The sequence below is a fragment of the Ptychodera flava genome, chromosome 6, assembly GCF_041260155.1.
Source record: "Ptychodera flava strain L36383 chromosome 6, AS_Pfla_20210202, whole genome shotgun sequence".
NCBI lineage: Eukaryota > Metazoa > Hemichordata > Enteropneusta > Ptychoderidae > Ptychodera > Ptychodera flava.
In genome coordinates, this window is record NC_091933.1 from 45,743,101 (window position 1) to 45,802,792 (window position 59,692).

Sequence of the window (59,692 nt, forward strand, 5' to 3'; positions counted from 1 at the left end):
GCTTGGATTTATCAAGCGTACTTGTAAATATTTTAATAGTATCAAAGTTTTAAAATCATTGTATGTCTCCTACGTCAGAAGCCACGTTAAATACTGCTCACCAATCTGGTCCCCTCATCAATTATACTTCATAAAGAAATTAAAAAGAGTCCAAATAAAATTTATCAAGTATCTTTGTTTCCGTTCATCGATGGCTTACTCAAAGGCTATGTACAGTAACCTATGTTATGAATTTCGCCTTCCCACATTGGAGAACAGGCGAAAATTTTTAGACACTCTTTTTCTTTAAAAATCCTTCACTCAGTTTATAGTGTACCAGATGTTCTTGCACAGATTCATTTTAACGTTCCTGTTTTTACATTGCGTCGTGCTGCTCTTTTTAGACCAGTGTCAGCACGTACGAATATCTTGAAAAACTCGTTTCCATCACGATCTCAGACATATTTTAATTCTATCAGTAACAAGCAAAATTTAGATATTTTTAATAACTTTAGTAATTTCCGTCATGGATTATGTAAGATCCTTTTTTCTGAATAATTATTTTTATCTGGATGTATTTCTGTGTATCTTTCACGGTGTTGCTGTTTTTTTTATGTGGTTTCTGTTTGTTTGTTTTCGTTGTAACTGTTATATATTTATTGTTTTTGTATTATATTTTTATTTCCAAACGAACCTGTTATTGGGGCAACCTGTTGGTTAGAGAATGAAAAAAAAAATATCGTGAGTGGTCATAAGGAACACAGGTGCAAATCTGCCGTGCGCATGAACATTTATTTTTACGTGATGAGTTTGAAGAGCGATATTTTTACTCGTGACCCCAGGGGTTTGACCATGCACTACACACTGACACAGGTAGCTGCATTATGGGGGGGGGGGGGGGAGGGTGCGAGGCTGTTGCTGCACTAACCCTGCAGCTGATGGATAGGCAGACATCACATTGAAAATATATACAGCAGAGCGATTGTGACGCTTCCAAATTAAAGTTATGATCCTTTCTCATTTTCTACAGCTCCGTGCATAACGTAGCTTGTACACATTTATTCAAATGATCAAATGTGTGTCTGTATTTTTCATACTTTCCCCTGTTTTTTTGGAGGTATTTTTTCAAAGATGAATAATTTCCCCATAGCTGTCAAAGTTGAGAACGGATGGTGATGACCTTACTTGACCCCCACCCCGTGATTTGATTTATTTATGTATTTTTTGTTGAATTTCTTACTGACCACATGCAGTGTTTTCAATAAATAATTTGATATGACATAAAGTCAAATTATTCTCCACAGTCAACTGTGCGTGTACAAAGTTTCACATTAGCCACAAAGTTGTTTGCATTTACTTTTTTCAGGCAAAAATATTCCCCAAAAATTGCCTGTCCAGTTCTTGTGATATTGCAGGGCCTTATTGAGACTGAATAGTATTATTACTACACTATCATGAGGTTATTGCATTCTTTTTGTGGGAAACCGGGGAAATTTATACATCTTCAAAATAGTCACCCTCATTGCTTGGTATTTGATTTTATAGAAATATACATGTAACCAGATCGATTTCTGGTAATTTACAAAGTGAGTAAAAACACAAGACTCTGTATTGGTAAATATCTCTTCAAGATAAGTAATGTGGCAAAATCAGCAAAATAGAATAATTTGAAGTTCTTGAACTGCATGCAACATGTATTTAAATGATTTGTTATACCACTAAAATATTGAGGTTTGGGCTGATTTTTTCCACTAATTTTTACCGAAATTATGAATTTTACATCATATGGACATTTTGTTTGTCCAATATATCCCTTTTCCTGCCAGGCAGTATCACTTCCCCATCAGCCGAGTCAGTAAAAAGTGGTATTCAGCCAAAACATGACGTATTTTCACCCACTTGGCTTGGTCTGTTATAGCATCTTTAGTCCAAAAAAATCAAGTTTACAGTATTTATGTTTTCAACAGCTTTCAAATGTACAATATTATGTTAAAATACACCATGTGGAATATGTTGTGTTTCATTAATTTTAACCATCTTGACCTGGTGGTGAAATATGGACTTGGCAGGAAAAGGGTTAAGCCTATTAGAAATTTGAGAAGGTTGTTCATTATTCTTCATTGTGCATTATTTGTTTGTGTCCTTATGGGAAATATGGAACATCCATAAATACAGCTTGAAATAGAGCCGAACTGTGCAGTCTTCAGCTCATTCATGTCACGACAACAATGCTATGCTCATCTTTTGTATCGTTTACCTCTTGAAGTTATAATGACACAATGCACTTGTACAAAAAAATGAAAACTTTATTTTTTCTCAGTATTAATATATCACACACATGCTGCCACTTCAAAAAATTAGGTGGCAGTCTTACAAAACTACTAGATGGGTAAAAACAACATAAGATAAATTCTTTTATGACATTTGTACAGTGACAAATTGTAGCAATGAGAAAAAGAATGTTGACTTCGTGAGTGACATCATCAAAGTTTGAAGCATAACAACTGGGTTCTGGGACAGTTAACCTGTGGGTCTATACCCTTATAACACTCACCCGGACCCTAAACCTAACCCAAGAGCCCAAACTGGTGGTTGGGAAATACCTGTGTGATAAAAGTCTGGGGAGGAGGGTAACTGTTTTGCCTTAATGCTACCCCTTAAAACATTCTTGATATTGATCAGGGCTTCTCTCCTTGACAACATACACTGTAATGAAAATAAATATTTCTGTACTGCAAAAATTTTTGGGGGTCAAGATACCTTATCCCTGTACTAAAACTATTCAAATTTTATTGAACATCATTTCTTAGTCATTCTGCACTTTGCTGTTTGAGGTAAAAATCACCTTTAATATTATCTAACACAAAATGGACATGTTTCTTTGTACACGCTTGAAAATTAAAATTCACCACCTTGGAAATGTACTTTGATTGCAAAATCAGCAAGTTGGCTGATACGCTATTAATGATATGATGCATTCTTTGATACAAAAGTTTAAACTTCATCAAAATATTACCATGCCTCCTACAATCTAATTTCCCTTTGAATGCTCACTCTGCATGTATTAAGTCTACACGCCATCTTTCCTTGGAGAAATTACAATAAAGTGAACAAGCAGTTTTGTCAAATCATGGCAGTATAAAAGGAATTGTTTAGAGTGATTCAACAATACTGAGTTCTAAACGGACAAACAACGGATTTTGTAGCAAGTGTACTGACACTGATCATGAAAATCTATGATTCATAATACCAAATGTAGTCCAAGAAACAGCTTCATGTTGAGACAACATGCAGCCCAAAGGTAAACACGAGCCTGGATGATGAAATCAGCTGGCACAAGGAGAAAATAGTACAGAAAGTGTATTAGAAATCCTACCCTCTTTCAGTCAATGTCATCAGAACATTTACAAGCAGTTTTGTATTTGGTGTTGATTAGAAAATAATTACATGAACTACATACTCTGACAAATCAAGATAATTGTTAGAAGTAGTCAGTGATCATAATTTTACACCAACCAATGGTTTTGTTGTTAGTTGTACCTCTAGGTACCTACAGAAAATGAAAAAAAAATGTTAGATACGAAGAGAGAAAAATCAATCAAAAGGTTCATTATATGCCCCTTGTAAAGTTACAAACTTCTTCAGGGAATTATGCACGTATATTTTTATGGTAAATTTTTATTTTTTAATGATACCCCATGACAGCATGGAAAATTCTTCAGATAATATTGGATCTCAGATGTGTGTACACTGGGGCATATACTTACACATTTCATCAATATTAACTGAGTAAAAACAAACCATGAATTTGAGTCTGTGAATCTTGAAATCAATTCATTCATTCTATTCAGTGCTGCAGAAGTGTTGCTTGCTGGCTTAGCTACACTACCATCTTGCTATTATAGGATTTAGGAAGGGGAAACAAAGGCAGCAAAGGCATGAACAACTATCCCTGACTTGTTGTTTCCACTTGTAAAGGAATACTTCAACTAGTCGATGTTCACTGTCAGAATATACACCAACAATATGCTTGCATACACAAGGTTGGGGTGAATAAAATCCTGCAATTTTATATAATAATAAAAGTCCAAGAGTGGCAAGGGCCAGGTTGGAAGATTCAGATATGACTGCAGCTAGTGTACAACAGGGTTGAGAGGTTCTGCTTTGATGTTTGAAAGGTCCAATGAATTATCAGTTTCATCATCAATTTCACCAACAACAGCTCTGTAAGGAGAAAAAAAAGACCAAGAAAGGAACATTCCATAGTTTACAAGGAATTATAGATAACGGAAACGTGTATTTTTTAGAATGATACAGATCTCTTTGATGAAATTACTGGCTGTTCAATCAGAAACCCAACTGGTATATCAATGAATTAAATGATGGCACTTAGAAAATCTCTTTGAAGATGCATATAGTGAATATAGTATATACTTATCCCTCTGAGTGCTGTAATTTTTCCTACCTAAATTTTAGTGCAACATTTTACCAATATTTATGAATTTTTCTTTAATTGTTTTGATAATTTTGGACCAAAGGCACATAATTTTTATAGGCTACAGTTTTTTATCAAAATTTTGGGGAAAATCTGAAAAAAATGTTTGCATCATATTTTACAAAAGTGAAAAAAAAAATGACTTTGGCACTCAAAGGGTTAAACCACGGTCCCTCCACGAAGGACCGTGGAGGGACTGTGGTTAAAGCCAATAACAGATAAATCTCACATCAGAGCATGTGTCGTTTTACCTAAGCCACTTACAAACACAAACCTACAGATCGTGCTAACAGTATACATTGTGAGATGAAAGTTGCATGTAACAGTAAATTTAAACGTGAACACTAACACACTTGTCAGGGTCAGCCTTCTGAACACAGTGAACTTACATGTTGTCTCCTCTGATGATATACAAGCCTAACACAACTTGTTCCACTCCCTGTGTAGAACTGAATACTCTTTCATGGCTCTCATCAAGGATCAGGTTGATGGTCTGGTCAAACCCTTTCAAGGTTCCAACGATCATGCGCCCATCGTTTGTGACAACAGATACAGTGTCTGCCAGCAGACTGGTCAAGGTAGAAAACAATTAAAATGGAAAGCCAAATTTTTCAATGCTTTCATTGAACATGTGTTTTTTTGCCTGCAAGCTACAAAGGTTTAACAACACCACATTGTTGATATTTTAAATGCATACATTCTCTAGAGTAATCTAATAACCACAACGACAGAAGTAACATTTTCAATATGAAAAAATCAATATATGTTCTGTTCATCAAGGAAGAAAAACGACAAACTACTTGAAACCCATCACTGAAAATTTTCAAGCAGCATATACTTCACCACAGAATTTCAACTATTTGTGACAACATTGAGAGAGAAGCGGAGACTCTCTTCTTTACCTCCATGGATGGTGATACACAGTAAGTGAGGCTACCCACAATTCCCTTGTTTTGTTCACTCAGACATTTTTTGCTTAAGGCTTTTTCAATTTTATCAGTTTCTTAACGATTTGTAACTTACAATTTAAGTTCAGGATTATTTGTTAAGACTATGTTCCAAAATTATTGATTGTGTTTAAAATTCAAGAGTAAATTGAATGAGAAGTTGAATGTTTGGAGGTGCTAAAATTGCACACTTGTCAAATAAAGTTATCAGCAACTACGACGGTCTCATCATACCACCTGTCAGACATGCAAATTTCCTTTGTTACAAACATTAAAAAAATCAATACCCTTTCTTTTGCCAACACAGACGCAACTTATTCCCTTAGTTCTCTTGAAAATATTGTGTATGGCTGTTGTTACGTGCAGAGATAACGAACAAAAGGGTGAACTCAGCAGTTAACGTTTAAACAAAATTATTACGAAAAAAAACTAATTGCTAAGTCAGGGATAGAGTACAAGCTTTAAAAGTGTACAGACTACTTATCTCAGCTGGGACGGCAAAGCTCCAGTCTCAGAGTTGTAACAGTCAGTTGAATGAATGAACAGTCCTTGCAGGCTTGCAGCTGCACAAAGTCCACAGTATAAATCCAGCGTTGACAGTGAAGGTCTTGAAAAGTCTTGAGAATGACTACTGCTGGAGTTTATAGTAACACACAAGAGACACGATCCCAAAAGTCTGACTGGAAGCTGTGCACGTCCCTTTTATAAAGGCATATAAGAACAATCTAGAACTTTTATTGACATGCTAATTACTGTTCTAAAATTATCTCCCTTACACAACTAATCAACTTTCCAGAACATTCCAAACATGACTAATTGAATTCAAGGTTGTGAGGTCATCAAGGGCAGTGACCTTGAGAATGTTCTAGACTAATTGAACTCAGGTCATGATGAGTGTGGGGGAAATGACCTACATAACACACCCCCTCTTCAAAAAAGAAAATTTTTCAATGAAAATCTTTCTTTTACAAATGTAATCTTAAAAGTGTGAACAACAATAAGTTCTAAATACGAGAGAGACAGTCTGCAATTAAATTGTCTCTGCCTTTGATATGTCTAATATCAAGATTAACTCCTGTAACATTAAACTCCATCTTAGCAATCTCTGATTTTTGCCTTTAAATTTCTGCAGAAAAACAAGAGGGTTGTGATCAATATAAACCACTATTGGCTGATTTGAAGAAGTAACATAAACTTCAAAATGCTGTAAAGCTAATATCAAAGATAAACACTCTTTTTCAATTGTAGAGTAGTTTCTCTGGGATTTGTTAAATTTGCGTGAAAATAGCAAACAGGATGATCTACACCATGACTATCCTCTTGCAATAAAACAGCACCAGCAGCCGTATCACTAGCATCTACAGCTAATTTGAATGGCAAAGTGAAATCTGGTGCAGACAATACTGGGGCACTTTGCAGTATGGCTTTAAGTGTATCAAATGCCTGTTGGCATTGCTCTGACCAAACAAACTGTACTTTCTTTTTAAGTAAGTTAGTCAAAGGCTCAGTAATTGTGGAGAAATTTGGACAGAATTTTCTGTAGTAACCAGCCATACCGAGAAAGCGCATCAGTTGTCGTTTGCAGTTTGGTATGGGAAAACTTGAAATGGCACTGATTTTGGCATCAACAGGTTTTACCTCACCCTGTCCTACAGTATGTCCGAGGTAAGTTACCCTTGCCCATACAAACTCAGATTTGGCAAGGTTGACAGTCAACATTGCTTTACTCAGTCTCTCAAAGAACTTCCGCATGAGCTTGATGTGTTCCTCCCAGGTGTCACTATACAGAATGACGTCGTCAACGTAAGCTGCACACCCGTCTAGCCCGGATATGACGTCGTTGATCATCCGTTGGAACGTTGCCGGAGAGTTCTTCATTCCAAATGGCATCACCTTGTACTGGAACAATCCGTCTGGCGTAACAAAGGCGGATATTTCACGAGCACGATCTGTCAGAGGGACTTGCCAAAATCCCTTCAGTAGGTCAAATTTCGTCACATACTTGGCTTTTCCCACTCGGTCGATGCAGTCATCAATCCTCGGGATTGGGAAAGTGTCTGTCTTTGTTAAAGTGTTGACCTTCCTAAAGTCCGTGCACATACGATAACTGTGATCTGGTTTGGGAACAAGTATGCACGGCGAACTCCACTTACTTTTACTGGGTTCAATAAAGTCATTGTCCAGCAGGTATTTGACTTCTTCCTGGAGATATTTGCTTTTGTTGGATTCAGTCTGTATGGATGTTGTTTTACAGGCTTACTGTCCCCAACATCACGTCGTGATAGATGACGTTTGTCCTCGTTGGAACATCTTGAAACAGGTGTTTATATTCGTGGAGCAGTTCTTTCACCTGTTGTTGTTGTTCTGGCTGGAGGTGTGCCAACTTTGTAGACTCCGCTTCTCCAGGATTTCTGAGTTCTGAAGCTTGACCGAGCCCAGCTTTGAGTTTAGAGTATTTTCACTCAAGTCAGTTTCAGTATTGTTACGTGCAGAGAAACGAACAAAAGGGTGAACTCAGCAGTTAACGTTTAAACAAAATTTATTACAAAAATAAAACTAAGTCAGGGATAGAGTACAAGCTTTAAAAGTGTACAGATTACTTATCTCAGCTGGGACGGCAAAGCTCCAGTCTCAGAGTTGTAACAGTCAGTTGGATGAATGAACAGTCCTTTGGCTTGCAGGCTTGAAGCTGCACAAAGTCCACAGTATAAATCCAGCGTTGGCAGTGAAGGTCTTGAAAAGTCTTGAGAATGACTACTGCTGGAGTTTAGTAACACACAAGAGACACGATCCCAAAAGTCTGACTGGAAGCTGTGCACGTCCCTTTTATAAAGGCATATAAGAACAATCTAGAACTTTTATTGACATGCTAATTACTGTTCTAAAATTATCTCCCTTACACAACTAATCAACTTTCCAGAACATTCCAAACATGACTAATTGAATTCAAGGTTGTGAGGTCATCAAGGGCAGTGACCTTGAGATGTTCTAGACTAATTGAACTCAGGTCATGATGAGTGTGGGGGAAATGACCTACATAACACACCCCCTCTTCAAAAAAAGAAAATTTTTCAAAGAAAAATCTTTCTTTTACAAATGTAATCTTGAAAAGGATTTAAGTACTCAAATTTTGTTTTACTCTAAAGTAAAGTTTCTTGAAAGTGAACAACAATAAAATTTCTTGAAAGTGAACAACAATAAACTCTAAATACGAGAGAGACAGTCTGCAATTAAATTGTCTCTGCCTTTGATATGTCTAATGTCAAGATTAAACTCCTGTAACATTAAACTCCATCTAGCAATCTCTGATTTTTGCCTTTAAATTTCTGCAGAAAAACAAGAGGGTTGTGATCAATATGAACCACTATTGGCTGATTTGAAGAAGTAACATAAACTTCAAAATGCTGTAAAGCTAATATCAAAGATAAACACTCTTTTTCAATTGTAGAGTAGTTTCTCTGAGATTTGTTAAATTTGCGTGAAAAATAGCAAACAGGATGATCTATACCATGACTATCCTCTTGCAATAAACAGCACCAGCAGCCGTATCACTAGCATCCACAGCTAATTTGAATGGCAAAGTGAAATCTGGTGCAGACAACACTGGGGCACTTTGCAGTATGGCTTTAAGTGTATCAAATGCCTGTTGGCATTGCTCTGACCAAACAAACTTTACTTTCTTTTTAAGTAAGTTAGTCAAAGGCTCAGTAATTGTGGAGAAATTTGGACAGAATTTTCTGTAGTAACCAGCCATACCGAGAAAGCGCATCAGTTGTCGTTTGCAGTTTGGTATGGGAAAACTTGAAATGGCACTGATTTTGGCATCAACAGGTTTTACCTCACCCTGTCCTACAGTATGTCCGAGGTAAGTTACCCTAGCCCAACCAAACTCAGATTGGCAAGGTTGACAGTCAACATTGCTTTGCTCAGTCTCTCAAAGAACTTCCGCATGAGCTTGATGTGTTCCTCCCAGGTGTCACTATACAGGACGACGTCGTCAACGTAGGCTGCACACCCGTCTAGCCCGGATATGACGTCGTTGATCATCCGTTGGAACGTTGCCGGAGAGTTCTTCATTCCGAATGGCATCACCTTGTACTGGAACAATCCGTCTGGTGTAACAAAGGCGGATATTTCACGAGCACGATCCGTCAGAGGGACTTGCCAAAATCCCTTCAGTAGGTCAAATTTCGTCACATACTTGGCTTTTCCCACTCGGTCGATGCAGTCATCAATCCTCGGGATTGGGAAAGTGTCTGTCTTTGTTAAAGTGTTGACCTTCCTAAAGTCCGTGCACATACGATAACTGTGATCTGATTTGGGAACAAGTATGCACGGCGAACTCCAGTTACTTTTACTGGGTTCAATAAAGTCATTGTCCAGCAGGTATTTGACTTCTTCCTGGAGATATTTTGCTTTTGTTGGATTCAGTCTGTATGGATGTTGTTTTTACAGGCTTACTGTCCCCAACATCAACGTCGTGATAGATGACGTTTGTCCTCGTTGGAACATCTTGAAACAGGTGTTTATATTCGTGGAGCAGTTCTTTCACCTGTTGTTGTTGTTCTGGCTGGAGGTGTGCCAACTTTGTAGACTCCAGCTTCTCCAGGATTTCTGAGTTCTGAAGCTTGACCGAGCCCAGCTTTGAGTTTAGAGTATTTTCACTCAAGTCAGTTTCAGTATCACTATCTTCATAATGGTTTGAACTGACTGCACTGACAGGCTGAGTTATAGTAGGATTATCCCTATCCAAATATGGCTTAAGCATATTTATGTGACATAGCTGTTTTTGTTTACGCCTGTCAGGTGTTATTATGATGTAATTTAAATCACTCAATTTCTTATCAATTAGGTATGGCCCAAAGTAACGAGCATGGAGTGGTTTGCCAGGAATTGGAAGTAGAAACAAGAACCTTTTGACCTGGTTCAAACTTCCGTTTTGAGGTGCTTTTATCATATTTGGTTTTCATTGACTGCTGAGATGACTCAAGATTTTCTCTGGCTAATTCACATGCTTTAGAGAGTTTTGTACGAAAATCTGACACATATTGCAAAATATTCAGACAATCATCATCGTCTGATAGGAATTTCTCTTTAACGAGCTTAAGTGGCCACGGACTGTATGTCCAAATACAAGCTCAAATGGGCTAAAACCAAGAGACTCCTGAATTGACTCTCTAACAGCAAAGAGCAGAAAATGAATTCCTTCATCCCACTGCTTCTCTGTGTCAAAACAGTAGGTCCTAATCATGTTTTTCAAAGTTTGATGAAATCGTTCAAGAGCACCCTGACTTTCTGGATGATAGGCGGATGACCTATACTGTTTAATGCCTAGCTGATCCATTACTTGTTGAAAATTCCAGACATAAAGTTGAGCCTTGATCGACTGGACACATTTAGGGAGGCCAAATAAAGTGTGAAAAATTTGACTAAAGCTCTCACTATAGTCTTTGTCTTTATGTTTCTCAGTGGTATGGCTTCTGGGAACCGAGTTGATGTACACATAATTGTCAACATGTACTCATTTCCTGATCTTGTTTTTGGTAGGGGCCCAACACAGTCTATTAGTATCCTACTAAATGGTTCTTGAAACGCAGGAATTGGCTGTAAAGGGCCTTTGGAATGGTCTGATTTGGCTTTCCTACCATTTGACATGTGTGACAAGTTTTACAGAAATGTGCTACATCCTGCCTGAGATTAGGCCAACAAAAGTGACTGAGAATTTTATGATAAGTTTTCCTGACTCCTAAGTGACCAGCCCAGGGCGTTTCATGGGCCAGGCGCAATATTTCAGCACGATAGGGCTTTGGAATCACAATTTGATGTTTTATAGCCCAATCGTCATCAACCAAAACATCTGGAGGTCTCCATTTACGCATGAGAATACCAGATTTTGTATAATAGGAAACAGAGCTATCTGAATTTTACCTTCATCATCTACCCTGTCAAACAAGACAAAATATCTGGTCTTTGTGTTGTTCTGCAATGAGATTTGATCTAGAAAATGTCTGACTTTGGTCAGCAGAAGTTTTACTGGAAGTTTCAAATCCACGAGGGATAACGGAATGATCCGTGTCAAACACCTGACTGAGAAAGGTGTCATTTAAGTCAACATCTGTGACATTATTTTTGAGAGTATTTTGATTCTCGGAAGTTTTCTTTGACATGGCTCGAGTAATGGCACATGAGGGAAATAAATCGGGTATCTCTTGTTCAATTGGCTCTGGATCCTGATCTAAACTAGGATTATCAGTCACAAGTGGATTAGTGATGACCTTGTCCCAGCAAGGTCGTTTCCAAGAAGAAGGTGAATCCCTTCGAAAGGCAAAAAGGGCCTAATACCTAAAGTCACAGGTCAAGAAACAAAGTCCGAAGACAAATAGACATTATGGAGAGGAACGGGAATGTAGTCATTACAATCTACCCCCTTAAAAAGAACTTTAGAACCTGAAAATGACTTTTCAGAAAATGGCAGGGTATCTGCCAACAAAAGAGACTGGGAAGCCCCGGTATCTCTTAAAATTTTGACAGGGGTAGCGGAAGACAAATCACTAGAAAGTGATATAAAACCATTATGAATAAATGGCTCGAAAATACCCATAATGCTATCTTGAGAAGAATTGACCTTGACCTCATTAATTGGGGATAAGAGGGGTTTAACCTCAGAAAATGTGTTCACACATTATTAGACTCTAATTGAGTTGATGAAGAAATAAAGCCGGTGGGCTTAGATCCACTTTGACCACTTTGACCTTCACGTTTTCTTTTCAATTTGAAACACTCTGACATTAAATGGCCGTCTTTCTTACAATAATTACAAGAAAGTGTACCGAACTGTTTGTCAGAAGGAGATTGAGACTTGGGATCTGATGATGTGGAAGTGTACTTGAACTCTGTGAACTGTTGTCATTTGATTTCCTACTGTCCTTTGAGAAATTCTTGGATGAAAAGGAGGAGTTAAATTTACCTGCATTGTTTCTGTATGGAAAGGACTGGGATGGTTTGCTGAGAAATGAAGATTTGTGGGTCAATGAATAATCATCGGCCAACGTGCAGCAACCTCCAATGTATCTGCCTTTTGTTCATTGATAAATGTTTTGATGTCACTCCGGATGCACCTTTTAAATTCCTCAATCAAACGAGCTGTCGTAATTTGTCATAATTCTGACTGACCTTTTCAGAAGAGCACCAACGGTCAAACAGTTGTTTCTTTTGTTCGAGCAAATTCAACATAAGTTTGATCCTTCACCTTCTCACAATCCCTAAATTTCTGACGGTAAGCTTCAGGCACCAACTCATAACCCTTGAGAATTAATTCCTTCACAGAATCATAATTTGAAGCCTGCTCTACTGACAACTGAATGTAAATTTCTCTGGCTTTACCCACCAAAGCACTCTGCAAAAGCATAGACCAGGACTCCTTAGGCCAATTCAGACTCTGAGCAATTTTCTCAAAATGGAGGAAATATTTGTCAACATCCTTTTCTTGGAAAGGGGGAACTAACCTGAAATGCTTAGTGATGTCAAACTTGTCTGAAGGGAAGAATTTTCCTGACTGTCCAAGCTCTAAACGTTTTATTTCTAACTGCAGTCGGTGTTCTGCTAATTCTCTTTCCTTTTCTTTTTCCTCTCTTTCTTTCTCCCTTTGTCTTTCTTCCATTTGCAATTCTTTTTCTTTCATTTCCAATTCCCTCTCTTTCTGTCTTTCTTCCATTTCTAACTGCATTTGTATTTTTTCTTTTTCTAATGCCTGTCTCTCCTTTTCCATTTGTAATTCTTTTCTTTCATTTGTAATTCTTTTTCTTTTTCTAATGCCAATTTTTTTAGCTCGAAATCTGCCTGTATTTCTAATTCCAATTTTTTGAGTTCGAAGGAAGACTCAGGCTCATAATCTTTTAAGGCAGACTCCTCAAAATGGCCAGAATTAACTAAATGTTTTGCAATCTTGAACTGTATTTCTCGCTTGCGCATAGATCTTTTGACATCTACTTTAAGGAAATTGGCCAGTGCTATGAGGTTGTCTTTTCTGAGGGAATTAAATGTGTCCTGATCAAGGTCATCCATAAATTCGTCTGGTTTAAATTCCGCCATGATTGGATTTGGCTGAGTTCACAGTGTACAGTAGTTTTGAAAAGGCTGGCAAAATGTTGTCAAACGGCTCAAAATATTCGTCTCCCGGACGAGCCCCCAATTTGTTACGTGCAGAGAAAACGAACAAAAGGGTGAACTCAGCAGTTAACGTTTAAACAAATTTATTACAAAATAAAACTAAGTCAGGGATAGAGTACAAGCTTTAAAAGTGTACAGATTACTTATCTCAGCTGGGACGGCAAAGCTCCAGTCTCAGAGTTGTAACAGTCAGTTGGATGAATGAACAGTCCTTTGGCTTGCAGGCTTGAAGCTGCACAAAGTCCACAGTATAAATCCAGCGTTGGCAGTGAAGGTCTTGAAAAGTCTTGAGAATGACTACTGCTGGAGTTTAGTAACACACAAGAGACACGATCCCAAAAGTCTGACTGGAAGCTGTGCACGTCCCTTTTATAAAGGCATATAAGAACAATCTAGAACTTTTATTGACATGCTAATTACTGTTCTAAAATTATCTCCCTTACACAACTAATCAACTTTCCAGAACATTCCAAACATGACTAATTGAATTCAAGGTTGTGAGGTCATCAAGGGCAGTGACCTTGAGAATGTTCTAGACTAATTGAACTCAGGTCATGATGAGTGTGGGGTAAATGACCTACATAACAGTATCACTATCTTCATAATGGCCAGAACTGACGGTACTGACAGGCTGAGTTATAGTAGGATTATCCCTATCCAAATATGGCTTAAGCATATTTATGTGACATAGCTGCTTTTGTTTTCGCCTGTCAGGTGTTATTATGATGTAATTTAAATCACTCAATTTCTTATCGATTAGATATGGCCCAAAGTAACGAGCATGGAGTGGTTTGCCAGGAATTGGAAGTAGAACAAGAACTTTTTGACCTGGTTCAAACTTCCGTTTTGAGGTGTTTTTATCGTATTTGGTTTTCATTGACTGCTGAGATGACTCAAGATTTTCTCTGGCTAATTCACATGCTTTAGAGAGTTTTGTACGAAAATCTGACACATATTGCAAAATATTCAGACAATCATCATCGTCTGATAGGAATTCTCTTTAACGAGCTTAAGTGGGCCACGGACTGTATGTCCAAATACAAGCTCAAATGGGCTAAAACCAAGAGACTCCTGAATTGACTCTCTAACAGCAAAGAGCAAAAAATGAATTCCTTCATCCCACTGTTTCTCTGTGTCAAACAGTAAGTCCTAATCATGTTTTTCAAAGTTTGATGAAATCGCTCAAGAGCACCCTGACTTTCTGGATGATAGGCGGATGACCTATACTGTTTAATGCCTAGCTGATCCATTACTTGTTGAAAAATACCAGACATAAAGTTGGAGCCTTGATCGGACTGGACACATTTAGGGAGGCCGAATAAAGTGAAAAATTTGACTAAAGCTCTCACTATAGTCTTTGTCTTTATATTTCTCAGTGGTATGGCTTCTGGGAACCGAGTTGATGTACACATAATTGTCAGCATGTACTCATTTCCTGATCTTGTTTTTGGTAGGGGCCCAACACAGTCTATTAGTATCCTACTAAATGGTTCTTGAAATGCAGGAATTGGCTGTAAAGGGGCCTTTGGAATGGTCTGATTTGGCTTTCCTACCATTTGACATGTGTGACAGGTTTTACAGAAATGTGCTACATCCTGCCTGAGATTAGGCCAATAAAGTGACTGAGAATTTTGTGATAAGTTTTCCTTACTCCCAAATGACCAGCCCAGGGGGTTTCATGGGCTAGGCGCAATATTTCAGCACGATAGGGCTTTGGAACAACAATTTGATGTTTTATAGCCCAATCGTCATCAACCAAGACATCTGGAGGTCTCCATTTACGCATGAGAATACCAGATTTTGTATAATAGGAAACAGAGCTATCTGAAGTTTTACCTTCATCATCTACCCTGTCAAACAAAGACAAAATATCTGGGTCTTTGTGTTGTTCTGCAATGAGATTTGATCTAGAAAATGTCTGACTTTGGTCAGCAGAAGTTTTACTGGAAGTTTCAAATCCACGAGGGATAACGGAATGATCCGTGTCAAACACCTGACTGAGAAAGGTGTCATTTAAGTCAACATCTGTGACATTATTTTTGAGAGTATTTTGATTCTCGGAAGTTTTCTTTGACATGGCTCGAGTAATGGCACATGAAGGAAATAAATCGGGTATCTCTTGTTCAATTGGCTCTGGATCCTGATCTAAACTAGGATTATCAGTCACAAGTGGATTATGTAGATGACCTTGTCCCCAGCAAGGTCGTTTCCAAGAAGAAGGTGAATCCCTTCAAAAGGCAAAAAAGGCCTAATACCTAAAGCCACAGGTCCAGAAACAAAGTCCGAAGACAAATAGACATTATGGAGAGGAACAGGAATGTAGTCATTACAATCTACCCCCTTAATAAGAACTTTAGAACCTGAAAATGACTTTTCAGAAAACGGCAGGGTATCTGCCAACAAAAGAGACTGGGAAGCCCCGGTATCTCTTAAAATTTTGACAGGGGTAGCGGAAGAGAAATCACTAGAAAGTGATATAAAACCATTATGAATAAATGGCTCGAAAATACCCATAATGCTATCTTGAGAAGAATTGACCTTGACCTCATTAATTGGGGATGAGAGGGGTTTAACCTCAGAAAATGTGTTGCACACATTATTAGACTCTAATTGAGTTGATGAAGAAATAAAGCCGGTTGGCTTAGATCCACTTTGACCACTTTGACCTTCACGTTTTCTTTTCAATTTGAAACACTCTGACATTAAATGGCCGTCTTTCTTACAATAATTACAAGAAAGTGTACCAAACTGTTTGTCAGAAGGAGATTGAGACTTGGGATCTGATGATGTGGGAGTGTTACTTGAACTCTGTGAACTGTTGTCATTTGATTTTCTACTGTCCTTTGAAAAATTCTTGGATGAAAAGGAGGAGTTAAATTTACCTGCATTGTTTCTGTATGAAAAGGACTGGGATGGTTTGCTGAGAAATGAAGATTTGTGGGTCAATGAATAATCATCGGCCAAACGTGCAGCAACCTCCAATGTATCTGCCTTTTGTTCATTGATAAACGTCTTGATGTCACTCCGAATGCACCTCTTAAATTCTTCAATCAAAACAAGCTGTCGTAATTTGTCATAATTCTGACTGACCTTTTCCGAAGAACACCAACGATCAAACAGTTGTTCTTTTGTTCGAGCAAATTCAACATAAGTTTGATCCTGCACCTTCTCACAATCCCTAATTTCTGACGGTAAGCTTCAGGCACCAACTAATAGCCCTTGAGAATTAATTCCTTCACAGAATCATAATTCGAAGCCTGGTCTACTGACAACTGAATGTAAATTTCTCTGGCTTTACCCACCAAAGCACTCTGCAAAAGCATAGACCAGGACTCCTTAGGCCAATTCAGACTCTGAGCAATTTTCTCAAAATGAAGGAAATATTTATCAACATCCTTTTCTTGGAAAGGGGGAACTAACCTGAAATGCTTAGTGATGTCAAACTTGTCTGAAGGGAAGAATTTTCCTGATTGTCCAAGCTCTAAACGTCTCATTTCTAACTGTAGTCGATGTTCTTCCAATTCTCTCTCCTTTTCTCTCTGTCTTTCTTCCATTTGTAATTCTTTGTCTTTCATTTGTAATTCTTTGTCTTTCATTTGTAATTTTTCCTGCCTTTCCCTTTCTTCCATTTGCAATTTTTCCTTTTCTAATTCCAATTTCTTAAGCTCCAAATCTGCCTGTATTTCTAATTCTAATTTTTTGAGTTCGAAGGAAGACTCAGGCTCATAATCTTTTAAGGCAGACTCCTCAAAATGGCCAGAATTAACTAAATGTTTTGCAATCTTGAACTGAATTTCTCGCTTGCGCATAGATCTTTTGACATCTACTTTAAGGAAATTTGCCAGTGCTATGAGGTTGTCTTTTCTGAGGGAATTAAATGTGTCCTGATCAAGGTCATCCATAAATTCGTCTGGCTTGAATTCCGCCATGATTGAATTTCGCTGAGTTCACAGTATACAGTAGTTTTGAAAGGCTGTCAAAATGTTGTCAAACGGCTCAAAATATTCGTCTCCCGGACGAGCCCCCAATTTGTTACGTGCAGAGATAACGAACAAAGGGTGAACTCAGCAGTTAACGTTTAAACAAAATTTATTACGAAAAAAAACTAATTGCTAAGTCAGGGATAGAGTACAAGCTTTAAAAGTGTACAGACTACTTATCTCAGCTGGGACGGCAAAGCTCCAGTCTCAGAGTTGTAACAGTCAGTTGAATGAATGAACAGTCCTTGCAGGCTTGCAGCTGCACAAAGTCCACAGTATAAATCCAGCGTTGACAGTGAAGGTCTTGAAAAGTCTTGAGAATGACTACTGCTGGAGTTTAAGTAACACACAAGAGACACGATCCCAAAAGTCTGACTGGAAGCTGTGCACGTCCCTTTTATAAAGGCATATAAGAACAATCTAGAACTTTTATTGACATGCTAATTACTGTTCTAAAATTATCTCCCTTACACAACTAATCAACTTTCCAGAACATTCCAAACATGACTAATTGAATTCAAGGTTGTGAGGTCATCAAGGGCAGTGACCTTGAGAATGTTCTAGACTAATTGAACTCAGGTCATGATGAGTGTGGGGAAATGACCTACATAACACTGTCAAAAATCTATGTCGACAAAATTACAAAATTGCTATCTCCTCCACGGAAAAAGGGTTGATCTTCTCATTATTCACAGTGAGAAATCAGAAAATTATGATGATCAGAACTATGTTGCCAGAATTTTGAAATATGGACCGAGTTGTTCTGTGTACAGAAGAAATTTGCTTCAGTTCAGTGAGTGATCTCCGTGTGTACAGATCATGGAGGATTGTGGGTAGCCTCACTTACTGTGTGATATTGATTGTGGCAACTTGTGAGTGAATAAACACGATGGAAATTTCTGTGGAAAGGACTCTCTTCTGCCAATAGGTTAGGTGCACAATGTAGCCTTGCACACGCTTTAGCTTATAAACTAGGCAAATAATCGTTATAAAGGATACGATTGATATAGCCTTCCAACGCCGAAGCCATATTATTGGTGCTGCAGGCAACAAGCTGTACACCAAAACAATGTAACGTGCGTGGTGGCTTGCCGCAAAAGTATAACGTCTGGGTCACTTGAATAGACGCGATTGAGAGTATGCAACCTGGCCCTGTAATCACTACAAACAAAACAGAGCACGAGTGTTCGTTTTACTTCTTTCCTGGATCGAATTCTTGATCTTTAGGGGAGTTTGGAGCACACTACGTGTTTCAAATCGTATAACCACGCGAGTATATCAAGCGTCGTCTCCCGTGAAACGACTTCCGCACGTTTAAGCTCGATTAGCATTACAATTTCAGATATTTGTGAAACATAGGAATATATTAAAATTAAAAGAGTGCTGGCCGAATAAAATAAAACTGTCGTTTTCACATCTAATGAAATCATAAAATAAAGTAAAAGGAAAACTAAAATAAGAACTAAGCTAACAAAGTAGTGGTCAATGTATAAAAATTTGTCGAACGAGGCTATAAAGGAATGCTTTCGGGTCAGAGGTTGCAAAATGGTGGACTTAATACGATCCCTGATCCCGACGGTAAAGCAGTGCATTGGTATGTATTTTCAACGCTAAAGATATCCCAAGCCGATGCTTTATCTGTGTGAGCTCGAATACACTTTTGCTCGATTTCAGAACCATCGACACTTGTATACCAACGTGCTACAGAATTTTAGAGACTCTAACCAGTAGAAAGCACACAGACCTTGCATGCCCCCACGCGACGTATCGGAGCGAACAGTGCAGCATAACTAGCATGTAGTGTGTTTGCTGCAGTTTCCGTAGCCCCGCAACTCTTCTTGAAGATTTTCTGTGTTTTCCCCAACACAAAAAATCTTCAAGGGGAGTTGCGGGGCTACGAAACTGCAGCAATAGTGTGTAAACTAGTCCATGCCATGCCAATAAAATCCTGGGCACTTGGATGATCGGACTGATCATTCGTCATTCAGTTTATGGTCTAGGGTATCTTTTGTACCAGTTGCATAGCCCACAACCTTCCCCTGCGATTTTTAAGGTAGGGGTGTGGTGTCAAAAATATATCGCGTGGTGGGGGAGTCCGCAGCGGTTGGAGTCGTTAGCTACGGAACTGCCATTGGGAAGTCTGGCATTTACAGGATAGGCCAGTAGGATAGGAGCTAGTTAGCCCTGCGTACGATGCTGTGTGTTCCGCTACAGCTAATAGCCCCGCTCACCACAGCCCTGCAAAGACCCGTACGTAGAGTTGGTGACTTCAAATCCATTTTTGGACTTGACGTAAAAAGCCAAATTACTGCCGAAATTCAGCGTTCTTGGGCCCAAGTCGTATCCCTGCCTACCTCAGCTACTCGATCGCTTCCAAAAATGCCAGTCTTTTATTCTTTTTTCGTAAATAACCGTCGATGTCGGCAACTCTCTCGCTAGCCCTGCGTACGTACGCAGTGTACGCTGTGTGTTAGGAACGCACACAGGGAATGCACAGCGTACACTGCGTACGTACGCAGGGCTAGCGAGAGAGTTGCCGACATCGACGGTTATTTACGAAAAAAGAATAAAAGACTGGCATTTTTGGAAGCGATTGAGTAGCTGAGGTAGGCAGGGATACGACTTGGGGCCCAGAACCTGAATTCGGCAGTAATTTGGCTTTTTACGTCAAGTCCAAAATGGATTTGAAGTCACCAACTCTACGTACGGGTCTTTGCAGGGCTGTGGTGAGCGGGGCTATTAGCTGTAGCGGAACACACAGCATCGTACGCAGGGCTAGGAGCTAGTGTGTGTGTGTGTGTGTGTGTGTGTGTTGTTCGGTCCTACTAATTACTGCCCGTGACTGCCCGTAGCTGCCTGAGGACTGCCCGAGAACTGCCCGAGCACTGCCCGAGGAAAAAGTGGGCCAAATTTCGCCAATTTTAACACTAGGCCAATAGGTTCAGTTTATATCATGCCCAGCCAACCAAAAATATCATTGATTTGGCGTTAACCTGATGTTTTCTTCTCCGGCGGTTTTGGAACTCTGAAGACATCCCGGCTCGAAGGACATCCGCCAGCTTGATAGGGAGATCATACCATTTAGTTCGAGAGGTGGTACAATAACCTCGGCGAGTGCGTACAGCTTGATAGCCTACCACCCCTTGCACTGAATGGTATGATCTCACAATCAAGATGGGGACGTCTTTCTCGTCGAAAGCCCGGCGTCTTTCGGGTTCTAAAACCGCTAGAGAAAACACCAAATCAATGATATTTTTGGTTAGCCAGGCATAATATAAGTTCAAGCTATTGGCTTAGTGTTAAAATTGGTGAAATTTGGCCTACTTGCTCATCGGGCAGTTCTCGGGCAGTCCTCAGGCAGCTACGGGCAGTCACGGGCAGTAATTAGTAGGACCCTGTGTGTTTAATATATATATATATATATATATTTATATTATATATATCACGTGGCTATTGATAGGCGCCTGTCAATAGACAAAAAATGGCTATTGACACGCGGGACGTTTTCGCCAAAATTCACCACATTTTACGAAAGAAACTGCCCATGCTTGTTAGAATGCTTTACAAAGCCTTTTTTCACTGAAATATGGACAAAGTCGCCGCATTTTTGCGTATTGCACAAGTTAACCTTGCACGATGTTGCCTCAACACTGCACCTGTCAATAGTCAAAATCTGGCTATTGACACGCGGGACTCGTTCGTCAAATTTTACTGGTTTTTAAAGTAATAAACTGGCCCATGCTTCTCAGAATGTTTTACATAGCCTTTTTTATGCATGAAAATATGGACAAGGCGCCGTAGACTTCAACTTTTGGCCGCAATTTAGCGTACACACGTAAACCCGGCGTGTACGATGTTGCCTCACCACCGCGCCTCGCCTGTCAATAGCCAAGAGTTGACTATAGCCAAGAGTTGGCTATTTACACGCGGGACTCGTTCGTCAAATTTTACCGGATTTTAGCGAAACTAAGTGCCCCATGCTTCTCAAAATATTTCATATAACCTTCTTATGCATGAAATTATGAACAAGACACCGTAGACTTTACCGTATACGATGTTGCACCAATGCCTGTCAGTAGACAGAATCCGGCTATTGACAGGTGCCTAGTCAATAGACAAAAGTTGGCTATTGACACGTGGGACTTTTTTAGCCAAATTTTTACCAGATTTCAGCGAAATAAACTTCCTAATGCAGTGCAAATAAGAAATGAATGAGAAATTTAGATTCCTTATCTGCACCGCGGTGGTGCGAATAAGAAATTCCTTATCCGCAACGCTGCGGTGGGAATAAGAAAGTTATCATGCAAAAGCAATCTTAGTGTCATGCATTTGCATAATGTATGCCAATTTCCTGTCAGTTAAAGTATATACAATCCAAACTACACAATGACAACAACAAAATCTACATGTGATCAGGGTGGACTGCTTTGCGCTGATATCTGAATGTTACCTTACCAAATTTTAAACTGGTATGTGTATATTTGCATATGTTGATATAGGATTATATATTTTACAAGAAAATGAATGCAATCATATCCCATCTGACCTCCCCCACTGGCTTAGATCACCGATGCAGGCACTATAGCCAGGCTTACAAGTGGCAGACATCACAAGATACTTGCATGGGAAGCTTATGAGATTTGTTGATACCCAGATGATAATAGAGTTTTGTGATAACTACCAGAAATATTAGCTGAGTGAACATCTAGTTCCATAAACACTATTGTATTTAAAGCAGGGAATGTGGTATGGGGATGGAGCAGTATTCAGTCTTATGCTTCAACTCACCAGCAGTCCACTTGCAAAGTTTTTAGCGTAGAAAATGTAATTTTGTTTGGGCATTTATTGTTAAATGAAGATCTTATAGGTTATATATTTATTCACAGAATTAAGTGGTGTCCGTGGAATTTAAGAAATAATATTAATTTTCCTGGTGTGGGAAGTTAATATCATGGCTGCCAGAACTCTGAGTGTTATTTTCCAAAGACTTTCAATATCTAGTAAGCAAAGTGGACAGGAGTTACTCCACAATCCTGTGTTTGGAAGTTGCCTGCCCGCATCATGGCTGCATACGTCAGCCACCCTCGAAGGAATTGCAAAATTTCGAAACCCTGACAAATATACAGTGAAACCAATTGGATTCAATAAAACTGGTGGCAGAGATCACACAGGTGAGCTTGTTCACAGTTCATGGCTACGATGTTTTCTTTACAAAATAGAGCTAATTATGATCATAGGTTTGTTACCAAGTAGTAGTAATGGCATTGTGTGCATCATGTCAGTTGTTGCTAACTGATTGCAAGTGTTCATTGCAGAATGATGGACAATTGAAATGCAATGATAACAAAATTTCCAAATTTTAAATCAGAAATTTAGAAATTACATAGGCTTACACAATGATTTCAGCATGTAATTCTAAAGTTCTAGAGGATATTTTACATTTTATTTTCCATTTAGTCTCATAACATGTATGACAGATATCGAGTTATACTGATTATTTTGGAGCTTTGCTTTGGAACTGCCACTGTCTTGCTATCCAAGGAGATGAAGAATGTGAGCATTGATTCAACAACTTTTGAACAAAGATGATTGCCAGATTACTTTTTATTTTAGCACCACATATTTTCCAGGTTTTCACATGCTCTGCTGTGATCTTATGTTTCTATATAATAGCATTTGAAAACCCTTTTGGCATGCATGATGTAGATAAAACCTGCATCCCATGGAGTGCCTTTAAATTACAGAATAAGTAAATACACATAGTGATATTCTCCTTACATAACATAGTTATGAATTCTACTGGGACGTGAGACCCTAGTATTCTTGAATTTTTATGTTCTTTTAGTTTTCAATTTATATAATGTAACTGTACTAAAGGTAATTTAACTGTATTAAAGGTATTGTATCAAATTTGTCAAACGCACAGGCAGGATAAGGACTCACGGAAGAGGTGGAGGACAAAAACAGCGATACCGGATGATTGCGTTTAAAAGATACGGACCTGAGGAAGGACCACCAGTAGAAGAGAAAGTCATGAAAATTATGTACGATCCAAACAGAACAGCAAATATTGCCCTGGTAGCTGGTCAAAATCATAAAAAATACATCACAGCAACCGTGAATATGAAAGAAGGGGATATCATCAAATCATCTCGTCATATAGGAAGAATGACAGGTAAGGAGTTTATTTGAAAAATATTGTCATTCTTTACCCAAATATGGATGGTTGCATAGTTACACACCAATGTGATGCACAGGTACTAGAATCAATAAAGTAGTATGAGCTGCATAACTCCCTGAAATTTTTGACCTCAAAATATCTTCTAATTTTCACAGATATTCTTTTTAATTATACCAGTGAAATGATTTAACTATGTCATGTCAACCAATCTTCATTTGTGAAGGAATTGACAAGGAATGAAAGGGTTTTTGTTCATTTCAAGTTTCTTGTCAACCTTCATTTGTGAAGTTATGAAGAAATAGACAATGAAGAAATGAAACTTGTCAGTTCATTTTAAATTTCCAATTTTCAAAAAATTCACATATTAGCAAGAAAACAAGAATAGCATAATACATGTAGCATATCACAGTGGAGGACTTTCAGTGCAATGTGTATGAGTGGTTGATGCCACTTACATATGTGAAAATTCCCGTTTGTGTGACGATCCCATTTGTGTGTGGTGTGTGTGTGTGTGTGTGTGTGTGTGTGTGTGAAATTCCAATTTGTGTGTGTGAAGATTTCACTGGGTATATGCGCCATGTCCACTATCATTTGCTCAATCACATACATGTATTTGATTGCTATAATTTTAGTGCATCTCATTGAGTTGTTAACAATACTGGTGCTTGTATACACATCCTTCAGTAAGTCAGTGAATCTGTCTGGAATAATTGTCATTTGAAAGTAAATTTATGAAAACAATGGCAAAAGAAGCAGCTTAGGGGCCTTTAATTGTTACCAAATCTCCTTTTGGCAACCCATCTCCAGTTTTGTACATACAGTGTCTTTGATCTTATGTTTCATACCAGTCTATCCAAAAATATATAGAACTTCTATTTGCTATAGAAGTGAAAGCCAATATAATTTAATTCCCACTGTGTAACTGTATACATTCTTCACCACATGCATGATGAAAGAGTACCTGGAGTGATTTCTTTTTGCTCCTAGTGACAGCTGTTTGAACACATGTGCACGCTCAAATTCCTACTTACATACAGATACATTCACACATACACCCATTTTATTTCAAAGCATTGGGTGATCAGAATTGAAATATTTATGTGGTGCACTGTCTCTTTATCATCATCATCATAAAAGAGACAACTTGCATTCCATGTATTTTATGTCTATGCAAATAAAACACAAGTAATTTGCTTTCACTGAATATGTTTTGTGCATTTTTTTTCTCTCATCAGTCGCAGCCGATGAGGGTGATGCATATTGTTTAGGTGCTCTACCTGTGGGCACACTAGTCAACTCTGTGGAGCTGTATCCAGGAACTGGTGGTATCATAGCAAGGGCTGCCGGTACATGCTGTCAGATCATCAGAAAGGCTGGAGGACAAGTTATTTTACAAATGCCATCAAAACAACAGATTAGTGTCAGTGAGAGGTGTGTGGCGACAGTTGGAAGAGTCTCCAATCCAAATCATAATAAATTAGTACTAGGTAGGTCATCTCTTCATTATCTATAAATCCATGATTTTAATCCTCTTCCTCCCAAGTTGTATTTATTTCTATGGTTTGTCTATGGAGTCGGCAGAAAGAGAATTTGAAGCCTTTTCAAGTGTTGAGCCATTCTGAAAGAATTTGCGTAGCAAAGAATCCCTCTGCAAGATAAGGCTGTTCTTGGAAAATTTCCTTCAATAGTTTTCTTTCACGCAAATTTCCAGCGTCAATGCATCCCTGTCCTTAGAAAGGCTGACATGGAAATCTCTAACACAAATTGCATTGTTTTACAAAATACCGCTACCAGAGTAGTGTTGTAACCCTTTCAGGCTGACTTCTGGGTAACTTGCCAGAATTACCCCAATGAACCTGAAAGGGTTAAGATGTTTTTCCCCAGCAATCTTCAATCCGTAAGGGTACTTGCAGTTTTACTAGTTTGACAAGTTCTGATACAGTGGAACCTGTCTATAATGAAAATTTCATTCAAGTTGAGTATTGTGTATTCAGGATAACGTCCTATGAACCTAGTTAATAAGTAGAATGTCAAACAACTTCTGAGAAGAAAACTAGTAAATTCACAAGTGTTTAAACAGTACTGTCAGCACTCTTCTATTACTCAAGCAATAATAGCAAGATAGGGGAACCAAAGTAACTCCTCATTGGTCATTTGTCATCTATCTGCTTTACAGTGTTCTATGTTTGGATAACCACTACTCTAATTTGACAGAGTTTTCATGAAAACGAAAGTGAATTTTTTTCAGTACCTGCATTGTGTATTTTGACACATCACTACCAATCAGCTAGTTGTGTAAAGATTTGATTCGCCTCTGATGCATGCACATTGTTGATCTGTGTTCTCAGGCAAAGCCGGTAAGCTGCGTCAGCTTGGTTGGCGACCTCAGAGTGGATGGTGGCAGAGGAAAGGAGGATGGGCTGGGAGAAAGATCAAAAAACTTCCACCAGTGAAGGTGTTTTTAGATCCAGCTAGACAAGGAACCCACATTGATGTTTGACATCATTTTTCAGTGTTGGACAGTGCTTTTGTCTGTACAGTTTTTATGAAAGAGAAATTCCTCTTTTCTTGAAAATCGTCACGAAGGAAACATTAGGTGTAATAAACTGATTACTCCATGTGTGTAAATCTCTTTATTCCTTGTACAGGTTGAGTGACCTTTGCATGTGTTGACCTTTGGAACTGCAGCATCAGCTTTGCATGTGTCTATCATCTAAAACTGTTGTGTCTATCATCTAAAACTGTGGTGATAATCAGCAGAGGGTCCTTGGTTCATCTTAACTCATCAAGATTAATTAATCATGATTTGTCAATAAGTTTGTAGGTAAATCTGATTTAAAAATTCTCAAACAGCAGATGGCAGTCATCATGGGTCAAGCAAGTTCACACAGGTTCAAAAACTTGGCGCGAGTTTTCAGTGTTATCAACAGACTTAGGATTATCAAACAAAACTTCTCAATGATTTATAAAAAAACATACATTTCACAGATGATGTTTTGTTCAATCATGGAGAATGTTGTGAAACACTCTAAACCATGTGACACGTAAAATCTGCCCCTTTCATGAAATTAAATACTTCTTTTCTCAGATTTGCATTGTACAGCTAATGTGCTCTTTAACTAAAATTCTTTAACCCTTTCACCACCATGGTTTTACCCAAACCCATTGTTCTAAATGGTGATCTTGGACCTGTTTACAGGGAATTGGGTGTGAACAGGTTAAAGTAAGTTTGAAAGTATTTATATGCAGAACGTAAATCAGGGTGTGCCAAATAAGATCTGAAACGTGACGATTTGAGAATTCTGACACTTGTCCATTTCATGTCATGATAATTGTGGATGACTGTAACACAAATGTGTTTGGAAACTTTTATTACCATTATTATAATAACAATAACAGTATGGTAGGTTATGGTCAACACTGTCACATGTTCCTGTTATGCTCTTGTGAAAACGAGCTGATGCCCCAATATGTGACATCAAAGTTCGACAAGTTTTTATAAATGTCAGAAAAAATTGTAGAAACATTAGTAGCATTGTTGAAATTATTGCCATCAGTTGGTGGTTGTAAAGTAATAAACCAAGAATGACATTATGTGTAATTTCCAGATAACTGTGTTTTATCTTTCATGTGTCAGTGACACCGCACCTGCTCAGCCTTCCTACAATGAATCTTTCCCAGGCATTGAAGAGCGCCCTCTGGTGATAGCATATACCAGTACCATGAGTAGACAATAAATGAAGCAAGTTCGAAGCGCAGTTTGGTTCTTATAAGTTTATTCTGTTTGCAGCAAGTTACAAGGGAATTATGCTATGGGCAAAAAAATGTGGCAAAAGTGTTGTTCTAACATGAAAATATGGAAAGAACAGGTACGTTTGAGGTAGGCAGTCATAGTACAGTATGATATTGAAACAGTAAAATGTTCTGGTATGTAGAACACTCAATATGACGTGAAAGGTGGATACTGACATATCATCCATGTATTGCAATGTGTTCTGATAATGTGTTCAATTGAGAATCTCTACTAAGCCCACTAATATTCCTTAACATCCTGTACAATTTTGGGTGTTTTTGTATAAAAGTGAAGGAAGTGAAGGAATTTTAACCTGAAGTCAAGATCACCACTTGTGACTCTGATAAGTCTTCACAAAGCTTCAATTATTTATGCAGTGAATACAGGTGTTACTCATACAACATAAAATCCAATCTGATTAAAATCAGATGTAGAGTACGGCAACCTGTACTTGCGCAGTATTCTCTTGCTGTTGCCTCTGTATTAGAGGCGACAGCAAGAGAATACCACCCTAGTACAGGTCGCCGTACTCTACATCAGATTTTAATCAGATTGCATAAAATCATAAAAGAATCCCCATCAAAGTTACTCGTATGTATGTCATTAATTTTCATTTTCTCTAGGCCTGCACTGAGAGATTTGGTCTTTACTAGAAATGCTGCTACTGTAATTTCATTGGTACTTTGAAATTTGCTTCCGTGTACATGTTTCATGGTATTTGCCTCAAAAACTGGTTTTCTGAAGATAATACACCGCACAATAAAACAGCTAAAGTAGTACAAGTTTTGACAAAATTGATGTCTACATAACGAAAAATATCACACATAAAAAGGGGGACTTCAATGGAAAAATGCTGACATACATAGATGCTGGAATGTGACTGTCGCTAAGTAACAAGGATTTATGATTTATCGAATAACCTACAGACTAGTACACGATATATGACAGCAGTCTGAGGAGAATATGCATTTAGTCATCGTTGGGTTTATATTCTTACGCAATGCTCATAAATAGACTTTGCTATTTTAAAATGAGTACTTTTGTACCTGGTATCAGGCTTCAAGCATTAGATGGAATAACATTTGTCCAAAGGGACAGTCAATTTCTTAACCCTTTCAGGCTTGACTTTCTGTTAATTTACCAGAGCTACCCCTATATATAGGGGTTTAGGCCTGAAAGGGTTAATACTGTTAATCTACCAGATTGATGTCTCGCTGTCTTCTGTGACGACACAAGAACATTGTAATGTACCGTACGCTCTCCCTCAGAGATACAACTGCCAATGAAGGCTATGACAGTTACACTTGAAATTAGGAGATGGTGTAGTGTCTGCTGGAATTTTAATTTCATATCTTTTAAGAGTCTCATTAAATTAAGAAGATACTTCAACTCTTAGCCTGCCAGGCATGTGACTTCTTCATCTGCCAAGTCAGTGAACAGCTGTAGAGGGTTAAAACCTACACATATTTTTTACTTTAAAATATCGCTGATCACAAATGACGTCACTGTTCTCTCTCATTAATATGCATAAATAAATATTTATCCGCATTTTCCACATGAAGGACAAATATAAAACCTGCAAGTGTTAGAATGGCTATTTAGCGTCACACTTATTCGTATGCATTGATGACTGAGACTACAAGCTGCAACAACAGCCGCGCATACAACGACAAAATTTGTCTGAATTTCAGCGTATTTGTCCAAAAGTCGCGCGTGTGCAGCTATATTTAGTAACAAACCCGAAATTGCGATCAACGCTATTCAAGTTAAAACTCTCTCTGTTTTCAGAGGCCTAAACCCTTTGGGCGCCAAAGTCTATTTTTCTTCCCTTTACAAAATAAACCCCACTTAATATTTCTCAGATTTTTGCCAAAATTTTGAGAAAAAAATGTAGCAAATGAAATATGATGTCAATTTGGTCCAAAATTAACAAAAAAATTACAGTAAAATTCATAAAAATTGATAAAATATTGTACTAAAATTTTGGCGGGAAAAAATTACAGCGCTCAAAGGGTTAAAATATTCAAGGCTCTGTTATATATGAGATATGTTATGCCTCACTGGTTTTGACACACTTGACCTGATGGTGAAATATGAACTTGGCAGAATACAAAAGGGTGAATTGTCAGCGTCAACAATGTATACAGTGATCAAGGTAAAAGAAAAGGAAAAGTTACCGAACAGACAAACATGTTGACATTTAAACACTTTCAAAGCAGACACTAAAAAATATGGCAGTGGATTAAACACAGCACATAGTTCCATCAAGTCAAAACTCACAAACTAATACCACACTATACTACTGGTAAATAAATTTTTGACATTATAATGGCTAGACTAGAAACAGTTCAGTTACTTTGGAATCACTTTGTGACCTTGTCTTGGTGGTAATGGAGCACCCACATACAACTCAAGTCTTCAAGTCCAAGTCTATGTTAGTGACTTGAAGCACACAGAAGACTTGCAGACGTAAACAAGTTCAGAACAGCGTTAAAATATTTTGGTTATACAGTACAAAGCTCTGTGACTGGAAAAAATAGCTAACAGCAATGCATAGTGTTGATAAAAACACCTCCACATGTAACATTTTATAAATATTGACGATGAAGATCTCAAAAATGAGTAACATCATGACTACTGTACTAAAAAAATAAATAATTTCATTTGTCAATTTACAATGCTTGCAAGGGTGACATCACAAGGTAACTTGGTTATACAGAATATTTCACATACCATGGAAGTTTGACAGCTGACAATGGAGCATAAACCTTGATCTTCAAGATAAATCTCTCACCCATTCATGTCCATATCAAAGTACAGAGGTCAGTAGTTGCCATAGAAACAATTGAAACATTTTTTACCAATGTGGTAATGATGAACAGCATTTTTTGTCACCAATTATATTAATCTCATCCCTCAGACCTCTAGTCACATGATAAAAATGTCTCTCTTGAGATCTTGGGTGTAATCTTGGCTGAAATCAGCTGTCAGGATCAGATATCAGAAATAAGAACACAATAGGTTTCAAAACACATGCACATTTTAGATAAATTATAATCATGAGCTCATTGTTACCAGTAATAATAAGGTTGAAATCCCTGAAGACCAATAAAAAATCTGTGAAAATTACAAACTCATTGCACAAATTATGAATGAAACAAAAGTAGAATGTTGACGATCTCTTGCACTTTTCCCCTTATAGAACAGTGTCATAGAACACTATGTAGTGTATGAACAATATCACAGACAAGCTACACGCATAAGCTGGGTGAGTGTTGGATCTTCACATACCTGATTGCTGAAGGTGTGTGCCTGTACTTGCTGTGAATTCAGCTATGTTTGTGACATTCTAGGCCCAAACTGTATGAGCAGGTCTGTATGAGATGGTTGAGGACAATTTTTGATTTTTCTTCGAAAAATATGTCATTGTATGAACTTTAATAGTTTTTCTGTGCTGGTTTGGGTAAATGCTGGTATTTGATCCACAACATTGGAATCACAATTACAGATAGAATTATGAACACTGAAAACATCACTGAATATCCAAGCCAGTCAGTTGTCAGTCCAGCTACCAACATAAAGCTCAGTTTGCCCATGACTTCCAGCGTGGCCAACAGTGTCCAGTGAGTGGCTTGCATGTCTTGTGGTGCACCCTGGGAGCACTGCATCATCATAGTGAAGGTTGCCGTGGTGATCAGCCCTCCATTCAGTTGAAGCAGACACATTGAGGTTATGGAAAGACCTTGCAGAGAAATTCAAAAGATAATGATGAATCCACTGATGTGTTACACAAAATTGTAGCTTTAAACTTTATTTGGTCTTTGTTAAAAAAGACTGAACTTTTTGCCATCAAAAACTGAGAAAACATCAAAAACAACTTTGATCTGGTGACACCTTTGTGTCCACAAGTCATTCACTGTGGATTTATCAAAACTATGATACTGCATTGTGGGTAGCAAAGTCTTCCTTACCAAGGCATCTCTCATCCACATGTACCTAAGGCAACTTTAGGCAAGTAAATAATTTAAATTAAAATGAGTCATTTATCATTTAATTCACACACTCAAACAATTATTCATGTATACTTCCAACATACTGGTAGGCTTTGCATTTTATCTCAGGAACCAAAACGTTCTATTATGTGATGACTTATTACTTTGGTCCACAATGCTTCATATCCGTGAGAGTGTTTCATTTGAAAAGCATGTGCTTTGTTTGAACATATTTCTCAATTTCAGTAAAAGATTTGGCAAGACAGTATAGTTTCTTGTGGCAAATCAAGGCAAGGCTGACAAAAACATTTATTGTGGGAAAAGTGAAAATGGATCCACTTACGACAAACATCTGTGATATGGTTGTAAAATACACTGTCGGTTTGTGTGTGTGTGTGTGTTTGTATTTTCTATGCTGGCTCATTCAAATATCGGCACGGAAAACATAAGAGATTAACAATAAATACTTTCTCACCGAGGAGTAATGAGTGATCTTCTGTTAAAGTTCCACACCATATGATACAACCCATGAGGACAATTGGTACCAGTCTCATGACGAACAGAGACAGGAGGATGGAAGTAGGCTTTCTGCGGTGAAATCAACATTTTTTACACAACCATGAAAATCTCTGTGAATATCATTCCCTTATTGATAATTTTCACCTGCCTCTAATCACTTAAATTAATCATGTAGTTACCATTACAGTGCGTGTTGAAGTGAAATTAGAAAAAAGTTCTCAAAGACATTTATGGCCACTGTAAGTTCATTCCACTGTTTACTGTCTCATCAAACTTCAAACATTTACAGACCTGAATCAAAGCCTGTTTTAAAGATGTACATGATCAGCCTGTGTTCATGTGACACAAAGTTTTACTAAAAGAGCTAGCACATCAGCACTGATATTTGTGATACCTTAAGCAACAAAGAATCAAAAATTTCTTGCTATGAAATGTCTTGAGGCAAGAAAAATTCATTGCTTGTCACACATAGCTACATCAATTAAGTGGTAGGATTTCTGCACACATTTTATTTTCATATTATTTTGATTGAACTCAACATTCATTCACTGAAAATAAAATGGGACTCATTTGACATGTCGATTTTTTATTTTTTGCATGATCTGAATTAATTCAGCAAACGATTAAATTGTATTGGCATTAACATTGCATGGAGATGGTCATGCTTATTTCTCTCATGATCAATGGTAAATCAGAGTTTATCCTCGACAGGCCACAGCCGGACTATTGACATTTTATCTCCAAAACCCATTCTAGCATCATGTAGACAGATATAATACACACATAACGAAAGATATTTCATTGTTGAATAGCTAGCTGATGTAATGCCGGCATGGCCCTATCAATGTATACTGGTCAGGTCACACCATTCCATCACGCACTTTGTCTACAACTTTGTATATTTCACAACTCTTTAATGACCCTTAAAATAACCATTCAATGACCCTAAATGATGTATGCACATATACAGGTATGCGCTGTGAACAGAAAATGTGTCAATAGCCAGGTGGCTCATGGCAAATATGCATACATTCCCTGGGATGCACTCATTGTACATTCATTTATATTTTTGTTCTAGAAAGAGATCGTCTTCAATTACAACACAGCTATTTTACAATAAATGAAGCCTACTGGTGTACTGTCTATGGTAACAGTTCACATTTTGTATTCATTTATACATTAATATGCGCTGTAAGTGCAGCTGAAAACGAACACTGCAAGGTGTTGTGAATCACAGATTAATTTCTGCACGTTAGAATACCACACACATAAATGCATGCATATATATGTACATGCACAAAGTTTTACATGTAATTATAATAATAATAATAATAACAATAATATAATAAAATAACAATAATAATAATAATACAATAACACTTTATTTCAGGATAGATGCATCTGTATCAAATGCAATGCCTGAACAACTCATAAATTTAATACTAGTTCTAGCTACTACTAATTTTGATAGCCTCTAGTCAAACATGCATTATTTGAAAATAAAGTCGACACAAATTCATGAAGTGCAAACACTGAATGAGATAAAAATGTAAAAATTCAACATACTTACACGGAATATGATAGAATCCATCCAGAGAGGAGTGACCCCAGAATGGATAAACTTTGACCTATGACCCCTGTCCATAATCCAACATAACTTGCAGATATCCCACAATCCACCATGTACAATGGAAACATACCATTTGCTCCTTGTTCCCCTACAAAGTGTTCAAAGTAATCAGATGTTAGTGTTTAGAGTCAACTGCTCCCGTGTGTCACATCAGTAGAAGTGTTTTCTTGATGTACATCAAGATATGTGATAATTTAAGTAAAATGTCTGCTGCATAACAAGTATTGATGTGAAGTCAGGAACCAGTAATACTTGGCAATCTATTCATTTTATTCAACGAAGCACATTGATACATAAACAAATGATAAATACCAAACAGCATTACAGGTTTGTCATGATGAAATGCTACCTTTAGGAACAGCGAGTGAGTCACAGCAGATTTGGAAATGATTGCCTGCCCACCTGACCAAGGCAGTCAGTAGACCAGAAAATGTTACCAGTTTTACTAAGACCCTAATGCAGTGGTCTCCTACAATACAATACAAATGCATACAATCACAGAAGGGACTGCATGCCCTTGAAAAACCATTTACCTATTTTCTGCAATCAACTTTAAAATAACAATAACATCAGCCCAATTTATTATTACAGCACAGTCATTGAAGTCCATCTGAGTCAATTGGCATGAAACACTTGTTGAACTTTCACCAAACATTATGTACCTTTTCATTGAATTCTATATGAGGCTATTGAGTTGAGCAACCCCTTTAAGTTGATGATACAATGGGCCAGGCCTATATGCCAGCTAAAACTGTTGCAATTCGATTGCATTGACCAATGATAGATTTGACTGGAATCGCCTTCATATATATTGCATAGGCCAATCATGAAGCTGATTTTAAATGACCATGCAGGTCTGCTACATCAACTTGACAGAATGGCGTGTCTATGGCACACTGTCTAGCTTATTGGTCCACAATAGACCAATCACAAGACAGAAAGCTGCTAGGCTGTGTAAGTATACAGATTCTGGAAATCAAAGCAATGAAAGATTCAATGGTTTGTTGACAATCAGCAATATACAATCCTGTACAATACAAACTAAGGTGCAGATATTCAGACATCACTCAGGAAAGTTGGTTCAGAAACCCTACCAGCGAGGATAAACGTCTGGACAATTAGGACTACATAAAGTATATTTATGGTGTGAATGACACCTTTTGACACCTTCCTACAAAAATGGTATAATTTTTAAGTGGAATCATAAAAGTGTGGAAGTTTGTCTGAAAAGAATAAAGTCAATCCATTCAAATGGTGATATCAACATCACTGAGTACATCTTGGCTGCAATTATATGATTTGTGAGGCATGCTTCACTCATGGTTCAAAATATTGACTGTGGACAAATATACACTTTGATATATCATGACACACCTTCTTTTGTTCTATGCCAACATAATGAGATTTTTCAGAAAAAATGTAACGCACTCCAATGTTTGATAAACAGGTTATTGGAAAAATTTCAAAATATGTGATAAAACATTCTTTCTTCAGGAATTTTAGAAACATTGTCTTTCTTCAAGTTCAGGAATTTTAGAAACATTTGTGAAGCATTGTCTTTAACAGTGTACATGCAAGTGCTGTAATTTACAGAAATTTAAACCCTTTCATGCATGTTTATTAATGGAAACACTAATGTCTATAGGTTATGCTAAGTATGGACCAAGACCACAGAACAGCCAAACTTTGCAATGGTGTATGACATGTTATGATGTATAACTACATGGAGGGCCATACAGTGAAACAAATGTCAACTGAAACAGGACGGTTGGCAAAACATTTATACTTCAGTTCTGATAAAATATCAGAGACGGCTGAAGTCCTATTACTTCACAGTTGGAGAACAAAATGTGTGTGTTCTGTTAACTTGTCAGGTGAGTGTACTTATAGCCTACACGTACATATTATAGCAACAGGTATGAAAAGATGTTGGTGTTGACCATTGTCATATCATCCTGGCTGTTTCATCACTACTTGGAAGTAGTCAAGGGATATGATGCAGGAAATCACTGTTATCAATGAACTCTGTTATGTCTTTTGATGACATGTCGCCATTAGTTGGAAGAACGGTACTGTCAGTGTTCAACAAATTGTGACATTACAAAATTTACAGGAAAAAACAAAATGATTGTTAATTTCAGTATTGATCAAATTTCAGTGTTTCAGTAACTTCAGTATTGATCCAAAGATATTTTTTGTTTTCACTTTACACTACAGGCTTGGAAATTGTACAACAGAAACTCAACAGATTTCCAATAAAGGATGCTCCTGCGATGGTTGAAGCATGTAAGATAGACACATTTTAATTTCCATTTGTATTGTAGGGATTGGGAAAATCATCTGATCCTACACTTTCATGACAAAGTAAAGTCACTGACCAATACGAGGTTATTCTGCGATGCTGAAACATTTCTGAATTTGTATCAACGCATCATGCAGCAATCTGTATCCATTAAACACGTCTACCATGGCAACAAGCAAACACAGAAGAGCAGTACCGGTAAAAGCACTCAAACTTTTGTACCTCTAAACTGGCAAGTTACAGCAACACAAATCAAATGTATCAGAGATAACAGTAAAACTCACTGGTATCAAGCATGGCTGCCCTTCAACCTAGTCACATCTCACATCCTAACACAGTGACTCTTTTTTTTCTCACCGAAAGAAACAAAAGCCAGTTTGAATATTTGCGAGTGACTGATACTATCATCATTTTGGCGGGTCCACAACTCAATAAAAACTTCACTCTGATTTATGTTCACCTTTGTACACAGATACACAACGTGGCTTCAGTGAGTTGTACAGTGCAGTGAACAGTACATGCAACTCTTCAACTCAACTTTGTTTTGGTCTTCTGCACTGAGAACACAGACTTGCTCTCATGACAATCAATCAATCAACTTTGCTTACAATATTTTCATCACTTTTCATTCCAACTTTTGATTTTCTTTTGTGGCGTCCATTTTATTTCCCAGCATGTGTCACTAAACACACCACTGGCTGTTAACTTTTGATGTAATAAACGCTGTATTTTTTTGTTGGTACTTTAAAGTATAGTTTCTTTTAAGTTCAATTCCTAAAATCATATGGGAACACCTGGTGTCAAACTTGTCAACACAGGTCGCATGTTTTATGTTCCACGTTATTGTTATTGTTAACTACTGAACTGTATTTCAGGATAGAATTTATTTGTCAATATAGAGCACAAGGTGATGTGTTCTCAATGCTGAACACCGATACTTGATATTTCAACATACTTTATCAAGCAGAAGGAAATCTCTGTTTTTTCTAGAACAAATAAAAACAAAAGTTACAGCTACTGTTTGATGTTTGCATAACCCAACACGTACTATCTGTCTGTACCATAACAAAAATGAATGTTTCAACAATAGGAGCTTAATGGTGTTTACCATGATATCGATTAGAGAACTGTTTGCCAATTGCTGTCATTGAGCAGCACAGCTTTTCAGACAAGATGTCAAAGTTATCGTATCAAGAGATAATGGGAAACTGACAAGGATGGCACTCGGTACTCCCAAATATCCATGGTAACACGGAGTACGTCATTTGTCTTTTGTCTTTCTTGTAAGTGCTATTCTCAAACAAATGAGCCATGGGGCAATTTCTCACAGATGAGAAAAACATTTCAAAAGCTTGTTTACAGAAAATGACTTTGCTGAGGGCAAATGTCTTTTTTACCAAAAACAGTCACTTATGTCCCTTGACACTTTAAAGAACAGAAAAACTTAAAATTCCAAAATTGCATCAGGTTTGCAACAATACTCATCAAGATTGATTGATGATCTTATAAACGGTACAAAAAAGGATCCTTAAGTTTGCTACTGTCTTTGGTCATATTCTCCCTGACTATTTAATTCCAGTCATGCTTTATACAACACACAATATCTTACCAAGTTTGTACAGGAGTACAAATGCAGCAATCCACATTGTCCCAGGTACACTGAGCACAGCATCAAACCATTGTGAAACATGTGTCATTCTGATTGGCTCTTCATGGACGGCTGAACACATTTCATCACATCTGAAACCCTTGGCATTCTCCCATTGGTTGTCAGCTGTTTCTGTGATTGCACTTGTATGTTCATTTGTCTTGATTAGTTTACCATTTCTGAGTACTGTGTGAGAACATGTCTCCCTTACATGTGCCAGTGAGGTGGTCTCCACTTTTTGGTGTCCTGGCAGAGTACTTCTGCTCTCAGCGTTGATTTTTTCACCCTTACCTCTTTTCACCTTGTTGCTTGTTTCAAGGTCGGGTATTTGTTTGATGATAGCTAGTGTAACAAAGTACACAGCTGTCAGGTTCAGGAAGAGACCGCTCCACCCAACATAATCATTCAACAACACAAGAAAACCTCCTCCAGCAATAGAACCCAGTTTATAACCAACAACTTGAGCTGTGTTGCCCTTCCCTAGTTCATCTTCCCTCAATATCGATATTGCGATTCCGTCAACAGCAATGTCCTGAGTTGCAGCCAGAAAATTCAAAAGGAAGATGACAGGGCAGACATACAGCAGAACTTTCGGTGAGACAGCCGCCCCACAGAGGCAAGTCAACGCTAGTCCAAACACACTGTACAGCAACCACTGTCTTTTTGTTCCCCACTTGTCAACAAGAGGTGCCCAGATGACTTTCAGTAACCATGGCAACAGCAGAAGTTTGATGAATCCCAGCGTAGTCAGGGATGTTCCATTTGCTCGCAGGTAGACTGGCAGGAATCGAGCTTGAAAGCCATATGGTATGCCTTGTACAAAGTATAAAAGTGTGAGGATAAAGATATTGCTGCTTAGGATCTGAAGAGCTGAAGGCAGGGCTATTGCTGATGGCAGCCATCTGTAATGAAGAAAATATATCAACAATCATATTCAGATTCATTGTGTAGAATGCGCCTCAGGGATGGATATTTGGATTCTCAAACTTTTACAATATTCTTTTGGCCTACTACTACTATACCACTTGTGGCGGCTCATTTTGAGCTTCTGGAATAAAGTAAATTTTCACTGGCATAGTTTTGTGAAATTCAGAAGTTTTATTTTTACCATAGAGATAATACAGAGATGATGGCCATTTTGAATTTCAAATATCTTTATATATTGTGTGATTTGTTAATCTGGTACCAAAATTTGCAAGGTGCCTCCAATTTTTATCCTTGATATTGAAAGAGAATGGTTTGAAGTTTGCTTCATGAAAGTTTGAACAAAAGTTATGTCTTTCATTTTCCTGAGCGTGAACTTCCCTAAAATCAAACCTAACTTATTTGAAAATTTTGAAAAATGATTACCCTTGTAAAAAATATGTCTCCATTTTTCAAAAAATTGACTAAAAACTAACAATATATGGATGACAACTGTAGAGAAAGAAAAGTAAACATTTGTCTGTCTGTATCAGTGATAAATATGATATGAATGTTCTCTGGCGATGGCTTCTTTAATTTGTTGTAAACTGATTTATCAGATTTTTCTTCATAAGCTTGGTGTTTGGTGTCATTAGGCTACAGTGAAAAAAAATGGAATGCAAACCTTGTAGAGATCATTATACAACATCCATGCTTTCTATTCATATAAACAAAACAGTTTGCACAACATGTGTATTTTTTCCCTACCATCATATATCTTGATACAATACCATGATGCCCATGTGAGATAATGAAAAGTTGAAAAGTTTGTGTTTTGAACAATTGCCTTGAACATGTTTCTGACTAATGCAGTAAGAAATTACCATTGTTTTAACTGCTGATGGGCCATGATCTAATTTTTACCACTTATATGTTTGAATATTCTCATACCAGTGTACTTGCTGTGTAGAAGGTGACTTCTAAGTGATTTGATTTGATTTGATTGTTTATATGTACATCTTCCATTTGCTTTGGCATTTCATCTTGGTTATAACAGCCAAAGTAGTACAGCTTTGAAAGTTTGTCTACCCCCCCCCCAAAAAAAGAACAAAACAAAAACAAAGAAACACAAGAAAAGAAAACAAAAAGAAAAACAACAAAATTAAATTGTAAAGTACGGTGCTATAGTAGAAAAATAACCAAATCTATGTGATGAGCACAGACTAAGTTGTTTGTCCAGTTTTGAGTTTCAGTTTGTAATTTTTCGGTGTTTAACTTCACTCCTGTCCTTATAGAAGATATGTTCACAAATTACATGTTTTTATCATATCGTAACATATTTTACAAGTTTTACAATTTGCACTTTAGATTGACTTTACTCTTTTCATGCGTAATGATGTAAAGCAGCTACAACACTGGATTTACAACACTGTACAAAAACAAACGGTTTTAAAAACTACAAAGATGAAAAATACAAATTCACGATCTCACATTATGAGAAATGTCACTAGAGAGAGTTACTCGATAATGACATAGTGTATCAAAGAGATTTACAATCGAGTTAAATCACGGTAAAAGGTCACTAGAAACAAAAAAATATTTCACCAGCATCCAATCCAACCGACCAATCTCCTTGGCAACATACCATCAAAGGGTGTGATACCGTATACGGTAAATAAACACCATTCAAGCGGTAAAATATTTGGTTGGGTGTCATGTTTTGGCATTTCTAATGTTTATTTATTGGAAACGTGCGACGCGACTAAGAGAAGCGAAATCGGTTATCATAATCATATACGAATATTTGGATTCATTCAACTTCAGTGACATGTACGTGCTCGGATACGACCTTAGACCCACTGCAATGTTTTCGCCACGACCTTCAGAGAAGACGCAGTTGGACGCTATCCGAGTTCATGTTTTTGGACGCATGCACCCTTGTTTGCGTTTCGTTAAGAGTCTTCGGCTACCAATCAACTACTGACGTCTCTGATTAAATGAACACAAGGTAGAAATCGATCAAGCATGGTAACCGTTGAAATGCGCCATGTGATCTCTATAATTTTTCTCATTTCACGATAGTAACTATCATAAACGTTACTTCCGTTCGCTTTAGTTACGTTACAACAAAGAACGTTACGTAATGCCTGACGTACAATCATCGCGTCTGACTCATTGCTTTATGTATCTATAGTTTGAATTCTTGCACTTACTGTTTTGGCATAGTAATATGGTTTTGTGAGACACTTCAAGAGAGGCTGCGCTGGCAAAGTACGCACTGTTATCAGACGTTATCGAGAGAAGCCGGTCGCCATGCATGTCAGCGCGCTGAACTTTGGCCCTCGAGGTCACTGCGCATCAACAGTAAATACCCATAATGCATCACGCTTGAAAAGTTACAAAGTAGACAGTAAAGATCGAGTAAGGAGCAAGTTAAGCATTAATGATTTTAATCATTAAACGATCACTAAACGTAAAGATCGTATAAAGACAAGGCTTTGCCGGGCCGATATCTATTTTACTTGTATGGCAACTTCACTGATCAACTCGACAAACTATAGCGCAGCACAAACTTGAAGACCGACCGAGCATCTGAGTCAAAAGTATGAAATACAACTGTAGGCCTACAGCCTAGCTGAATTCAGTTACACGTTAAGAGTAAGTCCCGTTTCTTTAAATCGCTTATTTTTCACAGATGCCTTTAGCTCTCTCAATGAATGAAAAATGTTCTCTATAACACTCGCGTGCAAAGTCTGCAGACAGGCATGCACGCAGTGCCCTCCAGCAGCAGTAATGGTAACTCTTGAAAGCTCAATATCCTGATGTATAAGCGCTTACAAACTGTAAACAAATTCGCCATCTATTTTTTTTCCATCGTTCTCACAAAGGTAAGCAGGTGATAAGTTTAAATAACATAAGAACGTAAAGTCGTCGCACTCATTGTATTGATCTACAATACTAGTTCAAAACATGCACTGAATGGTAAATATCAAATTTTGCAAAACAAAAGTATATCAATTACGCTGAAAGTCGATAAAATTTCTTTCCGCGATACCTAAAGAGCAGCTAAAAATAAGTTCGTGTTAAAGTATGTTCGTTTGGTCTTTTTTCGGCGGCATGGGGCATGTTTTTGAGCGGCAACTTCGAAAAAGTCCAGTGGGTGGGCAGAATGTTGAATACTTAAGTCACCGTGGGCAGGTTTTCAGTGCAGTTAGGAGTGGGTTTGGCTGTTTTGAAAGCTCAATCACTTCATATATTACAAGATACTGTGATGCAAACAGGTTTGTAAATATGTAAATATCTGATCGCGTAAGTAAAGTAGGCAGTAACGTTTAGAGAGGAGTGCAACTTTATGTGTATGGGCAATGGAAGCTTTGTACCCGGGAAGAGGGCACAGAGGAGTATCGTGACGGGGAGAGGGGAGACAAGTGGGCGGGAGAGATACTTTCCAAACAGGGCATTTGGCATAGCCCTCAATTCTCATTCAAATCGTGTGACGATCAAAACCTTATAATATAGTAGGGCGACATCAAAAGTTCGACTTTATGTTTTGTGCACCTCCCATCCACCCCATGAAACTTAATTGTTGAATGTTGATCAGCGGTTCCCATTATTTCTTTACTGTGATACTTCCACTCATACTTAAACATACTCAGGATGGTTAATGTTGCAAAAAGCAACATTATTCAAATAAAAAATACCTTTATTTCATTATTTCATTCATAAAACTTCTTGGTCTGCCACTGTAAATATAACACAATATCAAAGTATCATAGGATTTCGATCGACTGTGCTGCAAAAGTAGCGAAAATTCGTAACTTCGGCGCATAGTATAATTCCTAACCAAAGTGGGATATCGTTATATTGTTTCTGTCGGATAACTTTTTGCCCCTCCCCCTCAAAAACTTAAAAGAATTCACATTTTTATCTTTATCTTTTGACGTTGTCCCTTATTTCTCAAAATCGACGGGTTGGCTTATAATTAGCCGCACTGTATGAAGGTAGTCTTTCATGTTATTTGAAAATTAGCGATAACGAGTGTCACTTCTCCTTCTGACTCGCACTGTTTTATATTTAGCTACCACCAGGGAGCTACCCCACGCTATAATAACCCATCTACAATCAGCGTAGTGCCATAATCGCGCCATTACGAGGAGTCACATCCCCCACGAACATACTATCGCACATCATTCCCATCGCTCGTTTACTTGATCTTTTGCTCAAGATATCGATAAGACAACATAAACACTACGTTGTTTTCGTGCACACGGTCGTTTTAGATTTGTTAGAGTTCTGGACAATTTAATTTAATGTACTGTCACAGTGCAACTATGTGTATACAGAAAGCTGACTTTTGTTCAAATCGGGCATGACTCTTGGACGTAAAAATCGAGCGCATTGTTTAAGTCTTCCCCTTTGCATTACCTTTTATGTAACTCTCGTCGTATTTTCCCCTTTTGTGCGTCCTGGGCAGACTTATTGGAGATGGCCAGCATAAGAATTATTTTCAAGACTTTAAGAGGTCAACTTTTAATCTCTATGAGTCCAGACACGTCACGGTAAACAATTAAACTTACAGAGTGCTTTTGGGATCTCCTGGTCCTGACAATGACATAGATACACTCTCGGGTTGTGAGCCGCGTTACACCAACCGACTTGATCGAGGCAATAGCTAATCCAAGTGCTACAAATACTCGAAACTATATCTGTAATGCAACTGATTAGTAAGCAAATATTATTGACCAGTTATCTGCTATGGTGTGACATAATGAGCCTTAAAATATTTCTTTGTTAATTTTGGGTGGTAATGTCATGTTTATTCCAGAGAATTGAAAATTTTCCATGAGTAATGCGCACTGAGTCTTCCTTGAAATCCTATTGACAGATTGGATTTTGCTCTGACTTGAAAATCGGAGCCATCAGACTCCAACTAAGAGAGACATTTTATCTCGATGTTCGCTGTTCCAAAGTCCGCGCACATTTTAAGACCTTTTCGACTGATAATCTTTGTTTCTGTTTGTTATTGATTTACATCATTTTCAGCGATTTCATACATATCGGGTTGTAACACAAAATTATCAGTGACACAGTTCGACCATAATCACATACTGAGATGACGTGTCAACTTTTCCAATTTGTTGTTGTTGTTCCCTGTTAGCTGTTGGTCACCGAACAGATTTGCGGAGGCGCATGTCAGCTGTACGTCTGTATGTGTTGACGAATCTTTCGATGACTTACATAAAATACTTTGCGAGAAGTAAAGTTTGTGAGAGCTGGAATTCTTACCATTGATGCAACATGTTTTGCCTTGCGTCATTGCAAGATACGGCTAGATCGATCGATTTTCTGCTCGATCTATCGATCCCGTAGTCGATATGCCCGCAACTGTAACCTAGAGTGGCGGGCATATCGACTACGGGATCGATAGATCGAGCAGAAAATCGATCGATCTAGCAGTATACCGAGCTCACGAGCGCCTGTGGGCGTAGCATTGTCGTTTCGAGGGCCTCTGCCGGAAGAAGCACACTTTGCTAGCGTAGTTGGCCGGGAACGCGCCGCCACCACAAAATCTGCTTCCAGAACACAAAAAGCCAGTACACAGCCGTAAGCAATGTAATGCCGGATTGAGTGAGCTCCAAGAATAAGGTCCAAATTATTAGTCATATACCTTAAAATTCTTTTTTCTTTCGTGATACTACGCTAACATGATATAGCAAAGAGAGTTTATTAGTCGTTAGCTAGAGACGATTTGAATAAATGTTGATATAAAGTTTGCATCACATAACCGAAAAACCAAAGTACACTGAAATCGTGTCAATGCTACTGATTATACTAATCACAGTTGACTGGTCAAAGATATGGTTATCACCTTGTAATCGCCAGATATAAATAGACCTAGAACGGACTTACGAAAACTGATTTTCTCATTACCTTGATTTGAAAGGAATCTGTACATACGTTTATCGGCTTTTGTTTACATCATGGCCAAGAGCAACACACGACTTGAGGATCAATGCAGTTTCTCGCGGGTTGCGTCGATGATCAATAGAGGGCGCCATCAAATTTTTCCTGTGTCACTGCGAATAGCTCAGTGCGTGTCAAATCGAGAGCCAAGAACGACTTTTCAGTTTCACTTGTTAAAGCAAGTGTTAATCAATATCTCGAGTGTTACAGTTCTTAGACAGAGAGAGTGGATGTAGAATTCAGGTCAACCTGATACCTAGTTTTGTTTTATGAGCTCCCCTTATCGTCATCGTCATCCGATTTTCCTGTCCTCACGACCCCTCGTCTTCATCATGCGTAAATCATCGATTTTAAGGAAAACAAACGGAAAAAAGCACTAGTCAGGCAGGCTTAGCTAAAAATACACTCCATTAATTAATGTGGCTTGCGTCTTCGTCCGTCGCTGAAGATCTATTTTTGTCCCGCATGGTGTATCTCACCTGTCGCCTATTATACGGCTGACATCGACCAGCTATCGCAGTCCAACGTGAAGAATTCGCCGCAATCACAAAGTAGATACCGAAAGCTGCGATTTGTTTTTATCTCAGTACAGAAGTCACAGAGGGGTGTATCTGGGTATGAGCATTATGCCAGGTGTCACTATTACGTCATAGCAATGTCCGAGTCGATATCTGGTCGCAGTATAAATGCATCATCTGTTCTTAGCGGAATGCACTTTCTGAGAATTCATCTGACATGACGTACGACCGGGCTACCAGACATTCCTTTAGGCACTGTTTGTTGCTCCCACTCTGACACGTGCAAATCATAGACAACTGTGTAATAAAATATCGTGCAACAGTGTGCCGAAAGAATGAAAAGAGAGAGAGAGAGAGAGAGAGAGAGAGAGAGAGAGAGAGAGAGAGAGAGAGAGAGAGAGAGAGAGAGAGAGAGAGAGATTGCAGAATAGAAGTTGGGGTGTTGTTCGACAATCTGGATACAGGGCACAGTCGCTCGAGAGTTATTCAACTCTGGGACTAATCGCCCCATAGACGAGTATACAGAAGCGGTATTTCTCGCTTCTGTATACTCGTCTATGGGGCGAATAGTCCCAGAGCTGAATAACTCTCGAGCGACTGTGATACAGGGCAATCTCACTTGACCCCATCTCCTTTCCGATTTTGTGAAGAACTAACAAGTGCACTTAAAATTGCAATTCAAAAGCTCAGAACCGCTAAACAGCCAGATTTGAACATGCCTTCGGGATTACTTTCTCTAAATGTGATTGATGTTGCAGTTGCTAAGACTTGAAATCCTCTGTGTGGAACCTAACCAGGCTTTATTTCCTCCTTTCGTCATCTTGCTCAAAATTCCGGTATGGTATGACGTGATACTGGTTACCAGACGTTCTCTTTTAAGACCCCTGCACGATAGAGTGACGATAGAGTGACGATAGTTCAACTCAAAGCAAAAGTCTACGCACTCGTTGGCTTGTGGTATTGAATGTGCACCATCGAAAATATCGATCATTAGGGGAAGCAGTCCCAAACGCTGAAGAGAACCACTGCAATTATTAATGGTGCGACAGAGAAATCTGGACACCGTGAGCAATCTTCATGTAGCTCACTTGTCTACAGTTGCGTTATTGGATGATGACGCGACGACCAACACGCCGTCATTGATACTAACGTTGGAGGCTGCTGTTACATTTGGTGATTGCCACTGATAATTTCTGTACCAATAAACTAGTCGTCACACCAAACTCGATCGCTAGGTTTTTTAAAAGACTTATCCATCGAATTTAGTATTAGACTATATGTATGTATGTATGTATGTATGTATGTATGTATGTATGTATGTATGTATGTATATGTATATGTATGTAACAATGCCAGCAGTTCTGATGTTGGGATGGCGATAGTGGATTGGGTGTTTCCAGTTGTGTGTGAGTTTTATTTCGGAGGAAGGGACCTCGATCTGTCTTTGAATTTTTCTTAGAAGTGTACGTCTTACAGATCTACAATTATGAAGAAAGCTGTCCCAACTAATCGAACAGACACGCTTCAGCGCTGATGGACTTTTAGAAGAAGAAATTATTCGCCAATTACTCCTAAAGAGTAAACAACGTCAGATTTACCTTATCGGATGTTTTGGTGCGCAGATGACATGTTAAAGCCTGCATTACCAATTCGCTATTCTGCGTAAGTCTTGGTTTGAACACAGACAGTAGAGGGGGGTAGACCCCCTCTACTGTCTATGGTTTGAACATAGGTCTTGGCATATTGTCACGCTCATGCTCACGGTGTGATGCATGTACTTTGCTCGATGTGGCGTTTTTGGCTGCATTAGAATTAGCGTTACTCAGATAAATTACACAATACCTGTATTATTCCCTCTTCACTCCCAGACCGATTCTTTCATAAGCCGCATCATCGAGTTGTCTCGATATTGCTCATTTTTCTGTCACAATACTTTACATCGCCACCAACTGGTAGCATTAGCTTGTTCATTTATTCCAGAAATCAAATTCTTTCCTTGATGGCTTCTTTGCAATATGACTGAAAGTGTCTGAACTCAGTGTGTGAGAAAAAATAGAGTCGAAAAATAGATATTGTCGAAGACATATTAGTCATTTGACCTTAAATAGTAATCGAGCTTGTCGTTATCGAAAGTGTCTCCAATATCGCATTAGCAGTGCTTATTTCAAATATCTTAATCAATCCACCATCTAAAAAGGGACTGATTTATTTTGTTTGACGGTCTAAGCCTAATTGCTGTTTGACAGGATATCTTTACGGTCTATATATGATATTTATCGGGCATAATGATTTTATTTGTTCAACGAGTAATGAATGCGTACTAGTCAGGGGACAAATATTAACTTATAACTTATAATGGTGTATATAGCTCGAGTGTGTTCTGTGAGATCATGATATTGTGAGCCAACCGGTACTCTCCTCCAACGATACAGATACGTTTCAAATGGGCACTCTATTGCGATGGAATACCTTCTAGTGAAATGAATGTGGTCAACCCACCGCTGTAATATTATTTGCGACATACTAGTATTCCTTGATGCGGGTACACTTAGTGTTCTCCCTGTCTACCCAATGCATCTGGGTTACACTTTGGAACCCATGTTTTCCATTTATTTCCAATCAATTTGAACTACTTGTTTCTGTTTTTACCTCACAGTTTAAAGCTTTTTGAAATTTAGGTGTATATTCTGGTCCTATCGTAAACACATTTGATTCCATGTCGCCCTCCGATAAAGTATTTTTGTCAAATCGAAAACACCGCAGACTCTTTTAGCGTCTCTCTCATATCACCAACGATCACTAAACTAAGTCGTCCGAACTCGATAAAAAGAGAGAGACGCGATCAGCACTTCCCGAATTCGAGGCGAAAGCAATAACCTGATAAATTAAGATTCCGTTTCTTGTCAAGCTTTCAATTAAAAGCGTTGCAAGGACATAAGGCAGTAGAAATACGTAATGTATCTCACTAAAGATGCTTTCAATTTATCTAAGCAACGAAAGGATACCAAACTTTCCTTGCCAGTAGCGAACTGTTTCCTTCCGTTTTAACGTATGTAAATATTGCAGCTTCAAGGACACAAATAAATCCTCAGTCGCTTGATATCAAAGGGATTTCATTTCACAGCAATATTGGAATGTTTGTCATCATTTGGGTTTTTCAAGGTCGGTCGAAAAAACTTCTCTCCTTTCGGTATCGTCATGCCAACGCAATACAGCGGGCACTTTCTTCTAATCACACGACTGCTGTGTTACTCTATACCGCTGCGTTGAACTTTGACACGGCAACATCTGCATTCTGCGAAAACAGAATTATTTGCTTCTCTCACATGAAACCTCATGAAAGCTCATGAATAACTCAAGACGTACTTTTTAACTCTTTGTGACAAAGGGGTTTATTAGTCTGGAGTAACTTTGATGGCGAGAGGAATTCCATCACGTTCTTAACCCCTGGTGGGTAAAAAAGTGCAGCTGATGCGGTATTGACCAGGACTTGAACAGATGAAGTGAAATCTTTGTCTTGAGAGTGTGAACATTGCAGGGTGTGTAGATATAGATGACGTCTTTATCATGAACAATAATGAACTCTAACCACCCAACTCGCACATTAAAAAGCACCATATTAAAATTTTACCCAAAGTTGCCCAGATGTCTCTAGGCTTGAAATGACGTTGGAATTAGAAAAGATTTTCCTTCAAAATTAGACCAAAATCGTCTTGATTTCGGATGATTTACCGAACATAATATTCATTACTATGAAAGGAAAATATTATGACGCTTCAAGTCAATCGAGAAATATAATAAATCCTTGATGGAGTATAAATGAAGAGGTTCGGGTGCACGTACTACTATTAGACTCTTATTACTGCATTCCCTCCAAACGAGCTTTCCGGTTTTCCATGAACTTATGACATCTTCGGGGGCAACCGGTATCAATGCACACTGTAACACTGAAAGATAATTTACCGACAAAGGAGAACCGACAAAATACATTGGAATGATAATAGAAAGAAAACCCTGAAAGAACAAAAATCGATTGAATTAGACGGACAGAATACAAACACTAAATATCGGAATTTTCCATAGTTCTGTCATCGATTCCTTGCCTCGTAGTAGATGTATGTTTACCACTATGCCGATATGGCTTTAGTAACATTTGAAAATACTACAAGTCGACCAGCACATATATCGACAGATGAGAAGGCCTTCTGCATTCTAAATGCCCTCGTACAGATCGACAGATTTACTGATTTTCCCCGTGAAATCTTCTACTTCTCATTTGCCTTTGAACGGACCATTTCATTTTTTTAAAAGCCGCATTGTCGTCGTTTCATTATGAAGGAATGCTTTATCTGAATTTCCAGGCCCCATATAAGAAGACAAATGGGAGAAATTAATGCCGATATCAATATTAATATCATTGTTATACTGTAAGATGTTATCAAACCCAAGAAGGTTAATAGAAATAATAATGCGATATCATAATTTATTTTTATCTTTGATGAATCCAGGTCTCCAGCGAACATGCATAGGAAATACTACGACTTATAGGATTGCGGGGGGGGGGGGGGGGGGGGGGGGGGGGGGGGGGGGGGGGGGGGGGGGGGGGGGGGGGGGGTGGGGGGGGGGGGGGCTGGAAAAATGGAAGGGCATAGAAACTAAAAGTTGCTTTGATGGTTTTCAACAGACCATGTAGACTTTCATTACCTAGTGACAGGTGTCTTAAATTCCGCAGTACACTGCGCATGTCAGTGGTTTAGTTCTTGTCCAGCAGGCATTTCAGACTGTCGGCTTTGACGATGAGTACACGTGGGCGTACAACGACTTTTTGCCTTTACTGAGGTAACAAGGAATGTTTGTCTTTCTAATGTCGCAATAATAAGTTTCTATCATCCCAACGTTCTTCTGAAATACAACTATCTCCCCCATCACGCCATTCGCAATAGAATCCACATGCTCTTTTTAGGGCTGACTGTGGTGTTTTGCTCGTGTACCGTTCACACAAGACAAGTCACGCCTTTCATCCAGCATATTGTGTCGTAATCTTTCAAAATCAACCCACGACTTTTCATCTCCGTTCAGCAGTTTGTCCTTATAAGCCATTATACATATGCACGTACTCAACGCAGTAGGTTTGCTTCGCTGATAATTTGAACATTTCACAGATGAGTAAAGTGACCTATGTTGTTGCACACGGACAATCAGGGTTATGTCTGGACCTGTCAAACTTTTGCTGGGCGCGGCTTGAATAATTGAGAACATTCTACAACAACGTCAAGTAGTTTTATAGCACATTTAGAGTTTCGATCATTGAGATCATTTATTGAACATATGATAATGATTTCAGAAAAAATCGGCAATATTTAAAGGTCGAACAAGCTCTCGAAAAAGTATGTTGAAATATTATGAAGAAGCTATACTCTACAAAGCTGGCATAATTATGTAAATTAATTTACTGCTTATTCGATTCCCATGAACGAACTTTTGCACTTAGGCTAAGTATTGTGAAATGTACAGGGCAAATTATCCAGGTTTATGGGACATGATTTACGTGTGAATTATAAATGGCAAGTATACGTCCAGCATGTCTGCAGCAAAATCACGCAAATCACACTTAAAACACGCTTCAAATGTCTTATGTATACTTATTTTGTGGTGACTATACAAAGGCTTTGTTGTTTGACCACAACTTCTAAAAGAAGTGATTTTGATAGCAAACACAGGTATGCTCCGAGGGAGAGGCCATCTTTAAAGGGAAACAGTCGTCGAAACTGTACGAGTTTCTTGTTTACAAAAAATTTATTCCGTGCATGATATCTAGATATGCACCTCATCATCATAGCTGCAACATTTAAATTATACGATGTAGATTATGACAGACATGTTTTAACTTTCATCAATCACGTACCTTGGATACAGTGATTACATTGGTCGTATGGGTCCCATACGACCCTTGAGCGCAGTTCCGACGACTTTGTCCCTTTAAGTTAACTGTCTGTGTGTTCCAACATAACATCAGAAGCAGGCAGGCTGACTAGAGGTGTTAACACACGTAAACGTGATATGTTAACCTACTCTGAATTACATTGACATTTCAAGCAGGAAGCCATGGCATAGCTGTTCGCGAATGCTCTCCCGCTACGATTTGAAAAATAAAATCCCCTCCCACCCTTCACTTTTCCCCGCCCCTGCTCCCAACCAGGAAATCTTCCTGCTTTCTCTCCCTTCTGTCGTCTCCCCAGTACAGTTGTTCCCAATGTGTTTGCTTCATGGTTTTCCTCTTTCAAAAGGCAAACTCCTAAAACAACCGAATAATAAATACCCCAGACATTTTCCAAATTCCCGTGCGTTCCACGCTGTAACCTCCATAAAGGTAATAATCTCCATAAATGTAACATCAACCATAAATGTAATAAAATGCACCCATAAATGTAATAGCACCCATAAATGTAACAAAAATCAACCATAAATGTAATAAAAACACCAACCACGATTGTAATAAATGGTAACCATAAATGCAATAAAAAAATCACACATAAATGTAATACTTGTGAACCATAAATGTAATAAATCGATTTTGTCGTTGCAATTGAGGAGTTAGCCCTTAAATATTTATCTTTGTAATAAGGAAAGCAACTCCACACATTATTCATATCTTAATTATTTGCGTTTGGTGTGTTTTGTATATTTGAAAGTGTATTTTACGTTTCCCTATTTTGTATACAAAACTGATTGGCCATGGCGAGAGACAACTGTAATCTGAACATCAGTGCAGTCTCTACTCCAGAGTGGAGGAGACTGTATAACACTACGATCCTTTAACGCCGTTTATTCGAAATTTGCCCTACTTTCTTAATCCGTCGCCTCAAATTCATCTTCAGTGGATAAATTATGTGAAATAATCGAAAGATTGTCTGTATTTCTATGTTGTCCCACTTGAAGTTTGTTCCTTCACTGGGGATGTTAGGATGTCTAACTTTGTTCTAGTGTGTTCAAGGTAGTGTTCGTATTGTTTTTACTAGATTTAAATATGGATACATGTTCTCGTCAACATGTTTGTGTCGTAAGTTTTTGTTATAAGGTTGTATATTTCTCTGTTATTTGTTCTGAGTCATCTGTCATAAACTTTGTGTGGTATCAATGGTTGACGAGTTATTTTGACGTTTTCTTATTATGTAATTATCAGTGTCTAGAACTGCTGTTCTACTTTCATTATCTAACACTTTGATCGGTACCTCGCCGTTTTCTGATAGTGTTCTCAAAGTATTCTTCTATTCTGTGTTTCGGAAAGGAAACCTCAGGAAAGTATGCAATGACATAACATTAGTCTTATTAAAGTTATTATTTACTCAGGGCATTGATAAACATATGCAAGTTCAAGTTCATTACATTTATGGTTGTGTTTTATTACATTTATGGTTAATTTGTTTATTACATTTGTGGTTGCAGGTTGTTACATTAATGGTTGACTGTTTTATTACATTTGTGGTTGATTTTATTACATTTGTGGTTGATATTACATTTGTGGAGATTATTACATTTGTGGAGGTTACACACGCCCTCTGCTATGGAAAAATCTCTGTAAGCTTACAGATGGTTTGGCTATCCCCATTTGGAGAGCCTATGCTACCTCTGATAAGATCGTTAGTGTTCGGTGTGAATTATGAAAGGAAAAAAACATGCAGAGAATCGAGGTGTATAGTTGTGAGTCGAAAGGAAAATGAAACGGGGGAGGCATTCTTTGAACCAATGGGATGTACAAAAGACCTGATGAGATGATAGGGACAACAGTAGTGAGTGGGAAGAACGCCAAGAAGACGGCTAATACATACATACTTAGGGGAAGGAAACACCTGAGGGTGGTGGCAGTAAATCGCTGGTCTTTTAAACTAATGCATGGTAAGAAGGGGATGGCGAGACAAGCCTTTTCTGATAATGACCATCACGGTGTCTCACGTATTCTCAGAGCGGGATAGTGGGTTTTTGTCACGATATGCCGACAAGTTTAATTTGAAGTATTCATAAGATTATCTGAATAGACTAAATATGTATATATAAGAAACGTCGCGACAGATCTTCACTTGTTTTGCAGCCACACATTGTGGGCGTTTGAGTTACAGCAAAGATCGCATATAATACGTAACCACGAACAGTGTTGTGTTGGCGCCATAGGACTCTTTCTATCAGCCAAGGATGTTACCCTTGACAAGTTCTCTCTTGTGTTCGTTTGTTTTCAGACATTGAACTGTACAGACTGCCTCTTAGATTTCATGTAAAGCTTTTCCTCCGCCTTTCACGTTTGTTTTGGCGTTGTTCTTTCTCTACCAAGTTGGGATAGCTCCCGTGTCAACGTACTGGAGATGTAATGCCGCCAATCTGTCTGTGTCAACGATTTTTAACAAAATAAGTCACTCTATTGAGAAGTAGTTTCATTTCAAGAAAATAAACGGGAATATCTTTGTTAAAATCACTAATGAACTAGGGGTAATGCCAACCATATTTGACAGTACGCTTTGTTTCACAGCCAAGGTTGGACCATTTAATATCGGGGAGGGGGGGAGGGGTGGCTTGTAAGACTTTGGGAAAAAAGGACTCGGACTCCGAGAGGTTGCCTTTAAAAATTATCCAGCCAAGGATGGCAAAAAAATAAAAAGGATTACCAGCAGATATGAAATAAAAAATAATTCACTGTCAGTTCCTTTTATAATATTTACATAAATTATGCGTCACGCCCTCAATGGGCGCCCCATTTTATAACATTTTTAACTTTTGGTGTGCTTTTTGGGCTCAACATTTTTGTAATATCTTTCAATGATAGAACACCCTTTGGGCACTTTATTTTCATAACATCTTTCATCTTCGGCGCACCCCTTGATCACAGCATTTTCATAAGATCTGAATTCATTAAATGTCATTTCATTAATGCCCTTATTTGATTTATATTTTAACTCACACTTTTATTGTTGCTTTGCATGTACCGTGTGTTTAAATTTTAAAAATTAAATAGTATTATTCATTTGTTGTACTTCTGCAACAGCTTCTCATCCTTCCTTACACCAGGAAATATCTTAAATACTCAATTCAGCTTTGCCACATAGCCTGCACTGAATTCATTGTTAATTTTTTACAATGATGTGCCAGGCTTATTATAAGTGGTTACCGGACTCACCCCGATATGGAATGCTTCTTTAACTATTCTTTTTCAATTTCTAATAAGCTTAAGCACAACAATTGCAATGCAATGTGACGAGGGTTGGACAAGAGTGCATGGGTTTGCCGTAAAATAAACGTACTTATAAATGTCTTAATGATATACTTAATTTATGATTTATTCTGTCTTTCAAAGCATATTATAGGATACACCTTTTAATATCCAAGAAGAAGCTGCATTCAGAAACGAATGGCCATACCCTGAACTTGAACCAATAATGGGAAATCATTCTGAGTCTTCATGAAAACTCTGTAAAAACACTCCAAAAGAGCCACCGAATAACCCCATTTTAATATGTGAAATTCAAAATTGTCTGTTTCAGGAGGGGGACACACCCTCCTACCATCCCAAGTAATTGAATTAATTGTGTCATTTCAGTATTCGACTACCTCTACGCATTTGCAGTCTTTAAAATCATTAGTCGGTTTGTGCGACATGCTTTTAGCCTACTACCTAGAACAAACTTAATCACTAACAGTGGTAGTGGTTTTCTTACAGATTGAGATCTAAATGACTTCTCATTTAACTCCATCAGTAATTTTGCTGCAGGAAAGAATGCTTCCATTTTCTTTCCAAGTTTCTAGTTAGTTAGTTGTAGAAGTTAGTTCGTTGAAGACTGTGGTCGAAGTAACGACCCGTGCGAGAAGACGATGGGGAAACACCGAACAATCAACAGCTTTCATCTTTTTCACACTTTGAGAAATTCTTTGCTCAACAGACTGTTGATTTGTGCATTGCTTCTTGTTACACTGTTGATCACAACGACCATCAAAAAGTTTGTCTTGGCACGTAGAAAACTTCAAATCGCCCAAATTTCTGATTATTCTTTATATTCGCATCACGTTTTCATTTTAAAGTTGAGTGTTCGGGAGGCTGTGTGGGCGGCGGTAACACATTTAATAGACCCTCCTACTATCCGCGCCGCAATTACACTTTACCTCCGAATTACCATGGCTATAATAATCATCGCCATTACAAATTTTGTCGTCGCTATTTCGCACTCCTTGAACACAGAGGCATGAGCACACACTTTCTAATGGTCAACAGAAATCGCGGGATACAATATTTTACCGCAGAAGTAAACCGAGTGTCCTGAAATTGGTGAACGGAGTTCATTCACTGCCTTCAGGAATCTCCCTCGAGCATCATCCAATCGGCTTCACGCATGGCGACCACGTCACCACTGCGGCAATTGAGATGTCGGTGTACGTGACCCAACCGTAAAGTATATACAATGTGAGTGGGGCACTTCGAAAATGTCGAGCATCCTGAAATGATTGAAGCAATACCAGCTGAATGACGTCCGACAAGCCGTATGTGAATCATTCAGCTAAAGCAAGATTAGCTAAATTAGAGATATCACCAACGTTCTTCAGCTCGATTTAGATGAACTTCTTTGCTGTATCTACAGCCGTACCAACAAAGCTCACAACTATTCCAAGATCCCCAAAGCATCACGTATGTCCTCTTGTCGACATATGTAAGTGCATTTTTCGCCTACGGTGACAATGTCTGAGTTTTGCGATTTTTAAAAAATATGACAAGCGTTCGCACCTAGTTCTGTCTGAATTGAAGCATTGTTGTACGCAACTTGGAGGTATTCAAGGCACTGTGTTATCTTAAGGTCGAAGCAAGGTTTCATTATTAGAACATCCCCTCATCTGAATGGATCGAAGTGAAATTTTGTTAAAGCGATCCCAATGTAGCCATGTGGCTCGAAAGCTGGCTTGGGTCGATTGCTCTTAACTGTAACACCCCCTTCGGTAACTCACCTTTCTATCCTAACATACACACCTTACAACTTTTGATGACAAATAACATGTTTTTGAATTATCTATAGCTCGATATAGACAAAGGGAGTGCTTATTTCAGGACGATATCGACATACAACATTTTCTGTCCAAGTAGGGAATTGCTATTAGCTGCCTTGCCAGCATTGATTGTCTTTAAATCGGGTGTCCTGTTTTGATGAATTCAATGCTCAATGTTAGAACGCATATATCAAGTTTAGTTGCCACGCTCTTCAGTACGTTTTACAAGCAAGACTAGAATCACAGTTTTTGATTTATTGTCTACTTCCAACATCGTGTTGATAAGATTTATACTTAAAATCCATCTCATGCGAGAGGGGCAGGGTTCGATTGAAATGAACATTATTTTCTTGATGTGCACACTAACTTGCCACCCCTTGATTTTAGACTTAGACTGTATTAAGTTACGAAAAAACCTGATGTGATTCAAGGGTATCAAGTTCGCCTTGAATTTGGGCCTGGTTCAAAAGCAAGGGCAATGTCAATCTGATATCTTGATTACAGTTTATTTTTGTACGCTGCTATATACTTGGTATAAACTGAATGCGGTGACCGATACCCTGTTTTGTGTCGAATGGTGACAGCTTGTTGCCGATGAAATGAGACGTTAGCCTTCAGCTTGTTTTCAGCTAGGCACCAGAACCATCACAGCTTCATATCCATATAGTTCATATTAGATGTTTAGACTTTGATAATTATGGTAGGTTAGAAAGTTGGGCATTGTTGCATTGAATATTCCCATTCCTACACCATGCTCAATCATGAGGATGTGTAGCTTCCTTATAATTTTCTCGGTATGAGAACAGAAGCAGTGGTAGATCGCTATTTTTACGAGCGATACACTTCCCCCAAATAATTTTATACCGTTCTTTGCACCGTCCTTCATGAAACTGAATGAACAGTCATTGCAAGGATATTTCAAAGAAATAAACTTGTAACATTCACTGATTAACCTATGAGAAGGAAACTGCATCGCAGAAGTATGGGCGGTTTGTTTCGAGACATTTTTTTAATGAGCAGTGCATTTATTTTGCCCATGAACAGTACATGTACAAAGTCATTGCAGGATATTCAGACTCTCAAACTTTAACAATTCTTTTCTGATCTACCCCTTGTGGGGCTCATTTTAAAGCTCTTGGTGTAAGATAAAATTTCACCGTCTTAGTTTTTCGAAAATCGAAAATTTTATATATCTCCATAGAGTTAACGATGGGATGATGGCCGTTTTGAATTTTAAATATCAGTATATTAGGTAATTTGTTTCTCTGGTGCCAAAATTTACAAGGTGATACTGGATTTTTAGTGTTTTGACCAAAAGTTTAAGTCTTTGACTTTCGAGGCGCATACTACCTTAAATTAATAACATACTTTTATGATTGACACATGGCATACTCTGCGGGAGTTCTATTACCGAAAACGTCAGCATAACTTAATAACCATACTTTAGAAGTTTTCAGTGTGAAAATACATGTTGGGAGTGAAATTTAGAACTGGTAAGATTATGTTAAGATATAAATTGTAATTTGTCGACTGTTAATGTTATAAAGTTACATCGGACGCACAACGTGCATCTAACACTCGCAATATGACTCTTAGTATCCCAGTAAGCGATACACCGACGGCACCACTCACTATCGATGAATTCGAAGCATTGTGTAGTAAACGCAAACCCAGCTAGCCGTTGTCACTCTATCCTGGTTGTGAGAGGGGTGAAAAAGAGAAGAGCATTTACCGTGCTCAAAACTTTCAGGTGCTTGCCCTTCTCAGTATATACTCTGACACTGCCGTTAGGAATATTCCACCGTGTGTTTGTCGGTCGGTGGGTCGATGTACCCATATCTGGCGTGACGAGTGCACTTGAAGCTGTTTAGTAAATAACCCAACCATGGCTGTAGTTCTGCCATGATTCCACATATCAAGCAATAACAGGCGGCGATTGATAATCGATGGTTCGATCTATCGCTGGAAGCAGTCATCAATCGATGCTTCGATGCTGACTGAAAGCGATTTCAACTGCCAGCACCAAAACAACAATGGAGGATACAGCAATAGGCAAACATATAAAAGACACACGTCATCATCAAATCGAAATTCCATTTTATTTTTGAGTTCGACTTTACCCTCACTCCTACTCAATATCGACCAATGAATGTTGTCGACTTTCACACATTGAGAAATCATATCAGCCGGATTCTTAATAATACGTTTTCTAAATGTTACAATACAAAACATTTCAAGTTTGACCGAGGTTAGGGAGCATTCAGTAATTTCAGGGGGTGAGCCGGGTGAATTCCATGCGCACCTGTACTGTAAAATGTGACCCTCCCCCCTAAAAACTTGTCTAAAATGTGACCCCCCTTGTCCGACATTTTAAAGCTTGACCCTCCCCCAATCACTGCAGTAGTCTCCCCAATTCCCCCCCCCCCGGCCCACCCCACCTACAATTACTGAAGGCTCCCTTAGGGTCAGACGCGTGAGGCTTTTTAAAGGGGGTTTGAACTGCCTCGAACGTAATCAATCGGGTTTCCTTGCTTGTGGAAGCCTGCATTAACAAAGACCCTCTGCCGGAACACGTGCGTCAGTCACCTGATGACCCTGGGCTTCTCAAGACGGATAAACGTTAACCTTAAATCGCTCAAAGTCTAACATTTCCGTTCTTAGGAGAGATATTTTTAGGAAGAGAAATTGATTAGTTCCCAAATGCAGGCGGCAACTTCCAGAGGATCGCTACTGCAATGATCCAAAACCTCTGCTCGTGCAGAATCAAGTTCAAAATTGCCCTTTCACCTGTTTTTAGCTACGATACGCAATATTATTATCAAAATCTATGCCATACTTTTGTAATAGTCTCGTTAAACTTCTATATTTGACAAGGGAAGGTTTCTTTCAAACAACTGGAGCAGCTCATTACAAAACTGGACATGGTTTATGCACGGCGCGGTCACTCCACAAAATGTGGAGTGACCGTCGTTTATGGAAAAGCGAAGATCACCTATTGTTTGTTGAATAATAAAATATCACTGGACATAATATCCAACATACCTGTTCTGTAACCACAGTCAATTTGTAACCTGTAGGTGAAGCTACGAGACTTGCCATTAAGCTAATTGACTGACATAAACCTTACTTATTCTACTGTCAAGTATATTTAATTTAATTTCCTCTAAGGCAAACATCCGTATTGCCTTCAGACGTGCTGTACATTTTTATCTCGGAAATCGATTAGCAAATCGTTTCAAACAGTACGTGAAATTATATCTGTAAATAACCCGTATCTTTATGAAAATTTTCAAATAAATTTAAAAAGCTGTCGTCGATTGGTCACTAGATCTAAATCGTTTTAGTTGGATTTTTAGAGCAAACCAGGCTAAATATAAATAGATGCTTGTCAAGTATTTACAGTATACAATAGTATCCACACGAGGGAGAGGTGTCTTGTGTCATCATGAGTTGGCCGGTGACTTCACAAGTTTGGTATACTGTATGATTCGGAAGCGTATTCCACCCTCATATACTCCTTGCATCACAACTCAAAAACAGATGACTGCATCGCTATGTCGATCACAGAACTACCAAGTCCAGCCACATCCACGTTTCCAGAGCGCCGTGACACAGCGGGAGATGGCAGACAATTGCCTAACTAATTGATCCAT

At 38.3% G+C, this 59,692-nt stretch overlaps 3 protein-coding genes across 4 annotated transcripts; 1 reads left to right on the top strand and 2 right to left on the bottom strand.

Annotated features, from left to right (window-relative positions):
• Positions 1-2,264: 2,264 nt before the first annotated feature.
• LOC139135961 (U6 snRNA-associated Sm-like protein LSm8) lies at positions 2,265-18,886 on the bottom strand. The gene is made up of 3 exons (XM_070703751.1): positions 18,570-18,886; positions 4,864-5,032; positions 2,265-4,203 (listed from the first exon to the last, which is right to left on the bottom strand). The coding sequence occupies exons 1-3, from the start codon at positions 18,598-18,600 to the stop codon at positions 4,113-4,115; spliced, it is 291 nt and encodes a 96-aa protein (XP_070559852.1). The 5' UTR covers positions 18,601-18,886; the 3' UTR covers positions 2,265-4,112.
• A 195-nt stretch (positions 18,887-19,081) lies between these two features.
• Positions 19,082-26,396, top strand: LOC139135959 (large ribosomal subunit protein uL2m-like). The gene is made up of 5 exons (XM_070703749.1): positions 19,082-19,164; positions 22,457-22,741; positions 23,497-23,745; positions 24,987-25,238; positions 26,100-26,396. Exons 2-5 carry the CDS (start codon positions 22,522-22,524, stop codon positions 26,249-26,251), a joined length of 873 nt encoding a protein of 290 aa, XP_070559850.1. The 5' UTR covers positions 19,082-19,164; positions 22,457-22,521; the 3' UTR covers positions 26,252-26,396.
• A 1,114-nt stretch (positions 26,397-27,510) lies between these two features.
• Positions 27,511-40,878, bottom strand: LOC139135958 (major facilitator superfamily domain-containing protein 3-like). Of its 2 annotated transcripts, XM_070703746.1 has the most exons (5): positions 40,752-40,878; positions 37,597-38,537; positions 33,626-33,773; positions 32,012-32,124; positions 27,511-31,286 (listed from the first exon to the last, which is right to left on the bottom strand). In XM_070703746.1, exons 1-5 carry the CDS (start codon positions 40,760-40,762, stop codon positions 30,982-30,984), a joined length of 1,518 nt encoding a protein of 505 aa, XP_070559847.1. In that variant the 5' UTR covers positions 40,763-40,878; the 3' UTR covers positions 27,511-30,981. The 2 variants fall into 2 exon arrangements, with proteins under 2 accessions (XP_070559847.1, XP_070559849.1); XM_070703748.1 differs by lacking the exon at positions 32,012-32,124 and having other exon boundaries at positions 30,916-31,286.
• Positions 40,879-59,692: the final 18,814 nt, after the last annotated feature.

What these genes read in the sequence shown, in the direction of transcription:
- LOC139135961 (XM_070703751.1), bottom strand. Translation starts at nt 18,600, where the DNA reads ATGGCTTCGGCGTTGGAAGGCTATATCAATC. An exon ending in GTTGGAAGGCTATATCAATC is followed by an intron (nt 5,033 to 18,569) that starts GTATCCTTTATA and finishes GTCTGCTGGCAG; the next exon opens with ACACTGTATCTGTTGTCACA. An exon ending in ATCATCAGAGGAGACAACAT is followed by an intron (nt 4,204 to 4,863) that starts GTAAGTTCACTG and finishes TTCTCCTTACAG; the next exon opens with AGCTGTTGTTGGTGAAATTG.
- LOC139135959 (XM_070703749.1), top strand. Translation starts at nt 22,522, where the DNA reads ATGGCTGCCAGAACTCTGAGTGTTATTTTCCAAAGACTTTCAATATCT. An exon ending in TGGTGGCAGAGATCACACAG is followed by an intron (nt 22,742 to 23,496) that starts GTGAGCTTGTTC and finishes TCAAACGCACAG; the next exon opens with GCAGGATAAGGACTCACGGA. An exon ending in TCATATAGGAAGAATGACAG is followed by an intron (nt 23,746 to 24,986) that starts GTAAGGAGTTTA and finishes TTCTCTCATCAG; the next exon opens with TCGCAGCCGATGAGGGTGAT.
- LOC139135958 (XM_070703746.1), bottom strand. An exon ending in TGGATTCTATCATATTCCGT is followed by an intron (nt 32,125 to 33,625) that starts GTAAGTATGTTG and finishes ATTTCACCGCAG; the next exon opens with AAAGCCTACTTCCATCCTCC. An exon ending in AGATCACTCATTACTCCTCG is followed by an intron (nt 31,287 to 32,011) that starts GTGAGAAAGTAT and finishes TTTCTCTGCAAG; the next exon opens with GTCTTTCCATAACCTCAATG.